Here is a 72,089-nt window from a genome sequence, read left to right as displayed (position 1 = left end):
ACTCTCTCATTCATTCTATGCTCAATTAAAAAATAATAATATTGCTAAATTATAAAGTATATGAACGGAAATTAATATATTTGCATTATTAATATTAAACTCTTTATATGTTGAAACTATTGAGTAGAGTTTCTTTATGACATTTGTTGAGTTTTGTTATAAGATTAAGTCTCTAATTAAGTAAGACTCCACACTCACCTCTAACTCTTGTATATATAGTAGACTTGGTGTCTCATTTGATAGATGGAAAAAGAATACAAGAGAGCCATTTGGAGCATGAAGAACACTTGAAGACCCATATGTTGGGAACTCATAGAGAGGATACTTTCTACTCGATTACAACACCATATTATTCTTTCCATATTACTTTTCTTAAGAACATCAATACATATACCTAGTGCAATCTCGGGTACGAGTGCCATCTCCGACAATACACATACTGTTCCGATTGTTGTACCCTAGTAGACATATGGGCTCTTTAGTAGAGACCCGAAATATGTTTTAAGATTGTAGGACATGGGTCCCAATATTATTTAAAAATAATAAAATAGAATAAGTATAACAATATTGTTTTTATACAAGAGAAATACCATAGTACAATACTGTGTACAAAACCAAAAGAGTAAAGTTTTAAAATTGTCCCCGAGGTTTGGTAATTTATGCGATTTTCATCTAAAAAGTTTTTTGTGTAAATAGACCACTGAGGTTTCTAACTTCTTGCCAATTACGTCTAAATTGTTAAACTCCATTTATTAACATCGTTAAGTAGGGGGCAATCTAGTCCTTTTACCTATTTGTTAGTTAAAAAATAAAAATCCTAAAAGCTCACGTTTATTTAAGTGATTTTTAAATATATAAGTAAGATATTTAGTCTATGCCTTTAAATAGGGTTATCTTTCTTAAACGGGACTTAACGGACCCAATCGCAGATGGGGGAGTGGTGTTTCCATGTGACCATGTCACTACTCACAGTAGGGCTGGCATATCATGGATACCCGTACACGATAAGACACGAACACAAAATGTGTATATATATTTGTACACGACACGAAAACTTATCGTGTACCTGTTTCCCAAACACGAAAGGAACCTGCTAATACCTTGTATACACGATAAAACACGATAATACACGATAAGAGCTGAAATCGATCCTACGATAGTCAAATTATTCGTATTAACCTAATTAGGAATGTCGTGAGAATGTGACGGCTGAGAAAAAGTGAGAATGTTTTAGGAATTTAGGGGGATAACTTATAAATATATATATTTAATTATAAAAATCTAATATGGTACTTAACATGTATTTAACAGGTTACCTGTTTAGACACGAAAATTAAAAGGTAGATTCGTGTCTACCTGTTTACTACACGAAACCTGTTAAGGCCTTACTTGATACCTATTAAAGTCGTGTAGGTACGTGTCGTGTATTCATGTATCGAGTATAAATTGCCAGCCCTAACTCACAACCATGGTTCACCGGTATTCCGGATGGACTTACATGAGGCCCTTGGGATAAAAACACAATCTTTTTCAACTAAAAAAATTATACTATGTTTTCTAGTATATTTAAATCATAGTATTAAACTACTACAACCTATTAATTGTCAAAATGTTTTATTTCTCACTACATACCACTATTTATGAATTGTACTTTTCTTTTTGTGTAGTATACAACCTTTTTTTGCAATAGATTTCTTACATGTATCATGCACATGCTTGTGTTTCTCCGGACATATTTAAGAATAAAACAACAATGGTCTAAAAGCAAGCAACTCATGCCGCAAAATCTTAAAACTTCATTAATGATAGCTATAAAACATTTGTTAAAAAAATCGAAGTAAACCGATGTGTTCATCACCTATAAATGATCTTGATAGTATCATAAGCGCTTACCTAAAACGGATGCAACAAGGGATAATCTTCAAGCAATTCTTGTGCTGTAAGACAATTATTTTCCTGTTGTGGGTTGCAGAACACCTCAACTTTCTGTAAAATGATCAAAAGGTTAGTAAAGAGAGAGAGACAACCCATGATTTATGGGAAAGGAAACAAGGGCAGATATGCTTCACCATAATATATCTTGAAGGGATACAAGCCAGCTTTTGCAAAGCTACCTTTAACTGGGCAATGCTTTTAATTGGTGATAGTTTACACACACACTTAACTTTCACGATGATCGTAACCTTCAACCACAATAATATTTGTCAAGTAATTTATGCATTTGAAACACAGAGCACAAGAAGCGGTTCACATTATTAAATTGTAACCAAAAGTTTCAGTATTGTTCCGCTTACGTCACTCAAAAAATTAAATCAAGTTCATAAACCACTTAATTTTTAATATTGTTCCATTGTTGTGAAAATTTCATAACTGTTGTAACTAAGTGACCTAAACGGAATATTTATGAAACTTGGTTACTAACTATTTTTTTCAAAGTTAATACGCTTGTTGATAATCAAATTAAAAGCACCAACCACAATATACTCGTTGTTAGAACTCTGAGTTGTTGCACTTTTCTTTCTGATGTCGTTGGCCCTAACGACATCAAATTTACTCCTTTCTTCAATAGAAAAGCGATTAAATCGTTTATTACATTCAACATCACTGCCATTTACATCTCCCTGCACACCATAACAAACCAAAATTCACTATTCAAAATTAACAAAACTCAAAAACTCAAAATTGCAAGATGTGGAATGAAAAATAGCCTAGTGACTTACAGAGGAATAACCAGAAATGCAATAATCAGGATGCCAAAGAAGAGCTAGTGTTGCCTCTGCAAACAAAATCATAAAGATTACATATACAGTTATGCACCATACACACATAGAAGAACATCAAAGAATGGTACTTTGACGGTTATCGTAGTAGCAAACAAATCAACGATAACACAATTACCTTGTAATACATAGCTCAATCCCTTTGAGGTGTTAGCCGCAATCCACGCAAGATCCTTCTGCAGTGATCTATATGTGCCCAACACTCCAACCTTGAAACTTTGAAGGTTAGTAATTATCACAAATCATTTAAAATGCATCATCTCAGGGCAATCCTTGAAAATCAGAATACCTGAATCTTGAGGACACTTCTTTTTTAAGCTTCAACTTTTTTAAAAATTTTGTAAATCTCATAAACCGTAGGAATAGTAATGGCTTTTAGAAAAAATACAAGTATTGTATAATAAAGGCCAGGGGGGATGGATAAATCGCTATCAGTTTTGGCAGAAGAGGTTGCAGGGCTGCTAATCTGAGTGCTATAAGTTTCGGAAGAAGACGATTCCTGGCCACCGGAAATAGCCGCCAACGGAAGTGGAGCTTGGTGATGAGCATTCTCCTTTGATCTCTTAATCACTGCATTTATACCAGCAAAATTTGTTAAGTGGCGAGACGTAGGCATCATAATGAAGCAATTGATATTGGTAATTTTGATGCAGCAGTTCCTTCTAACAGCAATATTATTATTATTATTATTATTATTATTATTATTATTATTATTGGAGCATCTAGATGGGCACAAATGGATGGAATTGAAGTTGGATGCTACGTATGTCATCCCCATGACAGAATGCCAGTGGTTTACAATATTATTTTTGTGATTTTCAATAGATGAAACTATATTAGGTTTTAAGCAATGGTAGCCAACTCCTAAAATTACTCCAAATCCCCAATATCACTCAATTCCATATAAAATCAAATCTAATTAAGGATAGAATCTACTGCATATATATATCACATGAACGATATGTACACCTATGTGACAAGTGCAGCATCGGAAGAAGTGAAGGAAGTCAAGGAACTACTAATTAGTTTTAAAAAAATTTATGCTTATATATATGTGTGTGATGTGATGTGATGTATTATGTTTTAAAAATAGAAAAAAGTTGTTATATAAAGAAACGTATAAAATTATAATGGTGCAACTGTACAAAAAGAAATATACATGGAAATCTAAACGAAATTGTTTTATAAACTAAGGGGTATACTCAACACTTGACGAAAATTATCGAAAAAAATACTTTACATGTAATTGGGTCTGTGTATGGGACATAATCTTATAATCAGATATAGGTTTTAAGCAATGGTAACCAACTTCTAAAATTACTCCAAATACCCAATATCTCTTAATTCCATAGAAAATCAAATATAATTAAGGATAATACCTCTGTGACAAGTGCAGGGTCGGTCGAATGCAGTGAAGGAACTATTGATATTCGATAGGCCGGATGACGTGAATCCAGGGATGCTAAAATATGTGAAAATAACATGAGCCTGGCAGGTATACCTGATGATACTTTAGGAAACTTGGTCAGGTATGGTTTTAATTAGTTTCAAAAATTTTACGCTTATGTGTATCATATTTTAAAAATTGTAAAGTTGTTATATAAATATAAAAAATACAATAATTATGATGGTACAAAGAAATAGAATTGGAAATATAAACAGATAACTTTTACAAACTAATGGGCATATCCGATACCCGGCAAGTAATTATTCAAAAATTACCTTACGAAGGTATAAGACATGATTTTACAATAAAGTATAGAATTGGGATTACCAATAGCCAGCCCATTACCATTTATAATGATGGAGAAGTGGAGGGGGAGATCGGAAAGCACGGAGTTTGATTCAAATTTTGCCATGGAATTCGGTATTGTTGATTATGTCCCAAAAATCAAGCATTTACACGCGCACAAATGATTGGGAAAAAAAGTAACAACAAACAACCTTACTCCTCCTCTTCTCTACAACAATATATCTAAACTACTTATTTGCTTAGGTTTGTACATGAGACCTCATTTTAAGAGGCATTTGTTTCTATTAAGTAGGACAGTTCTATATAGGGATTTTCAATGAGCAGTACCAACAAATGGTACATTATAAACCGGTATTTCCGATGGTTCAAATCACAAACCCGTTAGATCCGATTTAAACTGGTTTATAAAACATTGATCTCTACAATCCCGATTTTATCCTAGTCCCACATTGTGGAATGAGTTACTTAAATAATCACTAAACTTGGTTATAATTCCGTGAATATTTTTAATAATGTTTTGAAACGATCCTAATAGTAAAAAAATAAGAGATAGCGATGTAGGGAGAAAGAGAGAGATTTCATTAATTATGTGTAGGTTACAATGAGATACAGTGTGATCTTTATAGGAGAGGAAAACTTAGGGAGGGAAGCTAATCTATATTAGGTGTTGATAACCATAATATTAGTATATTTATAACTAGCTTTTGAATCCGTGTATTACACGGGATTTGTCAAATGACCAAAATTTAGGTATTTAATCATACGTAATGTAGGGATTTTATTTTGAATTTCTAGATGAATTTTTATATTAACACGCACACACACTTCAAATGCTACATATTTAAATTTTACATTTTCCTAAGATTGAAATAATGTTTTAAGATGTCATAAAATCAAATTTTGGTGATTACCTCAACATATTAAAGATGTTTTATATGGTCAATACGAATGTAAGTTAAATAGTGTTTTACGAGTTGTAAGGTTATAATTATTGTATTTATTCAACGAGATTTGAAGTGCACATATAATCAAATATCAATTATAAAAATAGGTCACTAATTATATACGGTAATAGTTCGTAAATCATTATTTAACTAATTTAATAATTCATTGTTTGATTTTAAACTTATTATAGATATTCAATAGATTATATGTTTTTTAAAATATCATGGTCATTTTTTTATATAGGTTACAAGTCATATCAATTAAACCCATAACCCATTCATAACTTGGATTAAGGAGAAAAGATATTAGAAAATAAGAGGGGGATTAAAGTTAAAAGTGCATATGGTTTGGACACATCATTCTCATTATTTTTGTTTATTAGTATAGGTAGATTTATAACACTCCCGCTTGGTTATCAACTTAATACGTTTGGAGATGCTGCCTCATTAAAAACCTTACTAGGAAAACCCAGTGGGACAAAACCATAGCTGAAGGAAAAAAAAAGTACAGTGCGTATTGTCTCCCCATGATTTATATATTTGTTAAATTGGTAAATATCGATCTTCTATGAAATTTGCCCAAAACTTTTGTAATCAATCATTTGCGTCTTCGTCCTTGACATACGAGTCTTTAGGTTAAACAATGTTGCATGATCTTCACGTGAAAATCCTATTACATCATCTCGTAAACATAAACAAAATATTGATAACCCTGCTGTGTTTTTCTACATCTACAAAACTAGCCAAACTTGTTTTTGATGGGTTAGTAAAATATAAGATCAAATCTTTCATAGTTGAAATACATGTTTTAATCTATTCTGATGTCTCCTAGCTGGACATGTGCTGATAAATATAAATAAAAGAGATAAAAATCATGTATAGTTAGCAAGGCATATTAATACACATATGCATTTAATTTTGATACTTCTAAACCAATAATGTTTCGTATTGTGATAGGAAATGATATAGAGTGCATTGTTGGACAACCTTTAACGTACTCAAAGAATTAATCTTGTCATTTGTAAAATGTCTCAACATCTTTTATATGTACTTTGATGGATTGATAAATATAAAATTGCATATACCCTCAAACTGAGGTCTAGCAATAATCATATCATGACAAGGTCTTTTAAAAACCCCCCTATAAAATCTCAGCAGTTTCTCTCGATGATGTGTACATCATCACTGTAAACTGTGATTATATAAACTTTTAAGAGTAAAATTTTGATAAAAGTATGGCTAATTACATCCAATTTATCTCCCTCTTTATCAAAATATTTCTTGATTTTGTACCACGTGCAATCCGACTATTTTAGTTCATACGCATTTTCTTAACCTCGTAGAACATTTATTGATGTTTTCATATCAATGCTTAAGCGCGTTTTCAATCCATCACAAAGTTTTTTCCATCTTAACCAATTATTGATGTGCATTCACTCATTGTGAGTTTTGCTACATGAACTTGCTCATTTGAAACATCAATTTCTATATCATATATAAAAACCCGTATTATAGTATTCTTTGTTTATTAAGATATGATAATCATCATGTACAATTTCTTATATAACAAGTAATGAATATGTTAGTCAACTATGAGTTGTTTTGTTATCTCCATTTGATATTTTAATTGAAAATATAATTTTATTAATAAATTGTGGAAAGGATTAAAGAAAAATAGACAACGAAGATATAAATTTGAGTCTTTGACAAATTTCAAAACAACGAAGCTTTACAGAAAATATAATTGGTAAGGTTATGATTCTTAGGTCTCATGCACGTGTGCAAGGAGCGAAAGAAAATTTAATATGATTAACTTTAATCAAAACATTTGAAACTCCAAAATCTTTAGTGCCTACTTTTGTCGGTTGGGTCGTACATAAAATCACTTGCACACTTGATTTTAAGTCGTGTTGCATTGATTCCAAAGTATTTGTTGTTTTCTTTCTTTGTTCGTGTATGTATCTTACCTAAAATCGTGATAGTATCATAGTTCATCATAATTCATGAAGCATACGTATTTTTCCTAATATTTAAAAAAGATTTTATATATAATATTTCCTAAACCTCACCATCTTCCATTCAAAATGGATTTTCTAACCACTTTCAAGTTTTCTACTTTAATTTGTCTAACAAATGTTCAACGAATCCTATAATGGTTCGTTCAATGAACTTTTCACATATGTGTTTTCTTGGCGCAATGCCAAGAAAATTGCATATTACATATTAAAAAAATACAAATAGTCGGTTCGATTTCGACGGGTATGAAAACTTTTTTAACCCTAACCGACCCACTATTGTCTGTTTTCCTAAAATCATTAAACTGAACCAGTAGTTTTTGATACGGCTTGATTATATTGGTTAGGTTTCATCGGTTTATATGGTTATGAGTCGTTTAATTCGGTTTTCTGCACATTCCTTTTGATATTTTAATTGAAAATATAATTTGATTAATAAATTGCAGAAATGATTAGAGAAAAATAGACAGCAAAGACATAACCTTGACTCTTTGAAAAATTTCAAAACAACGATGCTTTACAGAAAATAAAAATTAGAGTTAAGTGTCATTTTAGTACCTGTGTTTTGTCTAGTGATGGGTGAGTGTTTGGTTGTGACTAATTGCTAATAATATTACATTTATAGTTTAAATATTTGTTGAAATACAATTATATTAAGTTGTTTTTATATCTTAAGGGTAGCGAAGAAAATGAGCTAATTAAATGAATTAATAATAATAATAAGTTTAAGTTTCACGTGACATGTTTGAAATTTGAATCAAATTTATGATTAATATGTATTAACTCTAATTGAACCAAATGTTACATATGCATTTATTATTCACATCACAATTAGCAGATGTTTCGGTTTGATGGATTAGCTACATGGGCTGGTCTTTATTTAATTTTTGGGCTGATCAAGAGAGTAGAGGGGAGTCCACGAGAAAAAAAAGAAGGTTGCAGGGGTTTTTGAAAGAAGGAGTTACAAGACATTGGGAGGTAGGCTGCTGATTTTAAAACGGACGGCAGTTACAGACAGCAGGGGGGGGGAAAGAACAATTATAAAAGAAAACCAACACCATTGAAGATGGGGACTTATCTCTTGACATCCATACTTGAAGATTGCAAAACGAAAGTGAAGATGGTCTCCACAACCATGAACGGCTAATCCACCTTTAATCATTCCCGGGTGTAGGGTTTTGTAAGTTTTAGGGTTTTTCACATCTATGAATTGAGATAATATTTTATGTAATCGTTTGGTGTGAACACGAGTTGTGTGACTTTTTATTATTGTGAACTTATGTTGTTAAGGTTTTCTTGCATCATTGACCTCATAAGATGATAGTTGCTAGTGTCCATGATGCATGTTAGGGTTAATTCATGTTCTTAATCTATATTGCATATACTTGTCCAAGATTCTTTGCGTGAGAGTTTTCTTGCACCATTTACCTAGGATAGACAAGTATTGATGCTTTTCGTTGGGAAATTATGTATTGAACCTAAATAACTATTGTGATTACATTAACTCATTTTTATAGTGTGTCTTGCCCGAATTGCTTATAGAACTTTAAACCCGGGTTTGATTCGTTTCATAATCATTGTTTACAATTCAAATTTATTTCTTGCACATTATTATTTGTTTTCATTAAAACTTAAAAAAATATTTATTTTAAACCAAAATCATATTTGGTCTATACGACTACTTAAAAAGCTTCATAATTGTTAATCGATTAAATTTAGATCACCAACTACAAACTCTTCGTGGTTCGACACCCTTCTTACCCTAACTAGTTTAAGGTGATTAGGAACACAATTATTCTTTATCTTTAACCGGTCCGACGACAACCGATCATCTAGTTACGCAACTTTAGTATCATTTTTGAATTTTGTGTATATGGCTACTTCAATTTTCTAAAACTTGCCATTTTAATACTTTTTTCTAACCCCGTTTGTTTTGTTTGTTAAGTCAAAGGGTAATTTGGTAAATTCAGTATTAGTTTCTTTAAATTTCTTTGTTTCTTATAAAGTACTTCCCACTTTTATATCCTGTAAATTCCTAAATCCCCAAATCTTAAATTCAAACACCAAAAATCCCTAAGTCTATCGATCACAACTCTTTCTCCTCTATTGATTTATTTCTTGGCCCTATGATGCATTTACAGTTTTCATTTCAAAACAAAATTTCAATTATAATTGCATATGTGTGGAGTTGATAAAGCTTAGAGGCGATTTTCCGGTGATTTCCTTAGAGGCGATTTTCCAGTGATGTCGATTTCCTAAGCTTTTCTATGTATGGATCGATCTCGTGACGGTCGCCTTTGAAGATCATACGCTTCTTCGGAAGCTGTAGTTTCTCGTCGGAGAATGATTTGTGCAGTGGTTTCATAAGGTACAAAATCGGTCTTTGGTAGCTCCATGTACACGGCATATTACAGTAAGGTATTTGAATCTTTGTATAAAGTGCCAAGAAGAGATTGAAGGCAACAAGTTTGATTTATATGGTGAAGGAAAGTTAGGTTAGGAGTTTGTATGAACAAATGCTATGATTTAGGGTTTTACAATATATAAAGGGGGGAAGGAGTTAAAAAGAAAAAAAAAATAAAGGAAATAACAAAGTTACCAAATTATCCTTGACTTAACGAAAAAAATAAACGGAGTTTGAAAAAGGTATTAAAATGGCAAGTTTTTGAAAAGTGAAGTAGCCATATGCATAAATTTCATAAAGGGTACTAAAGTTGCGTAATTGAACAAAACACAGGTACTAAAATGACACTTAACTCTAAAAATTGGTATGGTTATGATTGTTAGGTCTCTTGCACGTGTGCAAGGAGCGAAAGAAAATTTTAATCTGATTAACTTTATCAAAACATTTGAAACTCCAAATCTTTATTTCCTACTTTTGTCGGAAGAATCATACATAAAATCACTTGCATACTTGTTTTAACGTCGTGTTGCCTTGATTCCAAAGTATTTTTTGTTTTCTTTCTTTGTCGTGTTGCATTGATTCCAAAGTATTTGTTGTTTTCTTTCTTTGTTCGTGTATATATCTTATCTAAATTCATGATAGTATCATAGCATCATGATTCATGAAGCATACGTGCTTGTCCTAATATTTTACAAAAGATTTTATACAACATGATGTATACCAAATAAAATAAAATAAATACATAGTCGGTGTTTTTTTTGTCCTTTTTAGCTTAAAGATTTTAAGTTATTCTATTCAAAAAAAATCTATATTTACTCATTTGTTTTCTTTTTATATTTTATTATAGCGGAATCAAACCATTAATTGGGGAATACTTTTTAAAGTTTAAACTCTTCTTCAAGTGGCTTTTCATTTTATTTACAATAGCCGTAAATAGCAATGGTTATTTATTGTGGTTTAAACATTTTCAATTCAAACTCTTCTTTTAATATATATATATATATATATATATATATATATGTATGTATATATAGGGGAGGGTTATACTAAAAACAAATAGTTTTCTAGGAAGACTAGTAATAAATCACATCCATTAGATCATGTTAATCAATGGCTAAGATTTAAAATTACCAAAACCGACATAGTTTTCTAGAATGGTTGTTTCATAGGTTGTAATACCACATGTCAAAAATTCATTGGTTCATACTATTTCTAGGAAATTCCTTATTTTTATTTGAACCCTTTTCTATATATATATATATAATTTATAAAATTTCATACGTATTTCCAATAGCCAAAAATGGAAATTAAAACATTAATTGTGGTTAAAGTTTTTATTTTATAAAAAGTTCTCAAATAGATAGGAAAAAATTTAAATTTAGATGAGGTTTTCAAGTTATTTACTCATGCCAAAAACGGAAATTAAATAATTAATTGGCTTTAAATGTTTAAGGTTTACATACGACTTCCCAACTCTATAAATTTTATATATGGTTAGCTATATGATGTGCTAAAAGTAGATATATAAAAACACGTTAATCTAGACACTAAGTAATAAATTCTAGACTTTTAAACCTAACTAAACTACTAACCGGCAAGTGAATCGATCGACTCTAGTACAGCTAAATAAGTCCGGATATCGAACCCACGGGACTCTTTAAATTACGTTAACTAGCTAAATTTAGACTTAACTACAGACATGACTATTTATTTATTATTATTAGGGGGTTTTTTTTTACTAAAAATTAATATTAAATTAATCACTAAGACTTAAAGACGACTTAATTCAAATGATGACAGGCAACCACCTAGGCTAGAATCCCTCATGTATTAATTATCAAATAGTTGGAAAATGCTAAGTTATGGAACTGGGATCTTAAATTATTCACTTAAAGAAAACCCGAACAGGACCCCTGACCCTTCTCAAGAAGACACCTATGGATTTCTATTAAGTTCTTAAAAATACCAGTTTAATTAGGCTCGCTTACGGTCGCTAATTTATTTTATGACAAGTACCTCTATAAGAAATCCTACCTTACAGCGCGAAAATCGAAGGTAGTTTAAAGTATTCACTCGACTAGATTTACAAGGCTGAAAAATCAAACCTAGACGGACTCCTTACGAAGAACTAAATCTAGCAATCTTAAACAACCAAGACTTATCATATAATTTATCACCTTACAGCTATTTAGATTAGCAGCACACTTAGGTCTATTTAATTTAGTAATATTGTTCCTATGGCTTTATTGCAAATCAACCATAAACTAGTCAAAAACACACAGTAGATGACCTAACAGAATCCTATCATATGACAGACAATCACCAAGGAAACTGTGAAATAATAAAACCTAAGCACACATATGCATCGAATAAATAACAAGAAACCTCTTACTTAATCATAAACCATAACAAAAGCAAAGTCCAAACTAAAATCCAATATCAACAAAAGTTCATCATAAACCTAGGTGGCTTAAGGTGTTTAGACAACAACCATACCATACTCAAGAACAAAACAAATAAATAAGGTTCAAATAATAAATTTAAGACGAAAATAATATATTCAAACCAATAATAATGATGCTTGGATGAGTAGGTGTTAAATCAAAACGCTCTCTGCTCAAACCAACGGATTACTCCCTCTTCCTGTCTTGCAGTAGGCTGCCCCTTAGTCTTGCAGTCGGCTGCCCCTTCTTTGGCGTCTGTCTTCGCTCCAATATATCTGCCTCGTGACCTAATCCTTTCTTTTAAAATACCATCATGTGGGCTTGGACATCCACCAGTTAAATCCATGCGGCCCTTTTGTTTCCTACGAAGAATTAAAACAAATCGATATAATATATAAAATTAAACTTGGCATGCATAATTCCTCCTACATATTAACTTAACTTAAAAAAATAAAAACATTTAAGTCTCACATGCAAGTCAGCGTGAGTTTTCAAACTATTATTCAAAATTATAAATAAACATTCATTTAGAAATTAAATATATATTCAATTGAAAAAGATTCAGATTATACATTTATTAACACCTTGTCTCTTTAAAGCTTTAAACTTATATATGAACTAATTAAGAATAATAATTAATAAAAACCTATCTCAAAAGTACTCAAAAATGTAGGAAATATTTCTAGAATAATATATATAATTAAGACCACATCACCATACTTCCAAATGCTCACCAGCTTCCAATCAAAATTGATTTTCTAACCATTTTCAAGTTTCTACTTAAATTTGTCTTGCAAAAGTTCAACGAATCCTATAATGGTTCGTTCAATGAACTTTTCACGTCGGTGTTTTCTTGGCGCAATGCCAAGAAAATTGCATATTACATATTAAAAAAATACAAATAGTCGGTTCGATTTCGGCGGGTATGGAAACTTTTTTAACCATAACTGACCGACTATTGTTGGTTTTCCTAAAATCATTAAACTTAACCAGCGGTTTTTGATACGGCTTGATTATATTGGTTAGGTTTCATTGGTTTATTTGGTTATGAGTCATTTAATTCGGTTTTCTACACATTCCTTTTGATATTTTAATTGAAAATATAATTTTATTAATAAATTGCGGAAATGATTAAAGAAAAATAGACAGCGAAGACATAACCTCGACTCTTTGACAAATTTCAAAACAACGATGCTTTACAGAAAATATAATTTGGTATTGTTATGATTGTCAGGTCTCATGCACGTGTATAAGAAGCGAAAGAAAATTTTAATCTGATTAACTTTTAGCAAAACATTTGAAACTCTAAAACCTTTATTTCCTGCTTTTGTCAATCGGGTCGTACATAAAATCACTTGCACACTTGTTTTTACGTCGTGTTGCATTGATTCCAAAGTATTTATTGTTTTCATTCTTTGTTCGTGTATGTATCTTATCTAAATTCATGATAGTATCATAGTGCATCTTGATTCATGAAGCATATGTGTTTCTCCTAATATTTTACAAAAGATTTTATACAGCATGATGTATACCAAATAAAATAAAAAAAGTACGTAGTTGGTGTTTTTTTGTCCTTTTTGGCTTAAAAATTTTAAGTTATTCTATTCCAAAAAAATCTATATTTACTAATTTATTTTCTTTTTATATTTTATTAAAGCCGAATCAAACCATTAATTGGGGAATACTTTTTAAAGTTAAAACTCTTCTTCAAGTGGCTTTTCATTTTATTTAAAATAGCCGTAAATAGAAATGGTTATTTATTGTGGTTTAAACGTTTTCAATTCAAACTCTTCTTTTAATATATATATATATAAGATCAGGATCATGTGAAAACTTTTTGGGAATTGAGAACTATGAGAACCATTTTAGACAACAAAAAAACCCAAAAATAAAAAAAATCATAAAACAAAAAAAAACACAAAAATAAAAAAAGTAAAAAAATCAAAGTTCTTATTTATCATCCCGGTTTCTAAAAAAAAAAATCTTGGTTTAGCTAAATTATACATATACATATGTGTACACACATGTTTTTTTTCTATACACATATGTATAATTTAAGGTAAATGATAATGTACATATGTGTACATTACATAACTTGAGATTAAATGAAAGTATACATATGTGTATAGGTATAATACGAATTAAAAAGAAAAAAAAAATCAGTTTTTTTTATTATACATATATGTATGATATGTACACACATGTTTTTTTCTATACACATATGTATAATTTAAGGTAAATGATAATGTACATATGTGTATATTACGTAACTAGAGATTATATGAAAGTATACATATGTGTATAGGTATAATACGAATTAAAAAGAAAAAAAAATTTTGTTTTTTTAATGAAACTGGAATGAAATATAAGAATTTTGGTTTTTTTACTTTTTTAAAATTTTTGGTTTTGTTTGTTTTATAATTTTTTTAATATTTTTTTAGAGGGTTAATTTAGTGGTCCAAAATGGTTCTCAAAGTTCTCAATTTGTCAATGGTTCTTTTAGGATCCTTACCCGATATAAAATGTCATACGTATTTCCAATAGCCAAAAATGGAAATTAAAACATTAATTATGGTTAAAGTTTTTCTTTTATATAATGTTCTCCTCAAATAGATAAAAAAAAATCTAAATTTAGATGAGGTTTTCAAGTTATTTAGTCATGCCAAAAACAGAAATTAAATAATTAATTGGGTTTAAATGTTTAAGGTTTACATACGACTCCCCAACCTCACCAGCTTCCAATCAAAATGGATTTTCTAACCACTTTCAGGTTTCTACTTGAATTTGTCTTACAAAAGTTCAACGAATCCTATAATGGTTCGTTCTATGAACTTTTCACGTCGTTGTTTTCTTGGCACAATGTCAAGAAAATTGCATATTACATATTAAAAAAATACAAATAGTTGGTTTGATTTCGGCGGGTATGGAAACCTTTTAAACCATAATCAACCGACTATTGTCGGTTTTCCTAAAATCATTAAACTTAACCAGCGGTTTTGATACGTTTTGATTATACTGATTAGGTTTCATCAGTTTATTTGGTTATGAGTCGTTTAATTCAGTTTTCTACACATTCCTAGTTTTAGGATCTAGAACAAGTAATGAATATACTATGAGGTGTTTTTTTTTATCTCCGTTTGATATTTTAATTGAAAATATAATTTTATTAATAAATTACGGAAAGGGTTAAAGAAAAATAGACAAAGAAGATATAACTTTGTGTCTTTTGACAAATTTTAAAACAACGATGCTTTCTAGAAAATAATAATTGGTATGGTTATGATTAATCAAGAAAACGTTTGTTGTTGGTGCAGGTATGAGTAATCAAGAAAATGTTTTATATGCAAGGGCACTTTTGTAATTCTGTCAATATGTTATGGTATCGTTAGGAGTAAAATGTTGTCATTGGTGGCGGACCTCACCAAAATGTAGGTATCGGCCGACTCCTGTGATAAAGTTTTTTTTAAAGGTATATATGTTAAAATCCTTATTGATCCATATAAAACTTGACACCAACCTTCTTTCGACCCCTTACTGGGCCGCCACTGGTTGTCATGTTCATTTTTATTCAGTTCAGTTATTCAGATTTTGTCTAATCAGGTACATGTTTGGTTCGAGTCATGGTTGGTAGTCTAAAGAACTAAAGTAATATTTTAATCGACTCACTTTTTTTAATACTAAAAGTCTATAATAGTTATAGTGATGTATAATTAATCATCAAAAGAATATTTCTCAACTTTTGCCATTAATACAAGTGATACGATGCTTTAAATTAAATTTCAGACAAACATATAGCATGCATTTTGTATGGTTTGGTTTAGCTACTGTAGTGAACCACACAACTATAATCTTATTCATAATTTACTAAAAATATTGTGGAAACCTAAAGGTTGCAAAATATATTTGTGGCAGCCCTACTTGAACCCAATACTTCGTCAGTGTGTCACTATAGAATTATAGATTACTACTGGTAAATGCTTATAACCTGTCACAGTTTCATTAAAAGAAATTACATTATATTATTTTGAACAATTAAATTTTCTAAATCATATTAGATAGGGTTACTTGCATGTGAATTGATTTACGTTTAACATAATCAGGCATGTTAAGAGTGTTATATTTATTTCTGTTTTTTGTTTGCATAAGTTTCTGATCTGTGATTCTATGCATACAGTTTTACAACTTGATAACTGGCACTGCTTTTTTGCTACTTGTCTACGGGAGGAGGAAAAGAGGTGAAAAATAGCTGTGAATGATAAGAGAAAACCAAAATCTAAGGTTAGACTCTACATTGCAATACATTAAATCGGAATATTTTAACCTGCTCTAAAGTGTTATTTGGAAAATTAAGTTACACTACCTATAAGTTTGGATTACATAACTGAGAATGGAGTTAACTGTGTAATTGTGGTTCATAGTTCTTCAAAAGTCACACATTAGTTCTTTTAATTTTGTTTTATATTAAATTCAGCAAAGTCTTAGAAAGTTAACTTACCTCACCTGTGATGCCGCTTTATGCGTTTTCTTATTTTGCTAGGTGTTTTGATCCAAATTTGGTTAAGATACCAGTGGAAGTAGAGAACCCTGATCATTTGGTTGTGGAGAACCCAGACTGATTCTGGATTTGATTGTAAAGACCTAGCGACATCCTACCGGTTTTTAAAAATGAAAGATAACAGTGGTAATTAACTGGTCAACTTAGGAAAAGTCAAAATCGAAAGACTTTTATAGCTTGGCAGTGTATGTTTGTTTGTTAATAGTACTAAAGTGGCCAACCTACATAGATTCCAGGTGGTTTAGGTGCTGTTTGTTTTTTAAGAGTTAAAATGTCTGCAGTCTACGAACCACATCTGCAGACATCTGTGGAAGAAGAGGTGGACCAGACATCTGCAGTATGCAAGAAAAAGACTGTTTGTTTTTTAACGTCTGCAGACTGTTATAATAAATAGAAATTTAAATAAACCGATTCATTATACCTAACTTTTCTACAAACTTTCTTCAACAAAAAATTAATAATAATCGAACATATGCAACAATAAACAAGCAGCAACAACATTCATTATATCAATCCTTTCTACAAACTTTCATTATACCTAAACTTTTCTACAAACTTTATTCAACAAAAAATTAATAATATTTGAACAATTACAAGAATGGTGAATATTAAACTAGTCATTATACCTAAACTAATAATAAGGTTGGATGTAAGTTAAAAAAATTATCAATCTAAAAATTACAAATACGAAAATTATAGACTAATGAAAAAGAGCTTGAAAAAAAAATGAAAAAAAAAATCAAATTAGGAGGTGGGATATGTTAGGGTTTGAAGAGAAAAGAAGAGTGGATGTGAGAGATAATACTGATATGTTGGATATGCTGAGAAAGAGGTTAGAAGAAGTGAGAAGTGGAAGGTCCAAGTCTGCACCAAGAAGAGGGCGCGCAGACGTTTTTTAATGAAACGTCTTCGAAAAACAAACAATCTGTGCAGAGGTCAATGTCTGCGCGTGATCTGCGCGGCGCAGACAAAAGAGGTCAGAAAGATCTTTTGTGAAAAAACAATTACCCCTTAATCACTTTAGGTGCAGTCAAATATTTCGGAGACATGCATTGGGTCAAAGTTGTAATAGACCAATTGGTCATAGTTCTGACGGTCAAAATAAAAGAGACAGTACTGCTGCTACAGTGGGGTATAACTGGAAACTCACAAAACCATTGGAAGATTAAAAGGGTAATATTGAAAATTTTCAGATTCGTAAGAGAATTGAATTATCCAAGACTATTGGTGTACCTATTGTTTGTTTATCTTCATTATATTATACTTTTGTAATATTAGATTGGAATATTTGTTTACTATATTTACATGTTTTGTGGCCTTCCTGGCATTTCGGACTGAAAAGGGAGGGAAGGAACAAGTGTACAGACACTACTATTGATTGCAGTAAAGTTTAAAAGGAGTGTTACATAGAAAAAACATAAAATTTATATTTCCGTTAAGTTGTTTAGCTTGGGAGATAATTAACTTACATACCTACCCGAGGCCACTTTAAAGCCAACCGAGCCCGAGGCATCACTTTAAAGTCAACCGAACCATCCGAGGCATCACTTTTCTTATTTAAATAATTTATATAGTTTAGAAGAAAATTAAAAAATAAATGTTGAGTGAGTATTTGGGTTGAGTGGATAAATCACCCCTTTAAATTGAGTAGTTTTAGGTTGTTTTCAGATGTCACTACTGGTTTGTTGAGTTGGTAGTTTTGTTGAATAGGAGAACCATTTCCTTACCCTCACGACCATAACATACATCACTGATGGATTATGTAGCACTTAAATTCCTATAACCAACAGTAATGTGGCCGCATTTCATACCTGCCACGAAGCGCTTTTATTTCTTGTGTAGTAAACTATAAGGAATATAACTTTTGCTATAGAAAATTCCGGAGCCATAACTAATCGAACCTGTATCAATCGAATCTTCGTTACGTCCCCGCCGCAACGCGCGGGCACTTCCACTAGTATTTTTCAAAATATATGTTTATAAACCCAAGTTTTACACCATCATTAAATAATCCTTAGATGAACTTGTTGTATAATTTCTTATGCTTCTCATGAACACATTTTATATTAGGTATTAAATAGAGTCGGTAAGCAGCGGAAACACAAACACACACGCACAAACGAAAGTAATAAATAAGAGACACGAGATTTTACGTGGTTCGGTCAAGGCGGCCTACGTCCACGGGCTGCAACTAAGGTATTTTATTAAGCACGATACAAAAGACTACAATACATGACTAGGTATATATAGATAACAATTAGGTTAAATAGAGTATGGACCAAGAAAACTCCAGCGGGCCATCCTCCATAATTAAATTGGCCGCCCCCTTTTGTCTTCTAATCGTCAACCAACGAACCCGGCCCAAAGGCCTTCACTAATCCTAACAATCTCCCACTTGAAGGCCTTGCAATAAACTCCAGCCCACCATTCAAGTACAAAGCAACCCAGTCGTCAGTAATATCAGTAATCTTTATTACCAAGTCTTCCAAGCTTTCAGTTCCCATAAACAAGCTAAGACTTACCCCCTAGTTGCAGCAACCCCCTCAACATCAAGTACCAGAAAGGCCAGTTGAAGCTTCATCGAGCTCCAACTCATCACCCAAAACTGATTCGTCCTCTATCTCAACTGATACGCACAATCCACCAGTTCCAGAGATAACCCGAGAACCATTACCACTCTCCTCTTTCAGCAAGAGTTCCCTAGGAGAGATTTTATCAATCGGAATAACAGCCTTCAAAACCCAATGTTGTTTTGTAACTGTTCCCGGAACACAACCAGTGCTCCCACTGTCACCAAACCCCTTACCTGTTTTAGACCTCCGACCCCGCTCAGCTTGAATCACCTTGGCACAAGGCTCCACTCTTGCAAATTGAACCTTATTTTGCCCCTTCGACTCAGCGAACCCGACTTTGTTTTGAAGGACGGTCATACTTCCCTCAATAGGCACTTCCACCATGTATAATGAACCACACCTGTTTCCACGAGCAATAACCAGACTACCTTTAGTTACCTTCCATTTATCTCCACCAAACTTTACTTCCATGCCTAGTTCATCCAGCTGACTAACAGAGATAAGCCTTCTCTTCAATGATGGAATAACCCTAACATTCTTCAAGTTCCAAACGGTTCCCAATGGAGTTACTAAATTAACGTCCCCCATGCCCGTAACATTAAGAACATCACCATTAGCAATGCGTACCTTCCCAAAGTTACCAACCTTCAGATTCACCATCGTTTCCCCGCTGTGCGTAGCGTGAAACGAAGATCCGGAATCCATGACCCAAGAGTCCACCATGCTATAAACACTACAAAATAATGCCTCGTCATCACTGACGCCTTCATTAACCTGTTCAGCAGTGTTTACCTCAGCAGTCTTTCCATGTAATCTGTTTGGACACTCACTCTTAACATGTCCAACTTCATTACACCTCCAGCACTTCATAGTTTTCCGAGTTCTAGACGAACTCCTCCCACGACTCATGTTATTTTCCCTTCCCCTGTCTGCATAAAACATATCAAAAGATGATCAGCCACTCATGCTTTTCCAGCGAACGTCTTCACCAAACACAGTGTCTCGGACCCCCTCAAATGTCAAACCATCAGCCCCCTGCAGAACTAGTAATGGCCATTACAGTTCCAGACTAACTCTCAAGCAAAGAAGATAACAATATAATAGCTTGATTCTCATTATCCAACTTCTTGCCCACAGAAGCTAACCTGGACATAATCGAGTTGAAATCATTAATGTGACCCGTGACTGAACTTCCCTCGTGCATCCTTGTCATAAACAATTCCCTCATCAGTATTGGCCGTAGACGGTTTTTCATATATATTTGACAGAGCTGTCATCATACCATGAGCCGTGGTTTCTTTCATGATATTAAAAGAAACGCTCCTCGTCAAAGCCAATGTAATTTTACCTCTAGCCTTCTTGTCCTTTGAGTTCCAAATTGCTTTTTCGGCTTTATCCATATTATCCAGCTTTTCCTCCAATACCATATCCAAATCATGTTCACCAAGTAACGCCTCTATTTGCATCTTCCACCATACAAAATCAGTCCCGTTAAACTTGTCGATTCGAACCTTCCCTTCTTCAGACATCGCAAACGAGAAAACAGAGAAAAAAATAAACAAAACTCTAACCCGAAACCCCAAACCTTTCTTGTAACCCGAAACTCCCGTCAACAAATACCCGAACCACACAATCAAAGTAAACCCGAATAACAAACCGAATCTTGAATACCCAACCTTCGATTCTAGTCCGACAACAAGAAGCAACCGGCACTGCTTCCTCTTTGATTAGTAGTTGTAAACCACGACCTAACACGCGGTATCTTGTTAACAACGACGACTAAAATCCGGTGACAAAAAAAACGAACAGCGACTCCCAAGGTTTGTCGAACCCTAAGCGCTTGAGGACAAAAAAGAATTTTTCTCTCTCTGTTTACGTCAAGCTACACCAAAACAAATAAAACCTAATTGTTTTATATGGCTTTTTTTTCTTTCCTTTGATTTACGTGACCTCCAAATAATAAACAAATATGCTTTTGATCTCCAATGGTAAGAACTCAAGAAAAATAATATAGTAATTCCTTTTTTAGTTAATACCACTCAAAGAAATATATTATTTCCTTTTCTTGAATCAGACAAAACCCAAAATAATATTTTTTATTACTTCCTTTTTGGACACACAAAACTACAAGAAAATATTGCCTCCACAAATCTACCTCAAATCGGACGCCAAATCTTCCTAAGAGTTTTTACGAACAGATACGAACTGAAGATAAATATGTTCTCGTCTTAGTGCACCCCGTGTGTTCAATAAACCTACGGCTCTGATACCACTTGTAAGGTATTAAACAGAGTCGGTAAGCAGCGGAAACACAAACACACACGCACAAATGAAAGTAATAAATAAGAGACACGAGATTTTACGTGGTTCGGTCAAGGCGACCTACGCCCACGGGCTGTAACTAGGGTATTTTATTAAGCACAGTACAAAAGACTACAACACATGACTAGGTATATATAGATAACAATTAGGTTTAATAGAGTAGGGACCAAGAAAACTCTAATGGGCCATCCTCCATAATTAAATGGGCCGCCCCCCTTTTTTCTAATCGTCAACCAACGAACCTGGCCCAAAGGCCTTCACTAATCCTAACATTTTACTTATATTTAATAATATTATCAAGTCATTAGTGTTTTAGAGTGTGTACATTAGTCCATGTTTAAATTTAAAGTCCATATGTTTCTGTCCAAAATCATTTTTAAGCTATGTTACTTATTTCTTATTACACTCATGGTATGTTTATGTTTTTCTTTCTTTTTTTTAAACATGAAGTAACCATTTATTTATGTACACCCCAACAAAGTTACGTTTTTGTCATTGTTTCACTTAATCTACATATTTATTGTTATATTTTGCGTAAAACAAGTTTAATAATGGAGTTAGTTCATCTGACATGCAGTTTCTTTTGATCTACTACTTGGGTGACTTATTTAAGCATAAACAATTTATATCTTGTATGAAAATGAGATTTAAGACATGGGATGCTTAGTTAGGATAGACGCGTTCACTTGAGTTTGGATCCACTTTGTGATGGTTCGACAATCTAAACGTTCCAAATTCTTGTTTTAAGTTGAAAACCGTGTTGTTTATCCTGTATTAGAACCTGAAACAATAAAATAGAAACAATAGACATTAACGGTGAACCAGGCTTGTGTTATACACAATTCCCTTAAACAGATTCGCGGTCTGTTCCCAGGGTACGCTGGTTCGAAAAAAGCCGCAGTGTGCTGCCGGACTTAACGACTTGCCTGAAAAGAAATCGATGTAATGCTGCAAAGAATTTGAGAGTGTTGTGTATTTTGGTGTGTCTAGAACTACAGCATATGGTCTGGCTTTATAGCCACAAACCATAACATAATTTCAAACTGAATAATGAGCCATTAAAGTTTAATAAAATAGAATAATAGCCATTAGTGCAGCAGAAGAAACCGAAAATAATAATAATAATCATTAAGAGAATAATGATCATTAATATTATTGACCAACAGTTATGAATTCTCAAAAACAAATGAAAAAAAGTTGCCTCACTCGGGCCTGGGTTTTCGGAGCTGCATTCGTGTCCGCGGTACGTGCGGGCATGCATGATTTGAAGGATTTTAGTCCAAAAACCCAATTTTGCACCCACTCCCCCCCCTGGCGCGCGCGCGGGTAGGACTTGTAGTAAAACACATCAAAAAGCTTCAAATGAGTAGTAAAGGTTGTACCTTATAAACCAATCTTCATTTTGTTCCCAAACCGATGTGGGACAAGTTTTACCGCTTTCATTTTAAAGACATTCATTCACACACAGATATACCCAAACTTCCAACAATCCCCCACATGAATGTAGGTCGAAACAACATTATTCCGATTAGATTTCACCAGTTAAATCTTGCATACAATAGGTAGGTGTTACTCTTTGAACCTTTGCTTATGAAGCACACTTAGCCCACTGACTCTGAGTAGACAGCGATGTCTTTGAACTCATCTGTCATATGTGTAGACGACAATACACTTCACACAAGATTCTCCCTGACAAACTCAAGTCCTCATAGTTATGTTCGTTATGGTCATGAACATGTGCCTGGTTCTGCGAGAGCCATTAACTATTGTGCCCCAACAATACCCTTCGAACTGACGCCATTTCTCTCTCACATAGGTGATTCACCATGTGTGGTTACCTTAGTCGAATCATTAAAAGCCATAGGCTTAGCCTCACAATTGTCACTTTTAGGAATGGACTAGGAAATTTACCAACCATGTAGTAAACTACCTTTTTAAATACATAGGGTTATCCCCCCCCGGTAACAATGACCTCATTATTTCTTACAATTAGGTTTTCCTATTGAACTCAATTCTTGGGAGCTCCAGTCTGTTGAGTTAGGTTTCCTTCGTATGAACTTTTAATTTTTCAAGGACTTTAGTCCCATTCCCAACGACTTCTGAACTAACTCTCTACTTAGGCCTTTTGTTAACGGATCCGCAATATTATCCTTTGACTTCACGTAGTCAATAGTGATAATTCCTGTAGAGATTAGTTGTCGTATCGTATTATGTCTACGTCTAATATGTCTGTTCTTACCATTATACATTGTGCTATGAGCTCTGGCAATTGAAGATTGGCTATCACAGTGTATACAAATGGTCGATGCCGGCTTAGGCCATCTTGGTATATCCTCAACAAATTGACGTAGCCATATGGCCTCTTCGCCCGCTTTATCTAGGGCGATGAATTCTGATTCCATCGCGCATCTAGCTATAACCATTTGCTTAGACGATTTCCACGATATAGCAGCACCTCCAAGTGTGAATACATACCCACTTGTTGCTATGGAATCATCTCAGATATCCAATTTGCATCATAGTGTCCTTCGATAACTGCTGGATATCTGTTATAATGTAACCCGTATTCCCGAGTGTATCTTAGGTACCGAAGCAACCGAATCACACAGTTCCAATGAATTGGACTTGGGTTGCTCGTGTATCTACTTAGCTTACTCACATCATATGCTAAGTCTGGTCTAGTACAAGTCATAAGATACATCAAGCTGCCGATAATTCTTAAGTATTCCAACTGGTTAACGGGTTCACCTCTATTCTTAGCTAGATGTTGACTTGTGTCAATGGGAGTTCTAACTACATTAGAGTCATTCGCATTTAAATTCTCAAGAATTTTGTTCACGTAGTGGGCTTGACTTAAAACAAGTCCACTTTGGGTTCGTGTGATTTTAACTCCCAAAATCACATCCGCAAAACCCATGTCTTTCATGTCAAATCGTGCCTTTAGCATGTTCTTTGTGGACGCTATGATTTTGTCATCACTTCCAGCAATGAGCATATCATCTACGTATAGATATAGAATAACATTTCCATCTGATGTGTCCTTCACATATACACACTTGTCACATTCATTGATTTCAAACCCGGCATCAAGCATGACATGATCAAACTTTTGATGTCACTGTTTTGGAGCTTGTTTCAATCCATACAAGGATTTTACAAGTTTACAAACTTTCTGTTCTTGCCCAATGGCTGTGAAACCTTTAGGTTGTTCCATGTAAATCTCTTCCTCCAGATTTTCATTCAAGAAAGTTGTTTTCACATCCATTTGGTGAACTTCCAAATTTCTAATGGCGGCAATGGCAAGCACCAACCTGATGGAGGTTATTCGCGTAACTGATGAATATGTATCAAAGTAATCTAAACCTTATTGTTGTTTATATCCTTTGATCACCAACCTTGCCTTGTACTTATCTATGGTGCCATCTGGTTTCATCTTCTTCTTGAAGATCCATTTATATTCTAGTGGTTTACATCCTTGAGGAAGATCCACTAGTTTCAAGTATGATTTTGTAAGATAGATTCTATCTCACCTTTGATGGCCTCCCTCCTCTGAGTTCCTTCTAAGGAACTTACCGCTTGTTGGTACATTTGAAGTTCCTCTTCTACCATGTAGGTAAGGAAGTCACGGCCAAAGGATTTTTCAATCCTTTGCAGTTTACCTTTTCTAATTTCAACTTCCTCTATCTCAGATTGTTCTCGAGGTTCATCTCTTGCACCCTCGTTTTCTGGAACAATTTCCTCAACCGGTCTAGAACAACTTTGTTTTCCTTTACCCAAGCATGGGAACACATGTTCAAACCATGATGAATCCTTTGATTCTATTATGGTGCCATTGTTTATTCCAAGGTTCTTGGAATCATGCACAAGAAAACGTAATGCACCACCTGGACGAGTGTATCCTATAAATACACAATCGACTGTTTTGGGTCCTATTAGTATGCGTTTCGGTGGTATCACTACTACCTTGGCTAGGCACCCCCATACTCGTAAGTATTTATATGATGGTTTATTTCCCGTCCATAATTTATATGGAGTTACATCTTTCTTCTTATTGGGTATCATGTTTAAGACATAATTTGCCGATAAGATTGCTTCCCCCCACATTTCTTGGCTTATACCAGAACTTATCATCATGGCATTCATCATTTCTTTCAAAGTAAGGTTCTTGCATTCCGCTATTCCATTTGATTGAGGGGAGTAAGGAGGCGTGAGTTCATGTATGATTCAATCTCTTTCACACAAATCAAAAAACGTTGAAACATATTCACCTCCTCGGTCACTCCTTACTCATTTGATTTTCCGATTTAGTTGATTCTCAACTACGGCTTTGAACAAGATAAACTTATCACTAGCATCATCCTTACTCTTAAGTAAGTACACATAGCAATACCTTGTACTATATCAATAAACATGATGAAGTACTTACTCCCACCACGAGTAGGAATTGCTTTTAGATTACACACATCAGTGTGGATCATCTCGAGGGGTTCAGTGAATCGTTCAATCTTTTTGAATAATGATCTTGTTTGTTTTGCTTTGACACAAGCTTCACATTTATTATTTGAGTTATCGAATTTTGGTATACAATTAAGTTTAATCATACGTCGAATGGAATTAAAATTAGCATGACCTAGTCTACCATGCCAAACATTAGAAGACTCAAGCAAGTAAGCAGAACTAGTAGTGTTCTCATTCAATCCATTAAAACCGGTTACATTCAATTTGAACATACCATTGAGGGCATAACCCTTACCAACATACAAACCATTTTTGGTCAACACGACCTTATCTGACTCAATAACCATTTTGAAACCAAACTTGTTCAACTACCACCCCGACACAAGGTTCTTACAAATTTCTGGAACACACAAAAGATTGGACAAAGTGAGTTCCTTTCCCGAAGTTATCTTTAAAACCACACTCCCCTCGCCTTTGACTTCAGTCGTGGTGGAGTTTCCCATAAAAACCTTTTCTCCATTTGTCACCTCTTTGAAAGTGCTAAAGAGACTCTTGTCAAAGCACACATGACGGGTAGCTCCCGTATCAACCCACTAATCCTTGTTATTTTGCCCAACCAAGTTAACTTCGGTGACCATAATCGAGAGGTCCGTGACCACAGCAACAAGGTTATCAACCTCACGAATCATGCTCACTTGTCGAGCATTTTCTTTCTTTGGAAGCCTACACTCATTGACCCTATGGCCTTGCTTTCCACAGTTGTAGCAAGTTCCTTGGAACTTTTTCTTCTTCTTCTTCCCAACTCCCCCTTTAGGACCAAGGTTGGAGCCTTTCCCATGATTCTTCTTTCCACTGTTTTTATTATCCTTTGAAGATTAACCATGTTCAACAACATTGGCCTTTGCCATTCAGGACCATCAATCCTTTTTAGTGCAATTTTGTTATCTTCTTCAACACGAAGACGAACGACAAGATCTTCAATAGTCATCTCCTTTCGCTTATGCTTGAGATAGTTCTTGAAATCAACCCAACTTGGTGGTAGCTATTCAATCATAGCCGCAACTTGGAATGTCTCGCTGCGTGACATTCCTTCCGCAAGAACATCATGAATAATAAATTGCAACTCTTGGACTTGGCTCATGATAGTTTTTGAGTCTATCATTTTAAAGTCCAAGAACTTAGCCACCACGAACTTCTTAGTACCGGCATCTTCTGTTTTGTATTTGCGGTCCAAAGACTCCGATAATTCTTTGGCAGTCTTGGCCTTGCAATACACATTGTATAGTGCATCCACCATACCATTCAAAACATAAATCAGGCACAAGAAATCCGAATGATTCCAAGCCTGAACCGCGCTCACTGAATGAGCCTCCATTTCCCCTTCATCAATTTAGGGAACGATTTCAGTCAAGAAGCTCGCTAGGTTCAACATGGCCAGATAAAAGAACATATTTTGTTGCCACTGTTTGAAATTCAAACCGGTGAACTTTTTCGGTTTCTCAGCATGAGACGTAACTGCATTAGGCAATGGTGCAACCAACCGGTTGTGAAAGCAACAGCAGAAGTGACGATTGCTGAAACGGCAGTGCTTATGGGCTAGGATTCCATTCTGAAATGAATACACAGGAACAATTAGTAATTTGTTTAAGTTTTTTGTTTATTCTGTATTAGAAACTGAAACAATAAAATAGAAACAATAGACGTTAACGGTGAATCGGGCTTGTGTTTAACATAATTCCCTTAAACAGATTCGTGGTCTGTTCCCAGGGCACACCGGTTCGAAAACAGCCACAGTGTGCTGCCGGACTTGACGACTTGCCTGAAAAGAATCGATGTAATGCTGCAAAGAATTTGAGAGTGTTGTGTATTTTGTTGTGTCTAGAACTGCAGCATATGATCTGGTTTTATAGCCACAAAACCATAACATAATTTCAAACTGAATATTGAGCCATTAAAGTGTAATAAAATAGAATAATGACCATTAGTGCAGCAGATGAAACCAAAAATAATAATAATAAGCATTAAGAGAATAATGATGATTAATATCATTGACCAACAGTTATGAATTCTCAAAAACAACTGCAAAAAATTGCTTCACGTGGACCCGGGTTTTCAAAGCTGCATTCCTGTTCGCAAGACTTGCTGAGTGGTGGTTGTTGTTGGTAAAGATTGTAGTAAAATGTATCACAAAGCTTTAAATGAGTAGTAAAGGTTGTACCTTATAAACTACTCTTCATTTCGTTCCTAAATCGATGTGGGACAAGTTTTACCACTTTCATTTTTAAAGATTCATTCACACCCATATATACCCAAACTTCCAGCAAACCGGTATCGGGTTCGGTGAGTTCCCTTTCCGGGAAGAGACCAATGAACGTTTCGGGCCGTCTCGGGTAAGTTTTGAAGCTTTAATCGAATGGTGCGCCAGTTGCGAGTGGAGGGTGGCGGTTGTTGGTGGTTCGCTGGTGTTTTTGTGAAGGAAAGTGGTGACCTTGGGTGGTGGTTTGCGGTGGGGTTGTTTCAGCCTTGAGGGAGGATGGTGGTGGTTTAGGTCCGATCACAACAAAAGAGAGAGAGAGAGAGAGAGAGAGAGAGAGAGAGAGAGAGAGAGGAGGAGGGGGGTGGGGGCGTTTGATAATTGGTGTATGTTGTGTGATGATTTTTATATGTTATGTATGCTTATAAGATAGATGATAAGCATGCACCTAGAGATGATCAACAAAACCGGTTCCTGGAACCGAACCGGACCCGAACCGGTTCCTACCCGTTTTTTGTAGGAACCGGACCCTATCTGATTCAACCCGATGATCCGTGACCGGTTCTTGCATTTCTGAGTGGGGGCGGGTAGGAACCGGAACCGAACCGGAACCGGTTCCTAACCGTTTTTTTTGGCCGTTTTTTGACCGTTGGGGTCAAAAATAGCCGTTTTTTGATCGGTTACAGTACAGGAACCGGGTTAGGAACCGGTAAGAACCGGTTAGATAGGTTAGGGGTCCGAGGGTGGGAGAACCGGTTCGGTTCCCTAACCGGTTCGAGCCTGGAACCGGTTTAAAAGGTGGTTTTGAATATAGGAACCGGTTCCGGTTCCTAGTCCCAAACCGTTTTGAACATCTCTACATGCACCCATGTTCAATAATGAATTAATGATGCATGATGCTGAGTTGACAGATGAGGACACTGTTTAAGTTTGAAATTTTGAACAAAAGGAATGGCTACGTTGGATTTTGGTTGGCTGAATGATGACAAAGAGGAGTGGTATGCTGATCTTGTTTTGACATGTAGGATAGTTTAGGTGAGTGTTGGGAGAATTCATATTGAGTTATTGACCATGGGAGATAGTTTACTTAACGTATGATTTTTCTTTAGTAAATAATAAACACTAGTAATTTGTTTCGTATCCAACGTTTATATATTTTATAGAAATAGTTATAAAATTATAAATTCATAATACACAAGCTCAAATGGCATAGAAGGAAACATGAGTTAAAATCCACAACAATAATGCTATGCTCTAAGCCCATATAAATTCATGCCACATAAGCTCAAATATCTTTCTTGTTGATACAAAACACAAATACAAGTATACAACCACAAAATTGTTATAATAATTTCAAAGTGACATATTTGATATCACACATTGGCTTGTGTGGGGATACAATTTTCTGCATCATTCATCGCCTACACATTATGTACAAAGTATCACAACAGCTTTACCTATAGAGGTCGCAACAACGAATAATCTTCAAGCAATTCTCGCTCTGTAAGCGTATCATTTTCGTTTTGTGGGGTCCATAACACCTCGACTGCCTGTAAGACGATCATATATTAGTAAACAATAAAAGATAAAAGAATTATTATTGTTTCTGAGCTAGAAAAAAGTGCATATAGATCTTACCATAATTCTACTTGAAGGGATAGAGGCCAGTTTTTGCAAGGCTTCCTTTAATTGTGCACTATTGTTGATGGGCGGCAGTTTATGTACACCTCCGGCCGCCACAATGATCGTAATCTAATAACCAGGAAATATTTTATGTAGTCAAGGAATTGTATACGAGTTAAATAATATGGCTCTCAACAGAAATATGGAAACCGTAAAATACATTTGATAACTAAAAAGAGTGCCACATATAGGCCTGTAAATGAGAACGCTCAATGAACAATTCGTGAGCTGTTCGGAAGGAAGTTCGTCTCTTTAATAAACGAATGAATATGACCAGAAAATTTGTCCATTTGGTTAAACGAACGAACATGAACGCATGTCTGGTTCATTCATTTATTCTCATGAATGTTCGTTTGCATTCGTTCATCTAACTTCGTTTATGTTCGCTATATTACGTTTATTAATTTTGTTGGTTTACGTTCATTCGTTAATACATTCATTTAATTTTTTTAATCATTACAGTGTAGTCTAGTTTTAATAACTTTTTAGACCCAACACATTATTCTTCACATTACTTTTAACTGTTTTGGCTCGGTTTTCGCTCATCTGTGTTCAGTTATGTTCTTTCAATTACGTCTGTGAACCGTTCGTTTGTACTATTAACGAATGAACATAAACAAACACGAACATGTTCGTTTTCATAACGAACGAACACAAACAAGAAAACCTCGTTCGTTTAATTGTTCATGCTCGATCGTTGTTCGGTTAAAGTTGAACGAACACGAACATGCTTTGTTCTTGTTCGTTCGGTTCGTTTACAAACCTAGTCACAAAAGTAGCCATTTTTCCAAGTAAGAACCGTGTGTATGATAATTATAATAACCAAAGTACTCACCACAATGTACTCGTTACGGAACCCATTTGACCTTTGACTTGTTGCACTTTGCTTTCTGATGTTGTTGACATTGACCAAAGTCTCCTCATCAAATTTACCTCTTTCTTCAATAGAGAGTTGATTAAATCGTTTCTCACCTTCCTCTACACTCCTCTTTACCTCCGCCTGCACCAAATTAGTAAAACCAAAATACAAACATTCAGCTTCCCAAATATGCAGACACCCTTGTGTCACTTAATTGGTGTAAAACAGTAAAAGTATTGTTTTCTCCACATATTGATCAGGTCTAATGGACCTCCATTTTGATAATTAATGTGTCAAAATATTCAACATTTTACCCCAAACATTTAAGTGTCTAGTATGATATATTATAATTAACTTTGTGACAAAATGTCAAACAGAAACAAGATGTTGAAGGGCAAGGCTAACACTTACAGATGAATAACCAGAGATGCAATAATCAGGATGCCGAAGTAGAGCTAGTGTTGTCTCTGTAACCAAAACAAAATCAATTTAAATATCAAGCAGAAGATTATCTGCATGTGTGCGTGTTAATGCATACACATACATGTTGATGTTGTAAAAGACACTAAAATTAAAATTGATCACTGATTGCTAAAATAGAACCATGTATATAAAGGGGCTCGTTCAATACACAACCAAATTTAAAACTTAAGTAGAGAGCCAAGAGAACGACATAAGCACTTTTACACAGTGCTTGCCACATATAGTGGGAGAGAGAAAAAGAGGCTGATACGTACCTAGGAGTTCCAGTGGGTCAAACCTACCCTAAAGAAAAGAAGGTTCCAACCCATGGGTTAAATGGCAGTTTGCAGAACAAGAAACGTGGCTGAGTGGAAGGTTTAGTTGCAGTTACTAGTAGTGGTAGCTTATTTATAGGTTACTAGGTTTATCAATTAGTTAGGCCAGAATTTGAAATTATTATCGTAGTCGGAGATTCCCCATCTCGAATTGGGTTTTATTTTCAGAAATTAAAGCTTTCGATTTTTAGTTTCTATCAGAGGCGGTTATGTAACCTGTTGCAAACTTGCAATTGGTATGGGTGGTTATATGATTCTCGCAGTTCTCTACTTCAAATTGGTTATGTGTTGAACAGAGATCTATATACTAGAAAAAGGTTTTTCCTTTCACTTAGCATAGTAGAAAAGAAGAACAGATAGGCAATATTTGTGACACATCATCCAAATTTGTGTTATACGTGTGATGCCAATCCATAACAACATTACCTTGTAATACGAAGCTCAAGCCCTCTGGGGTAGATGTATCGGCTGCCTCAGCAATACGATTGAGATCCCTTTGCAGTGTTCTACCCATACCCAACAATCCAACCTAGAAATACAAGAATAATTACTAGTTAACAAAAATGGCATTAGATTGTATGCTTTAGAAGATTAAAATTCAAATCATGCCCATCACCCATATCACATCATAACTCTACGTAGTTGTAGGTATATATTCAAGTAGATCAAACTATTCAACTAAGTTTGTGGTTTAAAATGATAGGCGGTATTGCCATAAGAATTACTTAAATACTACCAAGGTCCACTCAAGGCGCAAAGGACTCGTTTGCCGCCTAGGCGCAAAAAAAAAGGTGCAATAATAATAAAAAAATATATAATAGGAACAAAAAATTTAATAGTTTTATACTTACCTAATATAGTGGATCACATAAACAGGTTTAAAGTAACATGGATTCTTTATTTGGAGAAACATTTGGTAACCATATTGTAGGATAACACTATAGCTTCTAACAATATATTGTCTATTCTAACACGTAACCGGCAACACCACCTAAAGTAATAGATTAGCCTAATAATGAATTATTTGACTCCTAAATAATCACATAAACTTGAAACATCATAATAATACCTGAAGCTTTAAAACACTTGTTTTCTCAGTAGCAGTAAGCACACTCCCATCATCATCCGACCGATCCGACAAGAACCCAGACACCAAAATAAACGCGGCAAACCCCATCATCACAAAGAAAAAACTCGACCCCATTCCGACCGCAGGCCCCACAAAGAACCCGCCACCACCAAACGGCGCCGGAGCATAATATGGCGCCGAAAACGACAACTCGGCCCCCCGGGTTCGAGTACTATAGCTTCTGGAAGACGACGGAGCCGACGAAAACGACCGCCCGCCCATCCGCCCGCCGGAAGCAGCCATGGCATGGTGGTGATCGTACAGTAACAAAAACCCTAACAAAACCCCAGTGATTAGGGGTTTTTGTATTAACTTGAAAAACCCCTTAATTGATTTCAAAATCAGTTGATTGAGGTGGTTTTGAGTATGAATTGATGTGGGATTGTGATGTTGTTGGAGTTTGGCGAGTTGAATTTGGTTTTGGCGTTTGAAATTAGGGTTAGTGAAGAAGCAATTGAGTCTGAATTTGGGGGAATAGTGATGTGGGTATGAGGATTTGAAGGTGTGGTGAAGCATTAGAGTTGAATTGAGCTTGAATTGTAGTAGGAATGGTGTGTTGGCCATTGGAGGATGTTGGTTGTGTAATGTAATGGTTTGTTGCAGAGATTTGAATCAAATGGTGGGTATTTGATTGATGATTGTGGTGGTGGTGGTTGGAATTGGAATTGGAATTGGAATTGGAATTGGATAATGGGAATTGGTGGTTGACACATGCGGATGGGGTTTGTCTTTTTTCTTCATTAATAACGTATCTTGCTATGTTTTCGTTGTCATCTAGTATTAGACTTCATATTAGACTTCATTAGATCCTTTTTCTTTCTTTCTTTTTTTTTTTAAAATACGACTTTCATGTAATTAGGCTATCTAAGCATTCCTAACCCATTATTTAAAATTATGTGAGAATAGTTTGTAAATTATAGAGTGGGGTTGTGAGTGTAAATTATATGATGGAAAGAGAAAATGTAGTGATTTTTTGTAAGTTTGAAAAAAATGTAGTGATTTTTTTTTGGTAAATTATAAGGTAGAGAGAGAGAAAACTGTAATGATAAAGGTATAAAAAAATATTATTTAATTAAACATGAGAGAGAAATATAGTATTTTTTAGTGTAATTATAGAGATGAAGATGTGGGACGGGTTGGGAATGCTCTTAACCCTCGAACTTTAAATTTGAAGAGCCCTATTGTTGCATTCAGGTCAGACCATATTGTCTTAACCGGGTCCATACTGGATTCGAAGTTTGGCTTGGGTATTCATCTATAAAATCATATCGCGTAAGAAGTTTTACCATGGCCGTATGTTCTTAATGGATTGAATGAAAAATAAAACAAAAAAAGACATTGTGGAGAAACAAGATTTTACTTTGATTTGAATCTAATTATTTTATTTTACTTTTAGAAATTTTGCATCAGACCACTATACTTCTCAAATTTAAAGAGTTTTGTCGTCCAACTTTGATCAAACTATACTATCTTAATCGGGTCCATGCTGGATTCAGAGTTTGACTTAAGCTTTTCACCGGGAAACCATACCATCAACTACCACTTGATATATAGTCATTGTGTCACCACAAGAGCAGAACTCTCTGGCTAACACATAGTGGGGCGAAACCTGGGTGGCAGGACGGACCTGGGCCCACACTCTTAAGAAGCCTATAAGGCTGTATGCTATGGTGGGGGGCATCGAATCCCCTCCACCGTGTCACATCAGTACCACGTCATCGTCTCGTAAAAAACGGGGCATCGAAGCCCGCCCCGCTATGGTTTAATGCCCTTGGACGCCCCCCGTATATATATATATAGGGTATCGATATTATGAAAACCCAATTCACTTTTGAAAACCTTTAAAACTCTTTAGTAGTCGTTGATCTTTCCAATCCATGATGGAGATTAAAAGATTCCATAAGAGTATATATAAATATTATTCTAATGGGTGTAAGTACAATTTAAGGGTAAGATTGAAATGTGAAAAAGTTGTTTCTCTCTCATCTTTCATTGAAAGGAAGTTTGTGGATGAGATTTTAATGCTTTCTCACTCTTTTCTGTACATCATTCTCATTAAATCCCATTTTCCACTCACAAACTTCCAAACTCTCTCACAAACTCCTTTTATACCTTTATCTTCTTTGAATTATACAAAAAAAATAGTTGTTTTAATTAGTGAATCATCGCACCAAATCACGAGTCAATCAGAGTCGTTGAGAAGGAAAGACATCAATAAGCATCACAACCACTTAATCACCACCTCTTGGCCACACCACCACCTCTAAACCTCTAGTCGGCTAAACAAGGGGGAGAGAAATATTACAATAGGAGTTGCATAATTTTTCCCCTTTTGCTTCGGAAAGTAATCCTAATTTCCAATTTCCAATTTCCACCACCACATGTTTTTGAATTTTCAATTAAATGTGTTATAAATATTGTAGTTTCTCATAAGTAGCAAATTATGTCATTGTTACATATTTAGGAGAATGTAAACACAAGTTAGGTAACATTATTAACATATTATTGTTTTTCCAAACATATTATTTTTACTTTTACACATTTAAAATTTGTGAACCTGCTTGGTAACATAATTAAGATGTTGTTGGTGTACTATGAAATTTGTAACAAACTTTACAATAAATAATAAAAAGTAGATAATAAAAAAAAAAACAAATGTTAACAATAATTCGTATTAATTTGTAAGCTCCTTTAATGTATTACTTTATTTTTTTGAAGTATTTGAAAAAAATGTTAACATAAATTAATTTATGTTAACAATAATTCGTATTAATTTTTGGTATTAACATAAATTAAAATATGTATAACTTATTAAAAATACGAAAACATTTAAGAATGCCATTTATTAATAATTTAGTTTTTTGAAATAAAAAAGAACTATTTGAAAAAAATGCAAACCTAGATAGTAAATATGTAAACTCGTTTAAAATTTCTTTTCACATATTCAAAGTATCTAAATTTATTTTAATATATGTAAAATTATTTCAATAAATGTTTTACATAATTAAAATTTGTAAACTTTTTTTAATAATTTATGTTAATGTATTAACATAAATTAAAATATGTATAACTTACTAAAAATACGAAAACATTTAAGAATGCCATTTATTAAGAATTTTGTTTTTGAAATAAAAAAGAACTATTTGAAAAAAATGTTAACCTAGATAGTAAATATGTAAACTCGTTTAATTTTTTTTTTCACATATTTAAAGTATCTAAATTTATGTTAATATATTGTAAAATTATTTCAATAGAGACATAAAATTTTACATAATTAAAATACGTATAACTTAAAAAATGTAAGTAAACATTTAAGAATGCAATTTATTAATAATTTAATTTTTTGAAATAAAAAATAACCAACCACTTGTGATAAAGAGGGTATATAAATACTTTTTTTTGACATTATTATAATCTTATATTATTGTATTAATTTAAATGCTGAAAGACATGAAAAAATATTTTTAAGGACAAATTTGCCATTATTAAAATATTATATGAATTAAAAGAACTAGAAAATAATGAATGAAAATCTAATTTCTTTTAAAGTACTTATTGAAAAAATATTGAATAGGTAGGAAACCTAGGAATGGCAACGGGGCGGGTTTGGGGCGGGTTTTGCTTAACCCGAACCCGAATCCGAAACCAAAAACCATCCCCGTACCCGCCCCATTACCCGTCGGGTTTAATTCGGGGATTCCCCGTTTGGTTTTTTGTACCCCCCCGACCCGCCCCGTCCCCGAACCCGAAAACCCGAAACCGATCCGACCCGACCCGAAATTGGTTCATCACATAACTGAACATTTATCGAAATAAACTTCTGCATCACACACATGAAAGCTGAAACAATGTGTTACAAAGGAAATAAAACCAAGTCTACATGGCCGAAAAATCATGCCAAATACACAAACTACAAACTTGCGACCAAATCTAAATACCAAATCATCCAAAGTCGTCGTGCCACTTTCTTTAGTACCTACCTACATTAAGAATATTTATCAATAAATCAACCAAGTTAAAAGAATAAAAGCTATGTTACAAAAATAGTAAATTTTATAAATATTATTACCTCTTCCACATCCATTTCATATTCAATGGTGCGGCAATATGCCTCGGTCTCTTCCGAACAAGTTTCTATATTTAATAGTAATAACATAAACATATATTCATGATTATGAAGATAAATAACATGAGTAATAATGTAATATTCAATATAGCGTTACCTCGAATCTCATTCAACAACCAACTTTGAGCACACATTAAAGCCTCCAAAGTTTTTGGGTGAAGTCGACTTCGGTGAGGACTTATTAATCTTCCACTTGTACTGAACGCAGATTCAGAGGCAACGGTGGAAACTGGAATTGCCAATACATCTTTTGCCATCCTTTGAAGTGTCGGATACTTACCTCCATTTGTCTTCCACCAAAGCAACAAATCCAGTTCTACTTCATCAGGCAAAAGATTTTCTTTCAAGTAGTTATCTAACTCCGCCATATCATTCAAGTCATCATTCACCTTAGCTTTGGATTTAATGTCAGATAGGAATTTTTGGAATCCACCAGAAGAACACTCTGACAACCCCGAACTGAATAAAGATGAACTAGAACCACCACCTATAAATTAATGTGAATCAAGATAAATCAAATATTAGCAATTTATATTTATACTCATTAAATATTAATATGATTATACCTTCATAGTAGTTTTTATCACGTGAGTTGGTAGATTCATATTCTTTAAAAAAAGCTCGGACAAAATCCTCAAGAGATTTAAACTCTTCCTTTGCCATTTCTTCACCGTATAAGGCAGGCATAAGCAACTCTACGTATTTTAGCTTGTAACGTGGATCTAAAACCGCAGCCATCCCCATAATCCCATGAATTACAGACCAATATTTATCAAACTTGATACTCATTTTATACGCCATTAGACTAATGTCAACAATAGAAGACTTAGTCCACTCCCGCATAGAAAAACGAATCTCACATATCAAAGGGAAAAAGACATTAGCAGTAGGATACTTGTTACCAGAAAACAAAAGAGTTACCCGATAGAATAGTTGTAGCTTGTTACATATCTCAGTTGCTAAGTCCCAATCAAGGTCCGTAGGCAAACTAGTATACCTGGGCTCTCTTTGCTTTAATCGCGTGAAAACATGTCTATAAGGTATAGCAACACTAAGCATCAAATAAGTAGAGTTCCAGCGAGTCTTGCAATCAACGATCAGTTTCTTTGTGTATTCCATTTCAAGTTGATTGGCTGCTTCCTCAAATTTTTGCTCTCTTTTTCCTGATGCAGACCAAAATAAAACACTATCTCTAATTCTTTCAATCCCATCCTCAATAACAGACAAACCATCTTGAACAATCAAATTGAGAATGTGCGCGCAACAACGCATATGAAACAACTCTCCTTTCCTCATGAGTGATCTCAATGGAAGCTTCTGTAGTAACTTGTTGATAATTGCATCATTTGTGGTACAATTATCAACGGTAAGAGTAGACACTTTTCTATCAATATTCCAATCACATACACAATCATATAGCGTATCTGCAAGAACATCAGCTGTATGTGGTGCAGGCACATAAATAAACCTATATAAAATTTATGCATCAATATAAGTGTAAAATACATTTAAAGTTTTAAACTAACTTTATATTAGACTTGTACAATATATATGCTTTACCTCATGATTCGGCTTTGCAAGTTCCAAGAGTCATCTATAAAGTGTGCAGTGACGGCCATAAACCCTTTTCTTTGATGGTTAGCTGTCCACATATCAGTAGTTATTGCCACTCTACTTGTGATCCTCCCTAATAGTTTCTTAGTTTTCACCCTTTCATATTCATAAATTTTTAAAATGTCGCTCTTGATGGTATTTCGACTCGGAACCTTAAACAAAGGTTGAAGACCTTGAACAAACTTTCTAAAACCATGATGGTCCACCGTTGTAAGAGGATACTCGTGCACAATAATCATCTCCGCGAGATCTCTCCTTGAGTTGTCTGGATTAAACGTGTAGTTGGAGAGATATGATGAACTACCATCAACTTTCTTTTGCTCCATAATCAAGATGCTTTGTCGTATATCTTTAACAGTTGGTCTTGGACAACGTTCAAAATGATCTCGTAAATGCGATGTGCCGTTTTTGCTTGAACCTCCTAGCTTTTTCTTACAATAGTTACATTCCGCCTTATCTTCACCGTTCACTTTCATTAATTTAAAATGGTTCCACACGGCAGATCTTTTCCTTTTACCACCGACATTTTGACCATCTTCAAAAGTATCATCAAGGTTAGACTCATCGTGGGTAGTAAAGTTAGTTGGTGGTGGTTCATTAGAATCATGTACCCCTTCACTGCTTCCTTGAGGAGTAGAATAAGTAGGAGTGTTTGAAGCAACGGGAGTAGGAGTACAAGTGTCTGAAGCAAATTTATCACCTTGTGATGCCATATAGTTGTAAAAACCTACAAAGAAGAAGTTTGAAATAAACCAATTAAATCATTGTGTAATATCAATTACATCAACCCACTACAAACGAATTTTCATAGCCCAACTCCTGTTCAAACCGAAGCCATTCTATTTTTCAAATTGACTATTCTGGGTAATTTTGACCAAAACCTTAGTAATATGCTTATGAAGTCTATGGTTTGTATAATACAACTGTTTCTTAAATCCCGAGGGTCTTTATGATGGTTTACGCAACAAACTATTGTTCTTATGGAGTTTGATTCATATTTTACACCAAGGACAACTTCACGGTACAATAACTCAAACACTCAGAGTCCAAACATTAATAAACAGAACAATCATAATCACAGTCCAAAGACTGATTAACAAATCACTCATCAATTATCATGGAAAGAGGAAACCCCTAAAACAAATTAGATTCCCCAAATCAATTATCATGTCAATCATCAATCGCATAGAGAACGGTGTATCATACGATATGCAACAACAACAAAATTAGGTCAATTTCAAATGAAAAACCCTAAAAAAGGAGAAAACATAGAGGAACAGTTAATTTAATGGAAAAAGAAAAAAGGCCATGAGTAGTAATAGTGGGGAAGAAAAGAATGGTGTGTGTGTGTGATTAAAGAGTGAGATTACATACTTCGGCTGGGATCAAAACGAGGAGGAGGAGGAGGGTGGTCCGGTGGTGCAGACGGCGATTGAGTGGATGGTGATGGTGGCGGAAGAGTAACAGCAGCAGGGGCTAGATTGCCGGAGTCTGGATTGCCGGAGTCTGGAGTAACAGCAGCAGGGGCGGCGAAGCAGATATGAATCGGGGGCGGACTGGCGGAGTCTGGATGTCTAGATGTAGGTTTTTAATATATATATATATATATATATATATATATTATTTATATTTATATTTATATATTATATATTATATCGGGGCGGGTCGGAGCGGGGGTACCTGAACCCAAACCCGAACCCGAACCCGAAACAATCCCCGAAACAATCTCCGAAACCCGACCCGAAACCGAAAAAACAAAACCCGACCCGACCCGAAATAAGCCGGTTTTCGGGTTTCCCCGTCGGATTCGGGGATTTTTGCCATCCCTAAGGAAACCTCGTAGAATTTGTGATTGAGGTCAACTCACATGAAGTATGGGAAAGTTTGAAAATGTACAATGCTAAAAAGACATGACTACCCTTTTATGTGGATCATTTATGTGGATCAATTTGGACCATTAATTGAGTTTCTATGGGTTTTCATAAGTCACTTGAGTTTTTATTTTAGACATAGCCTATATATATGCGTATATATCTATATGTGTATGTGAGAGAGGAGAGAGAGAACCCTTGAGGGCGCCGGTGGTCACAACCACCTTTCCCCCTCCACGCCCCGCCTCCACAGTGTGACATCTGCCCCGATCCGACCCGACCCAGGTACCCGTTTCTCCGATCCGATCTCTTTCTTTTATGATTTAATATTTATACTTATATTTTACTTTTAATAATAATATATATTTTCCTTCCCGCCTCTTTCTCTCTCTTTCTTTCCGCCGTCCCGTCCCTCTTCTTCTCTCTTTCCGCCTTGTTTCCCTCTTTTTCTTCTAACTCTTTGCTTGTCCTTTGTTCCTTCCCGCCTAAGGTTGTCTGCGCAGCTCCACGCGCCAGACCCCTTACAAGGAATCCTGCGTGAAGACCATCTGTTACAGCGATACGCGAGACGAACTCTTCTCGCAGCGCGCTAAGAATTGTAATTCTTCTCGCAGCGCGCTAAGAACGGTAGTTCTTCCCGCGACGCGCTAAGGATTTGTAGTTCTTCTCGCAGCGCGCTAAGAATCGTAGTTCATCCCTCGACGCGCGAAGAATTATAGTTCTTCCCGCGGCGCGCTAGAAATTTTAGTTCCTCCCGCGGCGCGCTAAGAAATGTGATTCTTCCCGCGGCGCGCTTAGAAATGAAGTTCTTTCCGCGACGCGCTAAGGTTGGTTCTGTCTGCCTTCGCGCTCGCGCTCTCTTGACCTTCTGTGTCTGCCTTCGCGCTCGAGCCTTCTCGCGCTAAACCCTTTGAGTTTTCTTCTGTTTAATCTAGCCGTTTGCTTTTGTGTTGTCTTATCTTTTGAGCTGTTGACCTAATCTGCTTTATGTCTGAAAAGTTACTTTCGGCGCAGCATGCGCACCAACCCCATTGGTTGGCAGAAAAAGTGACTGACATTATCTTTTGAGATCTGCTTTTTCCATGCTTGACCAGTACCTTTTTCTGAACTGCCCATGCCTTTTTACTGTTCCCTGTCAGCTTTTTCTCTTTTTCCCTGCTGCAATATCTTTTGATATCTTTTGCTTTTGGAATCTTTTGCTTTTTGAGATCTTTTCCCCTTTTTCTAGGGATTGTGTTCCCTAGGGTTTCTCTATAAATAATAGTATTATTTTTCCTAACACTACACACACAAAACACTTAATCTCTCCTATTCTCTCTTGCTCCTTGCTCTCTCTGCCGTCCTCCTCTCTGCCTCCATCTTCCTCTCTGTTCTGCCCTGCTTTTTCGGTAATATATATAATAATTTACTTATGCAAACTTATAATCATGACTTAAAACAAATCATTAAAACAATAATCTTATTTATAGGTTAACTTGTGCTTGTTTAAAGTTGGTTCTTGCTTTATCTTACACCGCATCGTTTATCAAGTGAGTAATCTCGTACCTAATCCCTTTTTGCTTTTAATGTTTTGGGATGTTCATGTGTTCATACAAACTTAGAGTCTTAAACTTGTTTATGAGCTTTAGTCGCGCAGTATCCCATGTGTTGAGGACGTTTACTTGGCTGTTTATTTGTATGTGTGTATCATTAACCGCTTTGTTCGGCCTATTCCGCAGTTTTCATGGATCCATTAGATGAACACGGGAGACCTATCGTTTACGGTTTTCTTTGTTTACACTTGCACAGATGTTTTCTCGTTTTTGTGCTCAATTGGGAGCACGGATTGAACTATGAACTATGAGCTATGATCTATCTAGGCTTGATCACAATCTGATTGCACCCTTGTTAAACACCAGACATACACGTATTGCGCGCAGATTTATTGTTATCTATGTATTGTATTAAACTTGATTTCTCACCAACACGCAAGTGTTTGACGTTTATTTTAACACATGTTCAGGTTTGCAGTAGCTGTTTTGGAGCTTGTGGACACGTAGGAAGTTTTCTTTATTTTGGACCTAGATTAAAATGTATCAAGACAAGTTATTGCTGTTCGATTATTATGATTTATAATATATTGATTTATGATGATTTATGTTATCTTATGTCTACTTTGCGCGTGCGCGAATGAATGTATTTATTAAATATTGACACCCAATAGTGTCACGAGTAATGAAACAATATGTGGCGCCCCGATGTATAATCCGCCTTTGGTCGGGGTGTTACAGATTGGTATCAGAGCTCGTTGACTTTAGGATAGGTGGTTAGACGTAACGGCCTAGAATACCTAAGAGTCCCTTCTCGCGCATGAGAGAAATCTCATGTTTGCGCGCTTATTGTTAATTACTCGTTATTTATGAATATGCTCGCGCTTGCGCAGTATATGATTTTATGATTTATTTCGCGATATTTCGATTTTTGTTGAATTTCGATTTTTATTGATTTTTCTTACATATTCGTTTGTTGGATTTGAAAATCCGAAAAGTCATGGTGATACATGAATAGTTGATTTTCAATTTCCATTTACGATTATGTTCTGAGGTTGGAGACTTGAAAAGTCATGGTGATACATGAATTGTCAACCTCCAATACTCATTTTCTTGTATATTTTATATTGAAGATTGAAAAGTCATGGTGATACATGAATCGTCAATCTCCAATACTCGTTTGCCCGTATATTTTAAATTGGGAATTCGGAAAGTCATGGTGATACATGAATTGTCGATTCTTGATTCGAATTTGTTACCTTTATTAAGTCTGCATTTAGGGTCATTTATTTTACTTTAACTTTGGACAGTAACTGACTCCGCGAAACCAAGCTTTATAAGATTAAAACTTTGCGCTAAAATCAAGATATTAACTAAAATTAAAACTTTTATAGAATGCCTCCGCTATCTCGTCGCCATCTCAAGAAGAAAGAAGCCGCGCGCAGACGTTCGCTGCAACGTTCCCAGGAAATGGCCGCCGCAATAGCCCAAGCTTTGAGCCAAAACAATACCAACACCTCTGGTTACAACATTAAATCCTTTAACGCGGGTAACCCTCCAAAGTTCACAGGTCTTGAAGGAGCCACCGTGATGCTCCAGTGGCTTGAGAAAATAGAAAACACTTTCCTCCACACCCAATGCCCCTCAGACAGACGAACCCTATATGCTTCCAGTGTCCTGGAATCTAGAGCGCTTACATGGTGGAATGGAGTAGCTCATGCGCGTGGCGCAGAAGCTGCTTCTAGCATGCCCTGGGAGGAATTCAAAGAAATTCTGACGCGAGAATTCTGCCCTCCCAACGAAGTTAAGCGCCTGGAGGAAGAATTTTGGAATCTTAAGCAGTACAACGGTGAAGCGCGCGAGTACGCGACGCGCTTCCATGAACTAAGCCTGCTTGTCCCTCACCTTGTTACCCCTTCCCGCCGAGCCATAGAGAAATTCCTTGGGGGTCTCCCCATGGAAATTCAAGATTCTGTATGGGCCAGAAACCCAGTAACCCTCTCTGACGCCATCGAGTTGGCCGCTGTGCTCAGCGACAACCATGTCAGAGCAGGAACCCTGTTTCTGCGGGGAACAGAAAAGACCAAACCCACCAAGACTGCCCCTGAACCAACAGAAACCAAACCTGAACCCTCAAACCGTAACAACCTCAAGCGCAGGCGCAAGGCCTATGCGCTTACCAACCCGCCCATTGTCCAGCAACCCATCTACCAACCTCCAGTTTACGCGCCTAACCCACTGTCAACCTACCCAACACCTCCTGTAGTCCACAACTATGCCTTAACCAATCCCGCACTCCCTGCCCCACCACCTAAGAAACCTTACACAGGAAATCAACCCTTTTGCCCAACCTGTAGACTTCACCACCCAACCCAAACCCCGTGTCGACAATGTAACCGATGTGGCCGCGTTGGTCACTCTGCCGAATACTGTAGAGTCCCTCTCGCCAACCCAATTGCGCCAACACCACCAGTCTACCCGCAGAACCCACAACCAACCTACCAAAACCCACGACCCAGATCGTGCTTTAACTGCGGTGATCCCAGTCATTTCCGGAACGCGTGCCCGAGACTACAAGTGCAAATCACACAAGCGAATCCGGTGAACCAGATTTCGAACCAAGTGACGCGTGGACGAGCTTTTAACATAACCGCGCACCAAGCGCAAGCAAATAATGACGTAGTTAATGGTACATTTTTGCTTAACGGATTTTATGCTTCTGTACTTTTTGATACTGGCGCCGATCGAAGTTTTATCTCTCGCGCCTTCGAGCAGAAGCTTGCGCGACCGCGCAGCGATTTAAAAGAAGATTTTTCAGTTGAATTGGCTAACGGTGAAACTGTTTTAATTAACTCTGTGATTAAAAATTGCACGCTTAACCTTAACGAAAACGATTTTCTAATCGACCTCATCCCCATGCCTCTTGGAAGTTTTGATGTTATCATTGGTATGGATTGGCTTTCGCATAATCGCGCCGAAGTTATTTGCGCCAAGAAGTTGATTCGCATTCCTCGAGAAAATGGTGATCTTCACATCTACGGCGAAAAACCCTCCAGTGGTCTTAAGCTTATGTCCTGCGCCGAAGCCCAAAGACTCATGAGGAAAAGGTGTATTGCATTCTTAGCCCATGTGGTTAAACCTGCTGAAGAAAAGAAGCTTCGCGATATCCCTGTTGTGCGTGATTTCCCTGAAGTTTTTCCTGATGATCTTCCTGGTATCCCTCCCGCTCGTGAAGTCGAGTTCCGTATTGATCTTGTCCCTGGTGCTTCCCCCGTAGCTAAATCTCCTTACCGTCTTGCGCCCGCTGAGATGCAAGAATTGGCAAGCCAACTTCAAGAGTTGACTGCTAAAGGATTCATTCGCCCTAGCTCTTCGCCCTGGGGTGCTCCGGTGTTGTTCGTTAAAAAGAAAGATGGATCGTTTCGCATGTGTATTGATTACCGCGAGTTGAACAAACTCACCATTAAAAACCGGTATCCCTTACCCCGTATTGACGACCTCTTTGATCAACTCCAAGGTGCCTCTTGTTTCTCGAAGATTGATCTCCGCTCTGGTTATCACCAGTTGCGCATCCGCGATGAAGATGTTCCGAAGACTGCTTTTCGAACTCGTTATGGCCATTTTGAATTCTTGGTCATGTCCTTCGGTCTAACCAACGCACCTGCCGTTTTCATGGATCTAATGAATCGGGTGTGTAGGCCCTTCCTGGATAAATTCGTGATCGTGTTTATCGATGATGTTCTGGTGTATTCTAAGACCAAGGCCGAGCATGAGCAACATCTCCGATTGGTATTGCAAAAGCTTAGAGCTGAGCAACTCTATGCTAAGCTTTCCAAGTGTGAATTCTGGTCTGATGAAGTACAGTTTCTTGGTCATGTTGTTAACAAGATGGGTATTCATGTCGACCCATCCAAAATTGAAGCAATCAAGAACTGGATTACGCCATCCTCTCCTTCTGAGATCCGTTCCTTTCTGGGCTTAGCTGGTTATTACCGGCGTTTCATTTCGAACTTCTCGAAGATCGCTTTGCCTTTAACAGCTCTAACGCACAAAGGTAAACCGTATATTTGGGGCTCGAAGCAAGAAGAAGCCTTTCAATCGCTCAAGCGATTGTTGTGTGAAGCTCCTGTTCTTGCGCTACCTGAGGGTAATGATGATTTTGTCATGTACTGCGATGCCTCCAACCAAGGTCTCGGTTGTGTTCTTATGCAACGAGGCAAGGTTATCGCTTACGCATCAAGGCAACTTAAGGTTCATGAAAAGAATTATACAACTCACGACCTCGAACTTGGTGCAGTTGTTTTTGCCTTGAAGATCTGGAGACACTACCTTTATGGTACTAAGTGCATCCTCTACACCGACCATAAAAGCCTTCAGCATATCTTTGATCAGAAGGAACTCAACATGAGGCAACGCCGATGGAACGAACTCATCAGCGATTACGATTGTGAGATCCGGTATCATCCTGGTAAGGCTAATGTGGTAGCTGATGCGCTCAGCCGAAAACCCTGCCAGCTTAACTGTATCTTGCCGCGCACGCATCTTCACTTTGCGCCGATCCAAAGCAACCTTGAATCGCGTATTCGTGAAGCGCAGCGCGCATCCATCAGTAATGGTAACCTTCGCGCCGAGTTAGCGTGTGGCGCGGAAGCGCACTTTGTCCCTAATCTGAGTGGAATTCTCTGTTATCTTAATCGCATCTGGATTCCCTTTGATGAGAATCTTCGCGCTGATATCCTGAGTGAAGCGCACAAATCTCGATATTCCGTTCATCCTGGCGCCGATAAAATGTACAAGGATTTGCGCATTACTTATTGGTGGCCCGGTATGAAGAAGGATATTGCTGTGTTCGTAGCTAGATGCCTGACTTGTTCTAAAGTAAAAGCTGAACACCAACGCCCATCTGGTTTGCTCGAACAACCAGAAATTCCTACGTGGAAATGGGAATGTGTAGCGATGGACTTCATTACCAAGTTACCTTTGACAACAAGCAAACATGATAGCATTTGGGTAATAGTGGATCGATTGACTAAGTCTGCTCACTTTCTGCCCATTCGTGAAAACTACCGTGTTGAGCAACTCGCGCAGCTTTATGTCAAGGAAATTGTCTGCCGCCATGGTACTCCTTTGAGCATCATATCCGATCGCGATGGCCGTTTTATATCTCGCTTTTGGAAATCTCTCCAATCTGCGCTAGGAACTCGCTTGGACATGAGTACGGCATATCATCCTCAGACTGACGGTCAGTCTGAGCGAACTATTCAAACTCTTGAGGATATGCTCCGATCTTGTGTTCTTGATTTTGGAGGTAATTGGGATTCACACCTGCCTTTGATTGAGTTCTCTTATAACAACAGCTATCATTCCAGTATCGGTATGGCCCCATTTGAAGCACTTTACGGTCGTAAGTGCCGCTCCCCGATTTGTTGGAACGAAGTGGGAGAAGCTCAAATCACAGGACCCGAACTTGTTCAAGAGACAACCGATAAAATCGCCAAGATCCGTGATCATCTGCTGACTGCCAGGAGCCGACAGAAGAGTTACGCAGATCGTAGGCGGAAGCCTCTCGAATTTCAAGTTGGTGATCTTGTTCTCCTCAAAGTGTCGCCCTGGAAGGGTGTTGTCCGCTTTGGGAAGAAAGGTAAGCTTGCTCCTCGATATGTTGGGCCATTCAAGATTCTCGCGCGTGTGGGAAAAGTTGCCTACAGACTTGACCTGCCGCCCGCGCTCAGTAATGTGCATCCAACGTTCCATGTATCCAATCTCAAGAAGTGTTTAGCTGACGAGAACCTTCACATTCCACTTGATGAAGTTCAAGTTGATGAAACTATGCATTTCGTTGAGAAGCCTGTTGAGATTATGGATCGCGAGGTAAAGCAAACCAAGCGCAGTCGTATCCCTATCGTGAAAGTTCGCTGGGAGTCCAAGCGTGGAGCCGAGTTTACATGGGAAAGGGAAGATCAAATGAAGATCAAGTACCCGCACCTGTTCTCTGCGCAACCTACTTCGAGATAAATTTCGGGACGAAATTTCTTAAAGTAGGGGAGACTGTGACATCTGCCCCGATCCGACCCGACCCAGGTACCCGTTTCTCCGATCCGATCTCTTTCTTTTATGATTTAATATTTATACTTATATTTTACTTTTAATAATAATATATATTTTCCTTCCCGCCTCTTTCTCTCTCTTTCTTTCCGCCGTCCCGTCCCTCTTCTTCTCTCTTTCCGCCTTGTTTCCCTCTTTTTCTTCTAACTCTTTGCTTGTCCTTTGTTCCTTCCCGCCTAAGGTTGTCTGCGCAGCTCCACGCGCCAGACCCCTTACAAGGAATCCTGCGTGAAGACCATCTGTTACAGCGATACGCGAGACGAACTCTTCTCGCAGCGCGCTAAGAATTGTAATTCTTCTCGCAGCGCGCTAAGAACGGTAGTTCTTCCCGCGACGCGCTAAGGATTTGTAGTTCTTCTCGCAGCGCGCTAAGAATCGTAGTTCATCCCTCGACGCGCGAAGAATTATAGTTCTTCCCGCGGCGCGCTAGAAATTTTAGTTCCTCCCGCGGCGCGCTAAGAAATGTGATTCTTCCCGCGGCGCGCTTAGAAATGAAGTTCTTTCCGCGACGCGTTAAGGTTGGTTCTGTCTGCCTTCGCGCTCGCGCTCTCTTGACCTTCTGTGTCTGCCTTCGCGCTCGAGCCTTCTCGCGCTAAACCCTTTGAGTTTTCTTCTATTTAATCTAGCCGTTTGCTTTTGTGTTGTCTTATCTTTTGAGCTGTTGACCTAATCTGCTTTATGTCTGAAAAGTTACTTTCGGCGCAGCATGCGCACCAACCCCATTGGTTGGCAGAAAAAGTGACTGACATTATCTTTTGAGATCTGCTTTTTCCATGCTTGACCAGTACCTTTTTCTGAACTGCCCATGCCTTTTTACTGTTCCCTGTCAGCTTTTTCTCTTTTTCCCTGCTGCAATATCTTTTGATATCTTTTGCTTTTGGAATCTTTTGCTTTTTGAGATCTTTTCCCCTTTTTCTAGGGATTGTGTTCCCTAGGGTTTCTCTATAAATAATAGTATTATTTTTCCTAACACTACACACACAAAACACTTAATCTCTCCTATTCTCTCTTGCTCGTTGCTCTCTCTGCCGTCCTCCTCTCTGCCTCCGTCTTCCTCTCTGTTCTGCCCTGCTTTTTCGGTAATATATATAATAATTTACTTATGCAAACTTATAATCAAGACTTAAAACAAATCATTAAAACAATAATCTTATTTATAGGTTAACTTGTGCTTGTTTAAAGTTGGTTCTTGCTTTATCTTACACCGCATCGTTTATCAAGTGAGTAATCTCGTACCTAATCCCTTTTTGCTTTTAATGTTTTGGGATGTTCATGTGTTCATACAAACTTAGAGTCTTAAACTTGTTTATGAGCTTTAGTCGCGCAGTATCCCATGTGTTGAGGACGTTTACTTGGCTGTTTATTTGTATGTGTGTATCATTAACCGCTTTGTTCGGCCTATTCCGCAGTTTTCATGGATCCATTAGATGAACACGGGAGACCTATCGTTTACGGTTTTCTTTGTTTACACTTGCACAGATGTTTTCTCGTTTTTGTGCTCAATTGGGAGCACGGATTGAACTATGAACTATGAGCTATGATCTATCTAGGCTTGATCACAATCTGATTGCACCCTTGTTAAACACCAGACATACACGTGTTGCGCGCAGATTTATTGTTATCTATGTATTGTATTAAACTTGATTTCTCACCAACACGCAAGTGTTTGACGTTTATTTTAACACATGTTCAGGTTTGCAGTAGCTGTTTTGGAGCTTGTGGACACGTAGGAAGTTTTCTTTATTTTGGACCTAGATTAAAATGTATCAAGACAAGTTATTGCTGTTCGATTATTATGATTTATAATATATTGATTTATGATGATTTATGTTATCTTATGTCTACTTTGCGCGTGCGCGAATGAATGTATTTATTAAATATTGACACCCAATAGTGTCACGAGTAATGAAACAATATGTGGCGCCCCGATGTATAATCCGCCTTTGGTCGGGGTGTTACACACAGCGCCCCCCCTATAGTGTTCATCCTCCTTCGACGCCCATCTTCCCCCCTCCAAGGCGCCCATGGCGGCCAGTCTAGAAATAGAGTTATCGGTTAAATGAAAAAGAATAAGATTATATTTTATATATAATTTTGTGTCACAATGAAAGTTTAGAAATAGAGTTATCGGTTAAATGAAAAAAGTGTTAAACTATGGAATTAAAGGTCATGGATTCAGTTCCCGTAAATGGTGTTCCTTTTTTTTTCTTATGAGTTCAATTCCCACAATATTGGTGTTCTTTTTTTTCCACGGAAAAAAATTATTTGTGTTGTATATGAGTCATTTTAATAATTTGTTTATCTTTAACTTTTTTTTTTGTTTTGGTCCATATTGGGCTTTTAAAAGACAACCATATTGGTAAAATTGTCTTTCACATAATTAAAACACGATTTTAGGGCCCCGTAGGCCCTAAAATTTTAAGCGATTTTCGGAGAAGGCCCTGCGGGTGGGCTCAAAATTCGAACTGGCAACGACGAAAGGCTTAGCTCAAATCCTTCATTGCCATAATCCATCAAAAGGGGCACTGGTAGGGATCGAACTTGAGTCTTCATTAGAGAACTCAAGCCTTCTACCACTATATCACTAGCAATGATTTAATTATTTTATTAATATTGCTAAATAAGCAATCTTTTAAAAGTGTATATTACTAAAGTTATCATGGCACCCCTCATATCGTATAATTAAATACACACCATTATTTTAAAGGGGTAATGACCCAAATGATCATTTTTACCAATAATATTCCCGTGACTAATCCTTTCAAAACAAAAATACCCAAAATGATTATTTTCTAAATTGTTAGATCAAATAGATTGAACCAACCATATCTAGACACGTATACACTTAATCGGTCGGCCATGGATCCATTATGTCAGGCTTCATATCTACGTGTTGGTCCTCCACAGTTGCGGAGCCAGAATTTTTTTCCTATGGGTTCGGGAAATTTGGTGCTCAATTCTTTTCCCGCGCCAAAGTTATCTGGCCCGGATGGGTCGGGTCGGTCATTCGCTTAAATAAATAAAATGCAATATCACTATCATAACAAAAGTATACATCATTAACATTCAAAAAAACACAATGCCATATTAAATAAAAAAAAAGAATCGGTCGACCGTTGTGTGACATCTGCCCCGATCCGACCCGACCCAGGTACCCGTTTCTCTGGCCCGATCTCTTTCTTTTATGATTTAATATTTATTTATACTTATATTTTACTTTTAATAATAATAATATATATTTTCCTTCCCGCCTCTTTCTCTCTCTTTCTTTCCGCCGTCCCGTCCCTCTCCTTCTCTCTTTCCGCCTTCTTTTCCCTCTTGTCGCCGTCCCGCCCTTAAGCCTTGTTTCCCTCTTTTTCTTCTAACTCTTTGCTTGTCCTTTGTTCCTTCCCGCCTAAGGTTGTCTGCGCAGCTCCACGCGCCAGACCCCTTACAAGGAATCCTGCGTGAAGACCACCTGTTTCAGCGATACGCGAGACGAACTCTTCTCGCAGCGCGCTAAGAATTGTAATTCTTCTCGCAGCGCGCGAAGGACGGTAGTTCTTCCCGCGACGCGTTAAGGTTGTTTTCTGTCTGCCTTCGCGCTCGCGCTCTCTTGACCTTCTGTGTCTGCCTTCGCGCCTTAGCCTTCTCACGCTAAACCCTTTGAGTTTTCTTCTGTTGAATCTAGCCGTTGCTTTTGAGTTGTCTTATCTTTTGAGCTGTTGACCTAATCTGCTTTATGTCTGAAAAGTTACTTTCGGCGCAGCATGCGCACCAACCCCATTGGTTGGCAGATAAAGTGACTGACATAATCTTTTGAGATCTGCTTTTTCCATGCTTGACCAGTACCTTTTTCTGAACCGCCCATGCCTTTTTACTGTTCCCTGTCAGCATTATCTTGCCTCTGCAGCTGCCATATCTTTCCATATCTTTTGCTTTTGGAATCTTTTGCTTTTTGAGATCTTTTCCCCTTTTTCTAGGGATTGTGTTCCCTAGGGTTTCTCTATAAATAATAGTATTATTTTCCTAACACTACACACACAAAACACTTAATCTCTCCTGTCCTCCTCCTTGCTCTCTCTGCCGCCTCCCTCTCTGCCTCCGTCTTCCTCCCTGTTCTGCCCTGTTTTCCGGTAATATATTATATATAATAACTTACTTATTAATTATGCTAACTTGTAATCAAGACTTAAAACCAATCATTAAAACAATAATCTTTAATTATAGGTTAACTTGTGCTTGTTTAAAGTTGGTTCTTGCTTTACCTTACACCGCACCGATTATCAAGTGAGTAATCTCGTACCTAATCCCTTTTTGCTTTTAATGTTTTGGGATGTTCATGTGTTCATACAAACTTAGAGTCTTAAACTTGTTTATGAACTTTAGTCGCGCAGTATCCCATGTGTTGAGGACGTAGACTTGGCTGTTATTTGTATGTGTGGATCATTAACCGTCTTGTCGGTCTATTCCGCAGTTTTCATGGTACCATTAGATGAACACGGGAGAACTATCGTTTATGATTTTCTCTTTTATTTACACATGCACAGTTAGTCTTGTTTGTGAGCTCAATTGTGAGCACTGGCAGTCTTATGAATCTTAGAGTTGGTCCCGATCAGATTACACCCTTGTTGAAAACCAGACATACACATGTTGCGCGCAGATTTATTGTTATCTATGTATTGTATTAAACTTGATTTCTCACCAACACGCAAGTGTTTGACGTTTTATTTTAACACATGTTCAGGTTTGCAGTAGCTGTTTTGGAGCTTGTGGACACGTAGGAAGTTTTCTTTATTTTTGACCTAGATTAAAATGTATCAAGACAAGTTATTGCTGTTCGGATATTATGATTTATAATATATTGATTTATGTTGATTTATATTATTTGTGTTTGCTTTGCGCGTGCGCGAATGAATGTATTTATTAAATATTGACACCCAATAGTGTCACGAGTAATGAAACAATATGTGGCGCCCCGATGTATAATCCGCCTTTGGTCGGGGTGTTACAGATTGGTATCAGAGCTCGTTGACTTTAGGATAGGTGGTTAGACGTAACGGTCTAGAATACCTAAGAGTCCATTCTCGCGCATGAGAGAAATCTCATGTTTGCGCGCTTATTGTTAATTACTCGTTATTTATGAATATGCTCGCGCTTGCGCAGTATATGATTTTATGTTTTATTCCGCGATATTTCGATTTTTGTGAATTTCGATTTTTATTGATTTTACTTACATATTCGTTTGTTGGGATTGAAAATCCGAAAAGTCATGGTGATACATGAATAGTTGATTTTCAATTTCCATTTTCGATTATGTTCTGAGGTTGGAGACTTGAAAAGTCATGGTGATACATGAATTGTCAACCTCCAATACTCATTTTCTTGTATGTTTTATATTGAGGATTGAAAAGTCATGGTGATACATGAATTGTCAACCTCCAATACTCATTTTCTTGTATGTTTTATATTGAGGATTGAAAAGTCATGGTGATACATGAATCGTCAATCTCCAATACTCGTTTGCTCGTATATTTTAAATTGGGAATTCGGAAAGTCATGGTGATACATGAATTGTCGATTCTAGATTCGAATTTGTTACCTTTATTAAGTCTGCATTTAGGGTCATTTAATCTACTTTAACTTTTGATAGTATCTAACTCTGCGAAACCAAGCTTTATAAAGTTATACTTTGCGATAAAACCAAGATATTAACTAAAATTAAAATTTTTATAGAATGCCTCCGCTATCTCGCCGATTTCAGAGAAGAGAAGCCTCGCGCATGCGTAGACAGCAACGTTCCCAGGAAATGGCCGCCGTGATAGCCCAAGCCTTGAGCCAAAACAATACCTCCAGTTACAACATTAAGTCCTTTAACGCGGGTAACCCTCCGAAGTTCACAGGTCTTGAAGGAGCCACCGTGATGCTCCAGTGGCTTGAGAAAATAGAAAACACTTTCCTTCACACCCAATGCCCCTCAGACAGACGAACCCTATATGCTTCCAGTGTCCTGGAATCCAGAGCGCTTACATGGTGGAATGGAGTAGCTCATGCGCGTGGCGCAGAGGCTGCTTCTAGCATGACATGGGAGGAATTCAAGGAAATTCTTACGCGAGAATTCTGCCCTCCCAACGAAGTTAAGCGCCTGGAGGAGGAATTTTGGAATCTTAAGCAGTACAGCGGTGAAGCGCGCGAGTACGCGACGCGCTTCCATGAACTAAGCCTGCTTGTCCCTCACCTTGTTACCCCTTCCCGCCGAGCCATAGAGAAATTCCTTGGGGGTCTCCCCATGGAAATTCAAGATTCTGTATGGGCCAGAAACCCAGTAACCCTCTCTGACGCCATCGAGTTGGCCGCTGTGCTCAGCGACAACCATGTCAGAGCAGGAACCCTGTTCCTGCGGGGAACAGAAAAGACCAAACTCACCAAGACTGTCACTGAACCAACAGAAACCAAACCTGAACCCTCGAACCGTAACAACCTCAAGCGCAGGCGCAAGGCCTATGCGCTTACCAACCCGCCCATTGTCCAGCAACCCATCTACCAACCTCCAGTTTACACGCCTAACCCTCTGTCAGCCTACCCAACTCCCCCTGTAGTTCACAACTATGCCCTAACCAATCCAGCACTCCCTGCCCCACCAACTAAGAAACCTTACACAGGAAACCATCCCTTCTGCCCAACCTGTAGATTTCACCACCCAACCCAAACCCCGTGTCGACTTTGTAACCGATGTGGCCGTACTGGTCACACTGCTGAGAACTGTAGAGTCCTTCCCGCCAATCCAATTGCGCCAACACCACCAGTCTACCTGCAGAACCCACAATCAATCTACCAAAACCCACGACCCAGATCGTGCTTTAACTGCGGTGATCCCAGTCATTTCCGGAACGCGTGCCCGAGACTACAAGTGCAAATCACACAAGCGAATCCGGTGAACCAGATTTCGAACCAAGTGACGCGTGGACGAGCTTTTAATATAACCGCGCACCAAGCGCAAGCGAATAATGACGTAGTTAATGGTACATTTTTGCTTAACGGATTTTATGCTTCTGTACTTTTTGATACTGGCGCCGATCGAAGTTTTATCTCTCGCGCCTTCGAGCAGAAGCTTGCGCGACCGCGCAACAATTTAAAAGAAGATTTTTCAGTTGAATTGGCTAACGGTGAAACTGTTTTAATTAACTCGGTGATAAAAGATTGCACGCTTAACCTTAACGAAAACGATTTTCTAATCGACCTCATCCCTATGCCTCTTGGAAGCTTTGATGTTATCATTGGTATGGACTGGCTCACGCATAATCGCGCCGAAGTTATTTGCGCCAAGAAGATGATTCGCATACCTCGAGAAAATGGTGATCTTCATATCTACGGCGAGAAACCCTCCCGCGGTCTTAAACTTATGTCTTGCGCCGAAGCCCAAAGACTCATGCGGAAGAAGTGTGTTGCATTCTTAGCCCATGTGGTTAAACCTGCTGAAGAGAAGAAGCTTCGCGATATCCCTGTTGTGCGTGATTTCCCTGAAGTTTTTCCTGATGATCTTCCTGGTATCCCTCCCGCTCGTGAAGTCGAGTTTCGTATTGATCTTGTCCCTGGTGCTTCCCCCGTAGCTAAATCTCCTTATCGTCTTGCACCCGCTGAGATGCAAGAATTGGCAAGTCAACTTCAAGAGTTGACCGCTAAAGGATTCATTCGCCCTAGCTCTTCGCCTTGGGGTGCTCCGGTGTTGTTCGTTAAAAAGAAAGATGGATCGTTTCGCATGTGTATTGATTACCGCGAGTTGAACAAACTCACCATTAAAAACCGGTATCCCTTACCGCGTATTGACGACCTCTTTGATCAACTCCAAGGTGCCTCTTGTTTCTCGAAGATTGATCTCCGCTCTGGTTATCACCAGTTGCGCATCCGCGATGAAGATGTTCCGAAGACTGCTTTTCGAACTCGTTATGGCCATTTTGAATTCTTGGTCATGTCCTTCGGTTTAACCAACGCACCCGCCGTTTTCATGGATCTAATGAATCGGGTGTGTAGGCCTTTCTTGGACCGTTTTGTGATTGTGTTTATCGATGATGTTCTGGTGTATTCTAAGACCAAGGCCGAGCACGAGCAACATCTCCGATTGGTATTGCAAAAGCTTAGAGCTGAGCAACTCTATGCTAAGCTTTCCAAGTGTGAATTTTGGTCTGATGAAGTACAGTTTCTTGGCCATGTTGTAAACAAGATGGGTATTCATGTCGACCCATCCAAGATTGAAGCAATCAAGAACTGGTTTACGCCATCCTCTCCTTCTGAGATCCGTTCCTTTCTGGGCTTAGCTGGTTATTACCGGCGCTTCATTTCGAACTTCTCGAAGATCGCTTTGCCTTTAACAGCTCTAACGCACAAAGGTAGACCATATATTTGGGGCTCGAAGCAAGAAGAAGCCTTTCTAACGCTCAAGCGTTTGTTGTGTGAAGCTCCTGTTCTTGCGCTACCTGAGGGTAATGATGATTTTGTCGTGTATTGCGATGCATCCAACCAAGGTCTCGGTTGTGTTCTTATGCAACGAGGCAAGGTTATCGCTTACGCATCAAGGCAACTTAAGGTTCATGAAAAGAATTATACAACTCACGATCTCGAACTTGGTGCAGTTGTTTTTGCCTTGAAGATCTGGAGACACTACCTTTATGGTACTAAGTGTATCCTCTACACTGACCATAAAAGCCTTCAGCATATCTTTGATCAAAAGGAACTTAACATGAGGCAACGCCGATGGAACGAACTCATCAGCGATTACGATTGTGAGATCCGGTATCATCCTGGTAAGGCTAATGTGGTAGCCGACGCGCTCAGCCGAAAACCCTGCCAGCTTAACTGTATTTTGCCGCGCACGCAGCTTCACTTCGCGCCGATTCAAAGCAACCTTGAATCGCGTATTCGTGACGCGCAGCGCGCATCCATCAGTAATGGTAACCTTCGCGCCGAGTTAGCGTGTGGCGCGGAAGCACTCTTTGTCCCTAATCTGAGTGGAATTCTCTGCTATCTCAATCGCATCTGGATTCCCTTTGATGAGAATCTTCGCGCTGATATCCTGAGTGAAGCGCACAAATCTCGGTATTCTATTCATCCTGGCGCTGATAAGATGTACAAGGATTTGCGCATTACTTATTGGTGGCCCGGTATGAAAAAGGATATTGCTGTGTTCGTAGCTAAATGTCTGACTTGTTCTAAAGTGAAAGCTGAACACCAACGCCCATCTGGTTTGCTCGAACAACCAGAAATTCCTACGTGGAAATGGGAATGTGTAGCAATGGACTTTATTACCAAGTTACCTTTGACAGCAAGCAAACATGATAGCATTTGGGTAATAGTGGATCGATTGACTAAGTCTGCTCACTTCCTGCCCATTCGTGAAAACTACCGTGTTGAGCAACTCGCGCAGCTTTATATCAAGGAAATTGTCTGCCGCCATGGTACTCCTTTGAGCATCATATCCGATCGCGATGGCCGTTTTATATCTCGCTTTTGGAAATCTCTCCAATCTACGCTAGGAACTCGCTTGGACATGAGTACGGCATATCATCCTCAGACTGACGGTCAGTCTGAGCGAACTATTCAAACTCTTGAGGATATGCTCCGATCTTGTGTTCTTGATTTTGGAGGTAATTGGGATTCACACCTGCCTTTGATCGAGTTCTCTTATAATAACAGCTATCATTCCAGTATTGGTATGGCCCCATTTGAAGCACTTTACGGTCGTAAGTGCCGCTCCCCGATTTGTTGGAGCGAAGTGGGTGAAACTCAAATCACAGGACCCGAACTTGTTCAAGAGACAACCGATAAAATCGCCAAGATCCGTGATCATCTGCTGACTGCCAGAAGCCGACAGAAGAGTTACGCAGATCGTAGACGGAAGCCTCTCGAATTTCAAGTTGGTGATCTTGTTCTCCTCAAAGTGTCGCCCTGGAAGGGTGTTGTCCGCTTTGGGAAGAAAGGTAAGCTTGCTCCTCGTTATGTTGGTCCATTTAAGATTCTCGCGCGTGTGGGAAAAGTTGCCTACAGACTTGACCTGCCGCCCGCGCTCAGTAATGTGCATCCAACGTTCCATGTATCCAATCTCAAGAAGTGTTTAGCTGACGAGAACCTTCACATTCCACTTGATGAAGTTCAAGTTGATGAATCTATGCATTTCGTTGAGAAGCCTGTTGAGATTATGGATCGCGAGGTTAAGCAAACCAAGCGCAGTCGTATCCCTATCGTGAAAGTTCGCTGGGAGTCCAAGCGCGGAGCCGAGTTTACATGGGAAAGGGAAGATCAAATGAAGATCAAGTACCCGCACCTGTTCTCTGCGCAACCTACTTCGAGATAAATTTCGGGACGAAATTTCTTAAAGTAGGGGAGACTGTGACATCTGCCCCGATCCGACCCGACCCAGGTACCCGTTTCTCTGGCCCGATCTCTTTCTTTTATGATTTAATATTTATTTATACTTATATTTTACTTTTAATAATAATAATATATATTTTCCTTCCCGCCTCTTTCTCTCTCTTTCTTTCCGCCGTCCCGTCCCTCTCCTTCTCTCTTTCCGCCTTCTTTTCCCTCTTGTCGCCGTCCCGCCCTTAAGCCTTGTTTCCCTCTTTTTCTTCTAACTCTTTGCTTGTCCTTTGTTCCTTCCCGCCTAAGGTTGTCTGCGCAGCTCCACGCGCCAGACCCCTTACAAGGAATCCTGCGTGAAGACCACCTGTTTCAGCGATACGCGAGACGAACTCTTCTCGCAGCGCGCTAAGAATTGTAATTCTTCTCGCAGCGCGCGAAGGACGGTAGTTCTTCCCGCGACGCGTTAAGGTTGTTTTCTGTCTGCCTTCGCGCTCGCGCTCTCTTGACCTTCTGTGTCTGCCTTCGCGCCTTAGCCTTCTCGCGCTAAACCCTTTGAGTTTTCTTCTGTTGAATCTAGCCGTTGCTTTTGAGTTGTCTTATCTTTTGAGCTGTTGACCTAATCTGCTTTATGTCTGAAAAGTTACTTTCGGCGCAGCATGCGCACCAACCCCATTGGTTGGCAGATAAATTGACTGACATAATCTTTTGAGATCTGCTTTTTCCATGCTTGACCAGTACCTTTTTCTGAACCGCCCATGCCTTTTTACTGTTCCCTGTCAGCATTATCTTGCCTCTGCAGCTGCCATATCTTTCCATATCTTTTGCTTTTGGAATCTTTTGCTTTTTGAGATCTTTTCCCCTTTTTCTAGGGATTGTGTTCCCTAGGGTTTCTCTATAAATAATAGTATTATTTTCCTAACACTACACACACAAAACACTTAATCTCTCCTGTCCTCCTCCTTGCTCTCTCTGCCGCCTCCCTCTCTGCCTCCGTCTTCCTCCCTGTTCTGCCCTGTTTTCCGGTAATATATTATATATAATAACTTACTTATTAATTATGCTAACTTGTAATCAAGACTTAAAACCAATCATTAAAACAATAATCTTTAATTATAGGTTAACTTGTGCTTGTTTAAAGTTGGTTCTTGCTTTACCTTACACCGCACCGATTATCAAGTGAGTAATCTCGTACCTAATCCCTTTTTGCTTTTAATGTTTTGGGATGTTCATGTGTTCATACAAACTTAGAGTCTTAAACTTGTTTATGAACTTTAGTCGCGCAGTATCCCATGTGTTGAGGACGTAGACTTGGCTGTTATTTGTATGTGTGGATCATTAACCGTCTTGTCGGTCTATTCCGCAGTTTTCATGGTACCATTAGATGAACACGGGAGAACTATCGTTTATGATTTTCTCTTTTATTTACACATGCACAGTTAGTCTTGTTTGTGAGCTCAATTGTGAGCACTGGCAGTCTTATGAATCTTAGAGTTGGTCCCGATCAGATTACACCCTTGTTGAAAACCAGACATACACATGTTGCGCGCAGATTTATTGTTATCTATGTATTGTATTAAACTTGATTTCTCACCAACACGCAAGTGTTTGACGTTTTATTTTAACACATGTTCAGGTTTGCAGTAGCTGTTTTGGAGCTTGTGGACACGTAGGAAGTTTTCTTTATTTTTGACCTAGATTAAAATGTATCAAGACAAGTTATTGCTGTTCGGATATTATGATTTATAATATATTGATTTATGTTGATTTATATTATTTGTGTTTGCTTTGCGCGTGCGCGAATGAATGTATTTATTAAATATTGACACCCAATAGTGTCACGAGTAATGAAACAATATGTGGCGCCCCGATGTATAATCCGCCTTTGGTCGGGGTGTTACACGTTGTGGTCTGGTTGAAGTCCGACAGGTGAGTGTTGAGGCCGTGAGGCAATGGCTGAGCCTTGAGGCAAACTAGCAAAAGCAATGAGACGAAGGACGTACTCATCTGGTCGATAGTAACAGAAATTGACTCGTCATTGTTTTCGTTATTTTATTTTATTTAGGTGTTATGTTTAAAAATGTTAATTGGTATGTTTACAAATGTTAATTGGATTGGGCTTACTGACCAAATTCATTAACTATCTTTGGCTTTTTTTTAATTATATATATGGATTATTATTAGCCTATTTATGAAGTTCGTTAGTAATTTTACAAGTTGATGTCAGACTGTTCAACATGAGGGACATCTAACTCCTCTAACACAGAGAACATAAAGACTAGGATTAGATGCTTAACACACGCAAGTCGGACTCTCTTTTCCCTTTTTTCAAAAAGAAGCCCCGCCCAACAAGGGGCCCCTCTCTGATAAGGAAGAAAACGAAAGAATATCAATTTTATGACAAATCCTGTCCGATGGTTGTTCTCCACTAACCACAAGGATATAGGGACTCTATATTTCATCTTTGGTGCCATTGTTGGAGTGATGGGCCATTTTCCCACGTAGTTCGTCGGTCAAACCAACAATTCTCTTCTCAAAGTAATAGAAGTTCCTTGCCCACTTCTTGGCATCTGCCTTGATTATGTTTCATGTCCGCGAATCGTATTCATGTCCGACCCCCTTCTCTGTTGGCGAATCGACTTCAGCTTTTATAGTTTTTTAAGCTTTTTATATTTTTTAAAAGAAATAGTTATGACTAAAAAATGTTTTAACTAAAATTTTCATAATTAGTAGGTTTTCTAATGTTTTTAAAAATGATACTGGGTTCGCTCGCTGAAAAAGAATGCGCTCGCTTGTTAATTCGATACTATATGTTATATATAAAACCGAAAAAAACCAGGTTCCGCCGAACCCGGCTGACTCAATGTGGCTTCGCCACTAGTCCTCTATATCTATTCCGTCGGGCCTCCATATCTATTCTGTCGGCCCAACAGAATAATCTTACACACGAAAATGAAGCCAGTATCATTTTTAAAAGGGTCATTTTGGTCATTATCAGTTATTTTTGAAAGGGGTGTAAGAAAACATAATTTTTGAAAGAAAAAAAAAATGAAAATCAGTCATGCAAATGAACAACAGGCCGAGAATAACGGTTTCAAGAAAAGAGATTAGTGATCCGCCATTGAATTTAGTAAGTGATTCAGAGGGAGAGAGAGAGATATATAGAAAAATGCAGAAGAAATTAGGTTTTTGTTTCCTCGTTTTTTCCTGTTATAGGCCGTGACACATCAACTCGTACGTAAAACTTTGATCTACCAATTGTTTCCTTTTTCCTAACAATCTGCTGTAAATTGTATCAATGGATTATAATCTTTGAGTTCTATAATTGTCATGATCTCGTTTGATTTTGTAAATGTCAGCTCTTATATGTTTGCCTTTAGGGGTTCTTATTATAACATACACAGATTATTTGATTATTTCGTTTATGCATGATGTTATTGCATATATTAATTTCCAGGAATCAAGGCACTACAGTTTATAGATCATCGAAATAGGTCGGCAATGCCCCGTGTATTGACATCATGGAATCCGCAATTAGCTCATGAAATTTGCATAAATTTAAATCCAATTTGTAAGAACCTAATGGATCATACTTGAGCGCAAGAAATTTGCATAAATTTAAATCTTAATTGACAGCATGGTAGTTCGTTACATTTTCGTCCAATAACTTCTTTGCCCATCAATCTGGAATAACTGCATATTGTTTTCTCACATTTCTTTTCCTGCACACACACGTGTAAGGCCAAAAATGTGACTTGCGATATCAAAGTACGAAACCCGTTATATATTTACGGTCAAGTTAATAATTAAAGTGGGCGCGAAATCCGGACACGAGACGAGAACTTCGACACGCGTTTAGTTTAACGAAAAGTCTTCTAGAAGAAATATGTTAGGCTATATATATGGCATTTTGTTGTCTTTTATGTGTGTGTTTGTATGGTGTAAATCATCCACCCAAGGGGAGCTCACCTTGGGTGGGTCGGTTCGTTTCTTAATATATCAAATCTTTAACCGACAACGAGATCGTTTCTATTTATATTATCTTTATGTTATAGCTTCGGTCGTTTGATTTACCGCACCCGTCTCGAGCGTTTATCAAGAATAAAGCCGTTCGTTGTCGGATCCGGTTTCGGAACCTACAACATGCATTAGCAATCTAGACAAAATAACATTAGGAGCATATTCAAATGACTAATAGGTAGTTAATTTTAATTCTACATTGATTTCTGCAGGTCATGGGCTATGGAATTGATGACGAGGAAAAGACCTCGCCGGTAAACATATTCTTCATGATTTATCATGCATCCTCCCATTAAAGTTTCTTTTCTTGTCTCACACTGCCCAACTCCTTTCCTTTTGACATTTTCAGCAAGTATCTATCAATCTATGTATCTATTTGTGGCAGCCCAGTTCTTAATTTCAGTCCTTAACATTGGAAATTCGATCCGAAGTGGGCTGCCACAAATAGATTCATAGCCTTGGAGATACTTTTTGAAAATGTAGCAAGGAAAGGAACTCTAGTTTTTAAGATCGGGTGGTGCGACCAAGGAGACGTTGCTGCAAGAGAAACTTTAGTGAGGAATAAGAAGAATTTCTTAACCACTAGATTATGTTGATTTTAAATTATTACTAGTCATTATTAGGTTTAGTTGTCTTTAGCCTGCATGCCTATTGACTATTGAGTTCTGGTTTTATTGAGGGTTCCCCTCCATTGTAATCACAAGTTCACAACATTCATATATAATTCCAAACGAAGTAACTGATCGAGTAATTACATGCATTGGATCAGTTAAATTATGTGTTTATATATAACTTCCATGTATTATTTCTACATGTTTTGGATAATGAGTGCTCTTTAGACCATCACTTGCATAGTTTCACATGCTGTCATGTTGATCCCAATGCATATTTAGCTACTCTTTATTTATTATTTTTTTTCTGTGCAGGCAGCTAGATCTCGGCTACCGGGAGTAACGGTTGGAGTAGCACCCTCTTTTCGAAGTGCTGAACGTGCTGAGAAACGTAAGGAGGTAATTTCCTACTTCAGTTTGCATTTTTTCCCCTAAAATATTATCTTGCTAAAGACTAAAACATTGATTTTGGAAGAACATTCTCTAAAATAGAAATTTATTGTAAATATGTTCCTTTAATACACAATTTACCCATGAAAATACAAAATAAACTTTACAAAAGGTACTATAAATGAGTGAATACTGGCTATTGATGATAGCAAAAGAGATTAGACACATTTTTAGTTACCCACAGAAGGATCAACTAAATAATTATACATTATTCTTATATGTGGTATTTTTTCAGTTTTATATGAAGCTAGAGCTAAAGAATCAAGCTTTGGAGGCTGAGAAGATGGAACAGCAAACAAGGGCTATGGTAACGTATTATCTAGCAAATTTATTCGACAAAACGTGTTGACCCAGTTACCAAAAGTTTGTTTATCTTTCTCATAAACTCTGCTAAATGCTAATGTTAGGAAGAGGAAGAAGCAGCTATAAAGGAGCTCAGAAAGAACATGGTTGTTAAAGCACACACTGTTCCAAGTTTTTACTATGAAGATCCTCCACCCAAATTTGAACCTAAAAAGGTACATGAACTTTCAATATTTTAAACAAATATACAACATACTTTATATTTAATCATTTCGTCATTTTATAAATCAAAGTAGTTAAATATTTATAAGAACAAATATTCCACAAACAAATATCAACCCAAGGTTGGCGGTTTGAACTTATAAATTATTAGTTTTTTTAAGTTTTTATTCTTATTTAAACATGTTAATGGTTTGGCCTATTTGATTTTAATACAACATGAAACGACCCGTTTAGTACAGACGCCTGTGACCCGTGCCAAATCACCCAACTTAACCAGGGGAAGGAGCTGCAATGGTACACGTCATTTATCAATGGATGGAAAGGGCTCGTCTTCACGAATGGCACCTCTCAAGGAAAGACGTAGTGTTACACCAAATCCTAAAAGAAACAAGTAATTGCAAAGTATGGATTGCTCAAAACGGGTCCACAGGCCCGACAGTAAACTACATATTGTAACTTGACCGTGGTTGACAATTCAAATGTTGGTCTGCTATGACTTTAGTCTTCAGTTTTGTTGTGATTTGAATATAAGTTCATGCATGTTTTTTACATGTAAGTTTCTTTGTATATAATCATTATATTATTATATGCATATCAAATAGATTAAGTTTTGTTAGAATATATTATGTTTAGTTTAACTGTTAGTGTTCTGGGCTCTTTGTTACTTGTAACATTGTATTCTACAGATTCATCCAGTTAAAACCTCTCTTTTAGATTCACTTAACTTGGAGCAACGGTAAGGTTATTGTTATGTGACCTTGAGTTTACGTGTTTGAGTTATGGAAACAGCTTTTGCAGGAATGCGGCGTAAGGATGTGCACCTGCAGGCCCAAGTTGGCCTGACACTGCAAAATTCTAGAATACAATCAACAAGTTGAAAGTACCATAAAGTGTATTCTAGGCACAACATCATTTCACGCTCAATTTTCTCTCAGCCTAGCTATGTTACGCTCTTTTAACGATTGTTGACGATTAAATCTTATTTTCTATGTACAAAAGTCAAAAAAAGTATATATGTGAATTTTGCTTACTATTGATGTTGTAACATTCTACTCTGTATTATTTCTCGTTCCCATGTTTCCACCAACATGCATATGAGGATCTTTTATTAAATGAATGTCTTTCTTAGTAGCAGGGTTTAGGGAAAGAAGAAAAAAAGGTGATTTCACTATATTTCTCACCAAGCATGTGACAAGAATTTTATTTGATTGGAGTGATAGCTTTGAAAGACAGATTTACACATCAAATTTCTATTGCCTCGGGGGAACACGATCCATATATAGGGGCTAACTCAAAACCCTCTCGAAAAATAAGAGCAGCGTCCACCAGCCTAATATGCGTGGCCCAGAACTGATTACCTAATGGTAAGCCCATACGGAAAGCCAGATGAAAAAAAAATGTGGAGTGCACCTCAATAAGTACCATAAAATGTAACCCTTTGAGCTCATATTATTCCTTAGCACTCCCTTGAAACAATTTTGTTTTGATACAAATAATTCTTTCTAGCCTCTGCAACACTTGTTCAATGGACGGCCTATCTTTCGGTTCGGTTTGAGTACACTTTAGAATAAGTTTAGCACACTGATATACAGCTTCTTGTGGGTAGTCATCACCAAGACTCGGATCTACTATATTGATTAGCTTCTTTTTCTTGGGTAGCATCGACCTGGCCCATTGCACAAGATCTTGCTCATTTTTGGGCCGGATTTTGTCAAAAACTCGTAGGCCTGTAAGAGTTTCTAATAACACCACTCCAAAAGCATATATGTCATTCTTCCCATTCAAGTAACCTGTATATGACACATGTTGTTAGTGTAACACATCACATTAAGATCCTACATCATTTTATTTACAAAGTCGCTCACCAGTTTCCACATACTCTGGAGCTACATATCCGTATGTCCCCATTACCTGTGTAATAAGATGTGTCTCACCGTTTATCGGACCATGTCTTGCCAGGCCAAAATCAGCAATTTTTGGATTGAAATCCTGGGTGAAAAAAATAATAAAAAGAAAAACGATGCTCAACAAAAATTAAAAAAAAAACATCAAAATTAATTATGTTGGCAGTAAGCAATATTACACCTGATCAAGCAGTATGTTAGAAGTTTTCAAATCACGAAATATGATTTGTTTCTGTTCAGAATGCAGATACGCAATGCTTTTTGCGGTTCCTATCATGATTTTGACCCGCACTGACCATGAAAGTGTTCCTCCAAATCTTTCTGCATTTGCAAATAATCTTTCAAGTAAGTGTCCATTTCATTATCAAGTGCTAGAAGTATGCTTACGTTTCAGTAGGTTATCTTCTAGGCTTCCCTTATTCATAAACTCGTAGACTAGGAGTAGGTCCTTATCTTCTGAGCAGTATCCTAATAACTTGTTTACATTTGGATGACTCAATTCGCTTGAAAGTTTCACCTCTGTCTGCGCGCAACCAGAACACCATGTTACAAGTTGCATTCATATGCCTATATGTGTGTATGTATACAGAATTACCTGCCATTCCTCAAATCCTTGATAGCCATCAGTATCTAGCTTTTTAACCGCAACGGGAATCCCAGAGCCAACCTTTGAGGGAGCATATGTTTCTTGTTGAACCCAACCTTTGAAAACTTTTCCGAAAGCTCCCTCACCCACAACCATATCATCACAAAAGTTCCTAGTGGCAATTTTAAGTGCATCCAAACTGAATATTTTCAAACCAGAAGCTGCAACTTTAATTTCTTGGAAAGTATATCCACTTTTGCTCGGTAAAACTCCTTTGTTAGAAAAACTACACCATTTTTTTTGTCTTTTCTTTTTTCCCGGACGTTCTTCATCCTCCATCACTACAAATAAATATATTATATGTTTCTCCAATCATGCAGTAGATATATAATTAAAAGACAAAAGAAACTTAAGGTTACCTGGTCTAACAGGGCTTTTGACAAGCAACATGTTTCGAAGCATTCTTGATAATGTGATAATCTTTCCAGACTTGATGTAAAGATTTGATTTGTGACAATGATCAGATACTACTAAAGAATCTCCTCTCTCTTGCAGTGCAAATGCAGCCTCAAGTGCTACTACCACCTCACCCATTGTCGGGCGGTCTTTGGGTCGAGTCTGTAGGCATTTATCTGCAATTTCCACAAATGCTTTTAGGCTAGCAGGCATTATTTGAGCCTTCACCCTTGAACTAGGGGTCAGCCCCATCAAACTTGGATCAATTACATGGTTGGATGTTCCTTCTCTGATAAACGGTTGGGCCCAACCGACTAGACCAAGCTCATTGTCTCCAGGATTTGGATCAACAGCAGGCCTCCCGCATAACACTTCCAATAATACAACCCCAAACGAGTAAACATCTGATTTTCTTGTTAATCTCCGGGTCAAGAAATAGCTAGGATCAAAGTACCCGAATGAACCTTTAACATCTGTGCTCACATGGGTGGACCCTTGGTCCGTCTGGCTAATTTTGGACAATCCAAAATCACCCACTTTAGCTGCCATATTCCCATCCAAAAGTATATTTGAGCTTTTAACATCCCTGTGTATGATACGGTGGCGGACACCTGTGCCAGTATGAAGGTAATCCAATGCGCGTGCAGCCCCTATGCAAATCTTGAGGCGATCTACCCACGAAAGAGGCGACTGTTGACTTGATCCGTTGACTTTATGCAAACATTCTGCTAGGTTTCCACCAGATATATACTCGTACACGACCATCATCTCATCAAATTCATCACAGTATCCAATAAGAGAAACGAGATGGCTGTGTCAAAGCCTGGAAAGCATCTGGACTTCTGTCCAAAACTCAGTGGCACCTTGTTTAGATCTAGAATCCAAACGCTTGATTGCAACTGTTGTTGCACCTTCATCAATGACACCTCTATATACCTTACCAAATCCGCCTTTGCCTATGACCATTGATTCATCAAAACTGTTTGTCGCCATTTGCATCTCAGAAAGAAGAAACCGGCGGCATAGATGTTTGGTTGGCAAAGCAGATGGTGGTTTCTTAGTCTTCCGGGCGCTTGTTTCGCGTACTTCCCTCAACTTATAAACAATAGTATTGAGCAGAATCAAGATTACTATCACAGCGATCATGATTTCCGATCGTTGGGCAACTAGTATCTAGAAAACTAACGGATGGTATGCTGCGTATGCATAGTAAACTGTGAACATCAAAAAGCATTCTATGTTGGAAAAGATCTATGTTAAGTTTAACAAATTCCGCAAATAAATACTTAAAGGTAATATGAGTTTAATATGTAAAATTCAAAGTCTCTTGAGTTACTAATTAGAAAGATGCGTGTGAAATTCAAAATCTCAATTGTGGTCCAGAATTGTAATATTTTGTTTGAAAAGTCTATGTGAGTATTACATATGCCCTTAGGCTGAGGGGTGTGGGGCGCAATCCTGGGCGCGAGAGCCCCTCCGCTCGCGCCTCGGGGCGCTAACCCCACACCACCGGGGCGCGAGCCAGGGCGCGAGCGGGGCGCGAGCGCGGAAATCCAGGCAGGCGTGAGTGTGGTCGCGGGAGAAGAGAGAGGAAAAGCTGGTGGGCCCGCCCAAAAGAGCCGTTGAGCTCCGTTTTTTTTTAAAAAAAACCTTTAAAAACTCCTATATAATACCCCAAAATCAACCCATTTCAACCATATCAAAACACAACTTCAATCTCCAAACTCATATATAATATCCCAAACTCCTATATAATACCCAAAAATGTCTGGAAATTGGTACCCAAACCTAGATTCAGGTTATAGTTACGACGATTTATGGTCGTCACCAGACCAATCGATGTTTTTTTCGGGGGTCGCAAGAAACATCCGGCTTTCAACCATCCAACATACAACCGTCTCCTAACTTTGTTGTTCCAGAGACACAAGAATCACACGGTGATGCTTCGGGAGCAAGAAGACGCGTCCACCGGAAAAAACAACTTGCAACGGACGGGCCGGGACCGGCTTCGACTCCGAGGACGAAACGGAAAACCACTCCGTGGTCATCGGATGAGAAGGAAGCCTTGTGTCGGGCTTGGATAGTCATTTCTGAGGATCGGCGTTGCGGTAATTGTTTTAACGTTTTTAAAAATGATTTTTAATAAAAAAGTTAAATAAAAAAGTTAACTGGAAATCTAATTTAATTATTCATTTTGCAGCCGACTACCAAAAAAGCAAGGTTTTTTGGACAAAGGTTAGGGAGACGTTCTATACGCTCGTTGGGAGTACAGAGCGAAACGCCGATATGATTTCGGGTCGGTGGTCCGAAATCAGAAAATTTGTCGGCTTGTTTACTAATCTTTTCAACAGGAACGCCGGTCGTATGAGACCAAGTGGCAGTGATGATTTGGCGGTTTACAATTTCACTGTCGAAGAGTGGAGGCAGGAGTGTTTGCGGAGGTATGGGACGGTGAAGACGTGGGACGATTTAAAGTTGTGGGAGAGGTTGAAAAGGTGTTCCAAGTGGGTTGAGCTTGTGGCGCCGGACCATGATGCGGAAGTAGGGCCGAAACGGACTAAAACTAGTTCGTCTGGAGCGTATAGCACTTCCGCCGGGTCGGATTGCCGCGTTGGATTCGACCTAAACATTGCGGGGGAGGAAACGTCTTCACCGCCGAGGAGGCGGCCATTGGGACGGGACGCCAAGGGGAAAAAACCGGCTGAGGGGGGAGCCGTAAACATCGTCGATCTTGTTGAATCCCTCAATAAATTCAACAAAACCATGGAGGTGGTCTCTAATGACAAAAAGGAAAAAAGTCGAATGAGAGATTTGGACTTCCTTACAAGAGACTTCAGTAACCTAAATCCGGTCGATCAAATGCTGATGGAAAAGCAAAAGGAACGTATCCGAAAGAGGTTGATCGAAGAAGACCAAGCCGAAGAATAAGAATAATGTCTTTTTAGTACTTTAATTTTTATTTTATTTTTAGACATTAATGTGTTTTTTTTGTAATGTGTGTTTTTTTTAATAATTTATGAGTTTTTTTAATAATACGTTTTTTGAATGTATTTATAAAAAAATAAAAAAAAAACCGCTGGAGCCCCTGCTGGAGCCCCTCCACACCAGGGCCAGGGGCTCCAGCGGGGGCTCCAACACCCACCTTATCCAGTTTCTCTCTCTGCCACACGTCACAATATTATTGGCTGGAGCCCCCACTCGCCCCCCCCCTTTAGAGCCCCCCACACCCCTCAGCCTTACATAGATTATATATGAGAAGGTGGCAGGAAAGTGTCAAGTAGGACCGGACTGACAATTCTTGGACTTTGACCTATCTGATTTCTTAAATATTCATCATTAAACTACCATATTATTATATATATATACTAGATTTTATCCCCAGTATTACGGGGATTATTTTACATTATTCATTTTTAATATATATATATATATATTTGGATTTTAATTTTATTTATTGTAAAAACTTAATAATTAATATACTTAAGATTTGATGATAAAATGGTTTCACAAATATAGGATATGTTATAATCCGGTTTAAAAGCTATACGGGTTTAATGATACCCATTACCCGTTTATTTTCTTTATTATAAAATTGTTTTTAATTATAAATATTATCTTTTTTATATAAAATAGGATATTAATTTTTAGTATATCACTATTTTATAAGATTTTCATATCAAATATTTGATGAGATTAATTTTTAATATAATGAGATGTTATAACCCGTTTAAGAGCTATCTGAGTTTGGTGAGACCTTTACCCGTGAATTCGGGTCAAATGCGTGAGAAACCTTCATTTACAAATAAAGTAATCTGATGGCTTGAGAGAATGGTTGTTTTACATTTTTCGTTTTTTAATATTTATTTTTTGGATTTTAATTTTCTTTATTGTAAGAAAGTTAATAATATACTTATGGTTTGATGATGACAGGGTTTCATAAATAAATGATATGTTATAACCCGTTTAAAAGCTATCTGGATTTGGTGACCCATGACCCGCTTATGTTTTTTACTATAAAATTGTTTATTAATTATAAATAATATCCTTTTCTTTTTGGATATTAATTTTTAGTTTATCCCTATTTTATAGGATTTTCATATCAAATAATTGGTAAGATTAATTTTTAATTTAATGAGATGTTATAACCCGTTTAAGAGCTATCTGGTTTTGGTAGGATCCATACCCATGAATTTAGGTTAAATCAATGAGAGGCCTCCATTTAAAAATCAAACAATCTAGTGGCTTCCATAAAAGGGGGGAGCGACCACATCGCGACATATAGGATTTTAAGGGTTTCATTTATATATATTATAGATATATTAAAAACCAAATGTTAGTTAACTCACAAAAATCACTATTCATGAAAACTAGCCACTTACTTTTATACACATGTCAAAAGAAATTAACTTTTCACCCAAGTAGTTAGAACTTAAACTTATTTTTATACTAAAAATCATTTGTACATATTTTGTAGCATGTTGTACTTCTTTTGTTGCATATGTTGTATTCTGGTCTTATATATTTTTATATTTATCGCTTGGCCTTTTCTTATCTTCTTCCCGCCCTAGGAGTAGGAGTTTCATGTGGAACTATACTTCCCATGTTATATCTCCCTTTTTGTTTATATTTTTCTCAATGTTGGTTTCTTGGAATATGCTTTCTCGCAATATCTCTTCATTTCACTATAGCTTTTGAAAATATTTTACATATGAATTTATTATAAGTTTTAAATTGACATTTTGTATGATGTAAACTCAGGAAAAACATCATATGCATGACAACGTTGCCAAGCGCCGCAAAGCGAGCCGGTAAAAATACTAGTTTTCAATTAATAGGTAACACTAGAGGTACTAACTCTTCCAAATAATGGCAAAGTTTACCAGGGTATGAAAAACATATCCCATTTGAGGCATGCTATTTTTTACGTATTAAACTTTTAGGTAAAAACTAGCCTAATAGCATACTAAACACAAAAAATGGCAAAGTATCC

General features: G+C 37.3%; 4 protein-coding genes and 1 pseudogene across 5 annotated transcripts in view; 1 reads left to right on the top strand and 4 right to left on the bottom strand.

Annotated features, from left to right (window-relative positions):
- The window catches only part of LOC143563924 (FLUCTUATING-LIGHT-ACCLIMATION protein 1, chloroplastic-like), a 5,170-nt gene extending 1,774 nt beyond the window's left edge, over positions 1-3,396 (bottom strand). The window contains exons 1-4 of the mRNA XM_077051347.1: positions 3,169-3,396; positions 2,899-2,989; positions 2,721-2,776; positions 2,475-2,621 (exon numbers count right to left, since the gene is read on the bottom strand). Coding sequence (XP_076907462.1) covers positions 2,475-2,621; positions 2,721-2,776; positions 2,899-2,989; positions 3,169-3,396 — 522 coding nt within the window. The remainder of the gene's footprint in view (positions 1-2,474; positions 2,622-2,720; positions 2,777-2,898; positions 2,990-3,168) is intronic.
- Positions 3,397-29,893: 26,497 nt separating this feature from the next.
- On the bottom strand, positions 29,894-33,525 carry LOC143563932 (FLUCTUATING-LIGHT-ACCLIMATION protein 1, chloroplastic-like). Its single transcript, XM_077051354.1, has 6 exons — positions 32,911-33,525; positions 32,268-32,370; positions 31,456-31,511; positions 31,021-31,185; positions 30,141-30,254; positions 29,894-30,052 (listed from the first exon to the last, which is right to left on the bottom strand). Exons 1-6 carry the CDS (start codon positions 33,484-33,486, stop codon positions 29,960-29,962), a joined length of 1,107 nt encoding a protein of 368 aa, XP_076907469.1. The 5' UTR covers positions 33,487-33,525; the 3' UTR covers positions 29,894-29,959.
- Positions 33,526-38,652: 5,127 nt separating this feature from the next.
- On the bottom strand, positions 38,653-39,423 carry LOC143563923 (zinc finger BED domain-containing protein RICESLEEPER 3-like). The gene is made up of 2 exons (XM_077051346.1): positions 39,129-39,423; positions 38,653-39,059 (listed from the first exon to the last, which is right to left on the bottom strand). The coding sequence occupies exons 1-2, from the start codon at positions 39,421-39,423 to the stop codon at positions 38,653-38,655; spliced, it is 702 nt and encodes a 233-aa protein (XP_076907461.1).
- A 22,185-nt stretch (positions 39,424-61,608) lies between these two features.
- LOC143563922 (protein WAVE-DAMPENED 2-like) lies at positions 61,609-64,893 on the top strand. The gene is made up of 6 exons (XM_077051345.1): positions 61,609-61,677; positions 62,780-62,821; positions 63,494-63,577; positions 63,864-63,935; positions 64,036-64,146; positions 64,840-64,893. Exons 1-6 carry the CDS (start codon positions 61,609-61,611, stop codon positions 64,891-64,893), a joined length of 432 nt encoding a protein of 143 aa, XP_076907460.1.
- A 709-nt stretch (positions 64,894-65,602) lies between these two features.
- LOC143563919 (uncharacterized) lies at positions 65,603-68,277 on the bottom strand (annotated as a pseudogene). The gene is made up of 6 exons (XR_013140749.1): positions 67,063-68,277; positions 66,653-66,984; positions 66,445-66,580; positions 66,239-66,378; positions 66,019-66,142; positions 65,603-65,943 (listed from the first exon to the last, which is right to left on the bottom strand). The product of XR_013140749.1 is annotated as an uncharacterized LOC143563919 (transcript).
- Between the last annotated feature and the right edge of the window lie 3,812 nt (positions 68,278-72,089).

Source organism: Bidens hawaiensis, unplaced genomic scaffold (genome assembly GCF_021521415.1).
Source record: "Bidens hawaiensis isolate Kalapana, Puna unplaced genomic scaffold, B.hawaiensis_p1.1 tig00021656_1, whole genome shotgun sequence".
NCBI classification, from domain to species: domain Eukaryota; kingdom Viridiplantae; phylum Streptophyta; class Magnoliopsida; order Asterales; family Asteraceae; genus Bidens; species Bidens hawaiensis.
This window is presented reverse-complemented; position numbering and strand designations above follow the sequence as displayed.

What these genes read in the sequence shown, in the direction of transcription:
- LOC143563932 (XM_077051354.1), bottom strand. Translation starts at nt 33,486, where the DNA reads ATGCTTCACCACACCTTCAAATCCTCATACCCACATCACTATTCCCCC. An exon ending in CTTGAGCTTCGTATTACAAG is followed by an intron (nt 31,512 to 32,267) that starts GTAATGTTGTTA and finishes TTTTGGTTACAG; the next exon opens with AGACAACACTAGCTCTACTT. An exon ending in TCCGTAACGAGTACATTGTG is followed by an intron (nt 30,255 to 31,020) that starts GTGAGTACTTTG and finishes CCTGGTTATTAG; the next exon opens with ATTACGATCATTGTGGCGGC.
- LOC143563923 (XM_077051346.1), bottom strand. Translation starts at nt 39,423, where the DNA reads ATGGCATCACAAGGTGATAAATTTGCTTCAGACACTTGTACTCCTACT. An exon ending in TTGTAAGAAAAAGCTAGGAG is followed by an intron (nt 39,060 to 39,128) that starts GTTCAAGCAAAA and finishes CAACTGTTAAAG; the next exon opens with ATATACGACAAAGCATCTTG.
- LOC143563922 (XM_077051345.1), top strand. Translation starts at nt 61,609, where the DNA reads ATGCAAATGAACAACAGGCCGAGAATAACGGTTTCAAGAAAAGAGATT. An exon ending in ACGAGGAAAAGACCTCGCCG is followed by an intron (nt 62,822 to 63,493) that starts GTAAACATATTC and finishes TTTTCTGTGCAG; the next exon opens with GCAGCTAGATCTCGGCTACC. An exon ending in AACAGCAAACAAGGGCTATG is followed by an intron (nt 63,936 to 64,035) that starts GTAACGTATTAT and finishes TGCTAATGTTAG; the next exon opens with GAAGAGGAAGAAGCAGCTAT.